Source organism: Musa acuminata, chromosome BXJ1-5 (genome assembly GCF_036884655.1).
Source record: "Musa acuminata AAA Group cultivar baxijiao chromosome BXJ1-5, Cavendish_Baxijiao_AAA, whole genome shotgun sequence".
Lineage (NCBI taxonomy): Eukaryota > Viridiplantae > Streptophyta > Magnoliopsida > Zingiberales > Musaceae > Musa > Musa acuminata.
Genome location: NC_088331.1, coordinates 14256123 through 14328211, shown reverse-complemented (window position 1 = coordinate 14328211; position 72089 = coordinate 14256123). Strand labels below are relative to the sequence as shown.

Below are 72089 nucleotides of genomic sequence, written 5' to 3'. Positions count from 1 at the left end.
GATGTTATTTTGTTGTTCACCCCCATCAATACTCTCATTGATTTGAGGAACAACAATCTCTCGGACAAGAGATGATATGGGAGAATTAACCTGAATCTCCTCAATATCAAAATTAATCGAGATTTTTCACTCCCACTGATTTCGCTATTTTCTAGGAATTTTGTATTACTAGATTCTACTATTCTCATACTATGATTAGGGCAATAAAATCTATATCCCTTGGATTTTTCTGGATAACCAATAAAATATCCTGAAATAGTTCTTGGATCCAATTTATTTTCATGTGGATTGAATACTCTTATCTCTGCAGGACACCCCCATATATGTAGATGTCTCAGACTAGGTTTCCTACCAGTCCATAACTCAAATGGAGTCGATGAAACTGACTTACTAGGAACCCTATTCAAGATGTACATAGTTGTCCTAAGAGCTTCACCCCACATCGACTCAGGTACAGAGGAATAACTCATCATGCTCCTAATCATATCCATCAGAGTACGATTTCACCTTTCAGCAACACCGTTCTGCTGTGGCACACTTGGTAATGCATATTGAGCACAAATACCCCGTTGTTCTAAGAATCTAGCAAAAGGACCAATATTCTGACTAGATCCATCATATCTGTCATAAAATTCACCACCTTTGTCAGATCTGACAATTTTAACTTTTCTATCTAATTGTCTCTCAACCTCATTTATGTATACTTCAAGAGTATCAATGGCTTGAGACTTTTCATGTATTAGATAAACTTTGCCATATCTAGACAGATCATCTATAAATGTGATGAAATATTTTTCTCCACTAAAACAAGAAATATGGAGTGGTCCGCAGATATCAGTATGAATAATCTCAAGGAGTTCTTTACTTCTTGTGGCATTTTTCTTTATTTGTTTAGTTTGCTTTCCCTTAATGCAATCTATACAAATATCAAAATCAGTGAAGTCTAAATGTTCCAAAATATTATCCTTCACTAATCTTTCAATTCTTTCCTTGGAGATATGCCCCAATCATCTATACCACAATATAGAAGATCTTTCATTATTGAAATTACGTTTCAATCCAACATTTGATTGCAGGGTCATTAGTGTCTTTGCAAACTCAAGATCCAAATTAATTCTGTACAAACCATCACAAAGAATTCCAGAACCAACTTTTATTGAATTGTAAAATATGCTGAGTTTGCCACTACCAAAAGAAATACAATATCCCAACTCATCAATTCTAGAAAGAGAAATCAAATTTCTAGAAATTGTAGGGATATAACATGTGTCAATAAGATCCATCAAGTGACCCGTCTCTAAGCGTAGACGATAAGTTCCCATTGATATCACTTTCGCTTTAAGACAATTTCCCATAATGATGAATCTTTCATGTTCTTTTGGTTTCCGAATTGAAAGGAATCCCTGCATGTTATTTGTAACATGAGTTGAAGCACCGGAATCAATCCACCAAGTGTTAGAAGGAACTTCTGTAATGTTTGATTCGAAACATACAAAGGTCGAGTTAATAGCTTTCTTTTCGAACCAAGTCTTGCGTTTAATGCAATCCTTCTTCACATGTCCTTTCTTGCCACAAAAGAAGCACTTTACAGTAATGGCTTTCTTTTCATTAGTCTGTTTAACATTTCCAGACTTAGCAAATCTCTTTGATGGATGATGCTTCAACTTTCTTTTCTTATTACCACCTCCTTGAGTAGTCGTCATGACATTATATGAATTTTCCTGCCTTAATCTCAATTCTTCCTGAACACACATGCTAGTCAACTCATTCAAGTCCCACTTATCTTTATTTGTATTGTAGTGAATCTTGAATGGGCCAAACTGAGAAGGAAGAGAATTAAGAATAAATTGCACAAGGAAAGATTCATCAACATTCATGCCTAATGTTTTAAGTTTTGCAGCTTTGTCAGCCATATTGAGGATATGATCCTGAATTCCTCGAGTACCATCATACTGAGCTGTAGTCAGTTCTTTTATCAATGTGCCAGCCAATGACTTATCAGGAGATTTAAATCTGTCTTCAATAACCTTTAAATATTCCTTTGCGCTAGTTGCAATCGGTAATGAAGTCTTTATGTTATTTGCAATTGTCATTCTTATGAACATTAAACTAAGCCTATCAGATCTTTCCCAAGCCTTCATTTCATTAACTTGTTCTGCAGTACTTTCATCAGTCAAGTCTGCAGGCTTTTCAACAAGTAATGCTAGATCAAGATCTAAGATACCCAGTGTGAATTGCACATGCTCAAACCATTCTGAATAATTTGATCCAGATAGTACAGGGACACTTGAAGTATATGAATGTATATGCGGAAGTACCACTACAAAAAGATATATAACAACATTAATGCTTTGAGTTTGTCAAAAAATTGATGAACTATTGATATCATCTATATTACACCTTTGGGTGAAATATTGACATATCTAGTGTTCACTCAAGAATATTTTTGGAGGACTGATACCATCCTTGAGGAATAAGTATTGTTACCTTTGGGTATACAACCCTAAACTGCAAGGATATCTAAAATAGTATCATCCTACCCCATCACATAATTATTTGAATTAGATTCTCCTTTGGGATTATCTAAATCTCATAATTATATGTGCCATCATGAATATTATTTCTTTAATATCATTTAGGACTAATTTTTTAATATTATTTTATAAGTCATTAGTTTAGGTCACTTTGGTGGCTACAAGACTAATGCAATAATATAAAATAAAAATGTCATATAAAATGACAAAACTTTTATTGTAATTCATATCACAAAAGTTTATCATCCCAGGCCACTTTGGCAACTACTGGTCAGATAAAACTTCAGGAACTAAATTACAAATAATATTCATCAATATTTCTTTAATTTTGCTAAGCAATTCAATAATAAAATAATAATAATAATTATTGAACATTTATATAAAGCAGTTCAATAATAAATAATCATAACAATTACTGAACATTAATGCAAAGCAATTCAATAATAAATAACAATAATAATTATTGAAATTTAATATAAAGCAGTTCAATAATAAATAATCATAACAATTATTGAACATTAATGCAAAGTAATTCAACAATAAAGAACAATAATAATTATTGAATATTAATGCAAAATAGTTCAATAATAAATAACCATAATAATTATTGAATAATAATATAAAACAGTTCAATAATAAAATAACAATAATAATTATTGAACATTAATGCAAAACAATTCAATAATAAAATAACCATAATAATTATTGAACTTTAATAAAACTCATATGATAATTTCAAGCATATACATGTGAATAAATAAATAAAATTTCCAAAAATAATAATTGGATTTTAATTTTATTTACCACATATATAATGAATAATTCATATGAGAAAACCATAAAATAAATCATAATTTATATTTTTTTAATCAAAATTAAATCCAATCAAATAATCAAAAATATAATCATGATTAAAATTAATCATAATTATAATAAATGATATTTATCAATTTTATAATTGAGAATATAACCTAAATTTCTCAATTTCATAATGATAAAAAACGAAAATATTTGATAGGATATAAATCGAAAATATGCGAATGGCAGAACTGTAATTTGGCAGAAATTAGACCCGAGGGTAAAACCGTAAATATGTTGACAGAACTTAAACTGTAATTACGATATTTGCAAAGGGTAAAACTGTAATTTTCTTTTTCAAAACCCTAGCCTCGAGGGCGAAAAAAAACGTAAATATGCCAAAACCCTAATCTGCCATCGCCATCACTGCCGCCGCCGCCTGCGCGAGCGGCGCTGCCGCTGCTGCCTGCGGCCTGGCCGCTTGTACGCGGCTGCGGGCTGCCGCTTGTGCGCGGCTGCGGGCTGCCGCTTGTGCGCGGCTACCGGCGACCGCCTGTGCGCGGCTGCCAGCGGCCGTTCTAGCCTGTGCGCGGCCAATGCCGCCACGGCGCTGCCGCCGCGGGGCTGCTACTGCTCACGCGCGGCCGCTGCGGCGGTTCCTTCCCGCGGGTGGCTGCTGCTAGCACGCGGCCACCGCCTGTGCACGGCCAACTCACGCATGGCCGCCACTTGGGCTGTCTGCCTGCATGCGGCCGACGGTCGCATGGACTGATTCTGGCCGTGTACGACCGGGGCTCTGTGATGCCGTCGCACGGACGGAGTTCTGTGATGTCGTCACACGGACGAGGTTATGTGATGCCATCGCACGGACGGGGTTATGTGATGCCGTCGCACGGACGGGGTTCTGTAATGCCGTCACGTGGACGGGTTCTGTAATGTCGTCACGTGGATGGGTTCAGTAATGGCCGCATATGGGACAGGTTCTGTGATGTCCGCATATGGGACGGGTTCTATGATGTCCCCATATGGGACGGGTTCTGTGATGTCCGCATATGGGACGAGTTCTATAATGCGCACGCTACTCGGCGTAACCGCAAATTTGTAGCGAGGTCGACAGTGACCATTACTGCTTAGCAGTTCTTGGAAGATAAAGGTAATTATGCATCGTAAATTAATTTACAGATCTAATGCATGATTTCAAAAATCGGGCTCTGATACCAATTGTAAGCATAAAGATCTGTAATTATACTATGTCATTATTACGGAAATAACCTAAATGCCAGGATTGAAATCAATGCATAGATCTAATTATACGATGCGTACCTTTTGATGCCATATGTTCAGAGATCCCGTAGATCTGCTAAGCACCGTCTTTAATCCAAGATTACTGCAGGCTCCGTCTTTAATTCGATCGCGCTGCGGAATCTGTAGAGAGTACGGAGAGTAGACCCTTTCTCCTCTCTTCCTATCTTTTCACAGGACCCACACACAGATTGATGGATTTGGGGAGAGGGTTTTGGGGAGAGAGTCGAGGAGAATAACTGAATCCCTCAACGGAGAGGTGCGTCTATACGTGTCAACGTTATGATGCTCTAACACACTAACACCCCCTAACCCTCGACCCCTAGAGATCCTGTCCTAGGCGAGAGCAGAGGGTCTACGATGAGATCTTGGAAGATTTCCTCCCATCAAGGATATTTCCGAGGAATCATTCCGTAGTGGACTTAGTCTATTCGTTAAAATATCTGAACGGAACCCAATTAGTTATTCTATTATATATCTTATTCAATTATAAAAGGATCACGTATTCTGGTTATGTACGGTCAGTCTCATTTCACACCCTTCACGACCACCACAACCCGATAGCAACTACAGCCGTATGCATCAAACCCAGATCTCCTCCTATTTGTGCTCCCTCACGGATCCAATCCTCAGCACTCCAAGTGGTCCCATGTAAGAACCTAATTTGCAATCTACACTCCATTAAATGTCACAAAAAGAGAAAAAAAATTAGTAAGAGAAGTATAAATGATCAAAACCTTCAAGCTTTAACCCACACAAGCGACAAAGGAAAAGGTCTCCCACACCCGTTCGAGCAAGTCTGTCCGTCAAAGAGAATGTAACGGTGCAAAAGCTTTCAGCGGAACAGTTTGATCCGAGGCACCACTAGCTTGAGTCAATTGACAATAATAATTACATAGTGTGGTCATGCACAGCAAAAATGTTGTGAGGATCGAAGTCGGTCAAATAAAATGAACTCGTCAAAGCTTGCATGAAATGCCTTGTGGCAGTGCTTGTTGATTGCCTGAAGCATATGAGAAAGCGGAATTAGCAGGAAGATTGGAGGCTTAAAGAAGCTACGGAATTGGCAAGTGTTCCTTCAGGAACGACTTCTTTGAAGGCAAAATATGTCTGAAAAAACCATGGTCTTTCCTTGGGTTGAAGAAGTCAATACAATTCCGAAGAAAAGCTAGTGCTGAAATGTTCATTATCCATTCTCATTTGAAGAATTTAAAAAATTTATTGTAAAAGAAAAATTAGCATTCATTAAGATAATATATACTTTTATAGGTCTTGAAGAGAAAATTTTCTCAATCATGCATTTAAATCATACACTCAAATATATGATTAATCCTTAAATCATAAATTGATTGAGGATTAAAAAATATAAAATTATCATTTTATATTTATTTTATCATAATTTTTTATCATATCCCTATAAGATTGAGCTTCCATCAAGGATATCAATATTGGATTGATATAATTAAAATATCTTATAAGCGAGAGGTTTTGTGAGGGAGTTTGCTAGTTGGTTAAAAGTATAAATGTAAGAAACACATAGTTAACATCTAACAAATTAATCTCTAATAAAGTGAAAATCAATGACAATGTGCTTCGTGCTAAAGTAGAATATGGAGTTAGAGCATAAATAGGTGGCACTAACATTATTACAATATATTGTAAAAGTATATTAGAGGCGATGCCAAGTTTGCATAATAGATTAATGATCCAATTGAGTTCTACAGCGATGGTGGATCTTGCAATTATGTTATGTTTTCTAAAACTTCAATTGACTAGATTTGTTTTAAGGAAGATAATGTGGGTTTGTATAAATATTCTATCGTCAGTGTTGCTTGACTAATCATCATCGGTAAAAGTATAGGATGAAGTGATGAGTGTTTATGAAGAGGAAGTTTAAGATTGAGAGTCCTTTTAAGATATTGTAAGATACGTTTTAGTATAGACCAATACGTAATAGAGAGCTGATGCATGAATTATAATAATTTGTTAACCATAAATAAAATGTTTGGACGTATAAGAGATAAATACTTTAAAGAACCAAGTACTTTTTGGTACTGAATGGGATCCATAGTAGTGCTACTATTATATAATTTGAGTGACTTAGTAGTGAAGAGTTGACTTAGTAGAAGTAATATACACATCCTCTAGACTTCTTTGGTATTCTATATATTAGGTCTTTGATAATAGATTCCCAATATACTCCTTTTGAGATAGGAAAAGTCTAGAGGATGTGTATATTACTTCTACTCCTAAAAAGTATCATAAAGTTTATAAATCTTTGATGGAGAATTAATCTATTAATTACTTAAGAATTTACTTAATCTTTATGAAATTATTTTTTATGATGATAATGTCATCCATATAAACTAGTAGATATATAGTATATCTCTTTTGTTATTTTAGGCAAGGTTCGCAATACCGTACCGTATCGGTATTTCGACCTGGGCTCGGTATCGGTACGGTACGGTGTACCGAGCGGTACACCCAAGTGTACCGAGCACTGTAGCACGGCTACAGTGCGCTACAGTGTTACTGGAGCACTGCTACAGTGCGGACCGGTACTGGGTGGTCCATGTACTATTGGCCTATCGGACCGGTACGTACCGCCCGTACCGGACGGTACGATTCGGTATGGTAGACACTGGTTTTAGGAATAAAAGTGTATCAAATTTGGAGTTGAAAAGTCAACTCTTATAAAATTTGAGCCAAGTTCGGTATACTAAGCTCTTGGCACTTGACGAAATCTATAAATAACTTTTTATAATTTATAAACATAATTTGGATATTGAGGATGAATGAAGGTAAGGGGTTATTGTATAAAAACAATATTAGTTAATGTCTTATATAAAAAAGATATTGTTAACATCTAGTTAGCGTATATGCTAGAGTAATAGCCAAAGTCAAGATGAATCGAATTATCATCACTTTAATAACTAGACTGAAAGTCTTTATGAAATCAACAAGGGTCTTTGGTAAAACTTTTTAGCAACTAAATGTGCTTTATATTCTAGTAACGGATCCATCTAGGTTTTACTTAATTCGAAAGATCCACTTATATCTAATGACATTTTGTATAGAGTAAGGTAGTACAAGGGCTCATATGACATTTTGTGTAAGCTTGGATAATGGTTGTAGGTTTTGTAGAGTCAGGTGGAGAACTTATAGTGGCATGCAGATCAAGAATTTGATGTGGTTTAAAGATATCATTTTTAGAGCATTTTATTATGTGATATTTAGTTTCGGTGGTATTATTGAGTTATGTTAAGGTATAAGAATTGGTGAAGAGTTAGTGATCAAGCTGATACATGTCAATATCAATCGATTAAGAAGAGGACAAAGACATCATTTGTAGTGCCAAGGGTGTTACTTCATCGGGCATTGCAAAATGAGTTGGTGGATAGGTAGATGAAGAAGTTACAAAGGCAGTGAGGTGCTATTAAATTAGAATAATAAGGGAGTACAAGTCTAGAGGAAAAATAATGGTTGATACGTTGAGAGGTGTGAGGTATACTCATATGAATATATGATGGCCGGTTATTATAGTGATTTGCATCGCTAAAGGAGCAATATTTTGGAAGGAAAATGTGAACTCAACAAAAATAATATGATATAATAAAAAGACCTTTTAAATTTGAGGATCTTAGCCCTAAATAGTATACTATTCAAGAGAGTATATAATAAAGATATGGATCTTGGTATTAACTTATGTAAAGCATAGAGCGTAACTAAGGATAATATAAATAGTCAAATACTTTGAATTTTTGAAGGTTTAGAGTTATGTAAAATAGTTTTTCAAATAGTGATTTGTATTGTAGGATTAGGGTGAGAACATGGTTAATGAGATTAATCATAGTTTGAGAGACTATTGACTAAAAAGTTAGTGGTATGAATGTTAGGATCAAGAGCACTAAGAGGGGGGGGGGTGAATTAGTGCAGCGGAAAACCTTCTACGATTAAAATAAAACTGCGTTCGTTCGATAAAAGTGATTTCAGTAAGAAAGCCAATTCGTAAATCACTTTAACTTTTGATTAAGCGAGATGCAGCAAAGATATAAATGCAGTTTGCAGTTATGGTTCAAATCAGATAGTAGGCGCAAACTGAAATATGATATTCGTACGAAAAAACTGATTTACGTCTAAACGCCGATTCGGAAAGTGCAAAGCTTGAAACCCAATCGTATATGCGCAGAAAGCAGTAAGCTTTTGAAGAGGTTTGCAATAAAGATAATATGCTCAAAGTAAATATAAACCGAGATTTAGAGTGGTTCGGTCAATCTTGACCTACATCCACTTTTGGCTTCCTCCACCGACGAGGTCACCGACGTCCACTAGAGGCCTTCCTTCAATAGGAGAAGGCCAACCACCCTTTTACAGTTTCACTCCTTTTGACGGGCTTAGAGGACAACCCTTACAGAATTTTCTCTCCTCTCTTTAAAGATCAAAACTTGGAAGAAAAGAGGGAGAAGAACTTTTGGCCTTTACAATAATTTTGAGCTCTAAAAATCACAGAATAAGATCAGGATTTCGGTGTGTTTTGAGTGCCCTTTCAATGCTAAAAGGGTGGGATATTTATAGGCCCCAACCTAGTTTGAATTCCGAGCTCAAAACTGTCAATTCCCGGAATTCCGGGATCTAGCGGTTGCACCGCCTGACTGAGGCGGTTGCACCGCCTGGTAGAGCTCGAAGACTGAGCCTCTGGGCGGTGCCACCTCCTGTCAGGGGCGGTTGCACCTCCTGCCAGAGCTCGAAGACCGAGCTCAGGCGGTGCCACCGCCTGACTGAGGCGGTTGCACCTCCTGCCAAAGCTTGAAAACCGAGCTCAGGCGGTGCCACCTCCTGTCAGGGGCGGTTGCACCGCCCAGTCTCGCTCGGAGACTGAGCCCAAGCGGTGCCACCGTATGGCTGGGGCGGTTCAACCGCCTGGCAGAAATCAAGGTCCGAATGGGTTGATCCATTCGGCCCAATTTGGGTTTTTCAGGGGCCCAATTGCCCCAAGATTAAGTTAATGGGATCACCTCCCATTTCTAACTTAATCATTGTGCTAACTACGATATTTCCTAAGACATTTACTGCAACTTGCTCCGGTGCGTCAATCGCTTCTTCCGGCGAACTTCCGGCGAACTTCCGTCGATCATCCGATGAACCCTCGGTGATGCTCCTGCGGACTTCCGGCAAACTCCTGGACTTGTGACGATCCACTTGGCAAGTTCCGACGAGCTTCTTTGGCAAGCTCATGGACTTCTCGGATTTGTTCCCGCAGAACCTCCGACGATTGTCCGAACTTCCGTCGAACTCTCGAACTCCCAACGTGATCATTATCTTGACTCCGGCGCAACTCCTGCTGCATATCTTATTTTCATCGTAGTTAATCCTGCACACATATCTCAACATATAGATTAGATAACAAATGACAATTGACTTCATCATCAAAATATGAGATTCAACAATCTCCCCCTTTTTGATGATGACAATCAATTGATAATGGAGTTAACCTTAACTCCCCCTATCTATATGCCATACTTGAGATAAGTCATTCTTGAATTCAAAACCTTTGAATTCAAGAGACATATTGATAAGTTAAAATCATTTAAACTTATCAATACTCCCATCATGATGTATCTCTCTGAAGATGATGTCAAGGCTTGACATTCATTTTCAAATTTTACATTACAAATTTGAATGATGGTAATAGTAGCAATTCATTATATTGTAATATATCAACATGTAAAACTGCAAAGTAAGATTTTTTGTTTAATATCTTGACATGAAACAAACAAGGCATAATGCAAATTATAGCAATCATAGCATCAATTCATATATCTCTTGGTGATGCAAGCATGGCATTAATACTCATATATTTCTCCCCCTTTGTCATCAACAAAAAGCATGGTAATTGTGATACCAGGAGAACAATATAAGCGAATTTTGAGCATAAGTGTAATGCCTTTACTAGGTTCATGTCATTTTCAATAGTGAGTCAATTATGCAAACATGACATGGAGATATCAATTTTGTTTTTACCCCACATCTCTACCATCTATTTGTGAGTTTACTTTAAATGAAGTTAAAATGGATGAGAGATTAAATCTTGCTTTATTTTCACAAGGATCAAGATATGTATTAGAAACGAATCCTTGTTAGTAAAAATACTATCATCCATATTTCAAGATGGAATTTATAATCATGAATCATTTCATCAAATCCATTCAGAAAAATATTTTTCATATAATAAATGTATAAGAAAATCTGATTATTAGGATACCAATTGTTAAGCGAATCCGAAAATGAAATTAACACTTTCATGCAGTCGGACAAGACTATGCTATAGATTTTCAAATACAATCATGAAGACAAAACTTGCTTATTGTTATGGAAATTTTTGTATTCAACACATAATTTCCAACATGTTATTTAGGCATATAATGACAATCAAGCGATTTGATCATTCAATAAAGTCCGAAAAATAATTTTAACTAGTTTATGTATTCGGACACATCAACATTCCTAATTCTCTTCTTATGAAATCAAATTGTTTTTCACTTAGAGGTTTTGTAAAAATATCAGCTAGTTGATGTTTAGTGTTATGGCAATAATAATATCATGATAATGTCATGACTCATCAACTGCATTGGTATATCATTTTCTCAAATCATATTTATCATGGAAACCAAGGCACAAGGTTTTCAAAGTAGTTATAAAAACATTTAGTTTCAATGTAAAATCCGACAATGAATAACGAGATTAAACAATGAGAGATGTTTGTAACTCTGCATATGCTCACAAATAAATATATCAGGTAACCATATCAAGGATCAAGGCAAAGGGCATCATGGTGAGTAACATAAAGAGTTTAAAATAACAATAGGTAATTGTGTTCATATACAAGCTCATTCAGGAGGTGAAAAATTAAAGTGTCTAAATAAAGAGTCAAATTGTCGATAAATTTGCTACAGCTCAAATAGGATTTGATCTTGTCGATGTTCAAGCCGTTCTTGTCTTTGTTCAAATCGGTCCATCCGAATCCCAATATCTTTGATAGATGATGCAGTAGCTTGCTCAAATGAATGTGTTTCCTCAAAGGGACAGATCGGATGAGATTGAGTACCCCTAAAGACTGGTGTTTTCGGTTCCAGTTCAAGTTGGGGGGGATCGGTTCTTCTAGGCATTCTAACCTAGTTACCGTTTCTATAAACACATCTTAATCGGTGAAGTAGATTTTTATTTATTATGCTAAATCTATCTACTTTTATTACTTCTTCTTCCGGTGGTATTGGAATATCGTAGGCTTTCAGTATTCTAGTGATCATACCACCATATGGAAGCATCATGTCTTTCTTAGATAGTTCTAACATGTTTTGCTGGATAAGATAACCAAGACAGATGTCATGTCCTTTCATGATCCAATACATAGTTCCTAATTCTATTTGGCTTACTTCATCATGATGGTATTGTTTAGGGAGAATGATGCTAGTTAGGATATGATGAAGTACCTTAGTGTTTAGTGGTAGTAGATATTCACAACTTTTAGGAACAAATGCTAAGTTGGGATTGGCGAAAATTGTTCCTAAGGCTTCAACATATGTTGTCCCAACAGTTTCATCATCCCATGATCCTCTAAAATAAAATCCTCTATTTTTTAGGGGAATGCCTATCATGTCGCAAATGAATTTATCCGTAATGGAGATGTGTTGTCCTAAGAGATAGGTAGACATTCTTTCTTCTTCATCTACTTGTATATTATTGTAAAACAGTATAACAAGTCTTGGATAGATGGGTTCATTAATTTGTAAAATAGGGAGTAGATCTAAGTTTACAAACCATTGGATTGTCTCTAAGTCTCTTAGTTCATTTAAATCTACATGTTTTTCCTTATTGACACTCCTAAGTTCGAAAGAGGAAAACTTTTCAGCATGATATTTTGAATCGAAAAGGGTAAGATCAAAATCTTCCACTAATCTCCTCTTCCCTTTGTCCCTTGAGGATCTTCTAGACCCCATAACTATTGCTATTTAAGAGGATAATAATGAGCAAGAGTAAATGAATCAAAAACAGAATTTAAGGGGTTCTTAAAGAATACCTTAGTGAGATTTTCAATAGAAGGAGAGATTGTTGATCTTTTGCTTCAAAATGAAAAGTATTTGGGATGCTATGAGGGGTGAAATGGAGGTGGCGAAGCTTTGGAAGAGTAAAGAGGGGAAGGGAGTGAGTTGGGGTCGGTTCCACCGCCGACCCTAGCTCGGGTTAAAAAGAGGCAGAATTGCAGGCGGTTGCACCGCTGACTGGGGAGGTGCAACCGCTTGCAACACGTGACAGCCGGAGGTGCTACCTCCAGCTGGGGCGGTGCCACCGCCTACAGGCAGTGAGCACTTGTTCTGACTGCAGTGTGATCTGATTTGAATGTTTTTGACTTGAGAAGAATTTTCATTTAGAGCAATCAACTTTACTTACGTAATTACGTAAGAATTTTCATTGTAAGATAAGAAATTTTGCATGATTTGTTGGGAAATCTTGGGGGTGACATCACATGCGCAGCGGAAGAACAAGAAAACAAAATCCCCGATTCCCAAAGAGATGTTCGTCGTCGTACGAAGATTGGTACGCAAAAATCCGCGAAACATGAAACTGCGTATAAAGTAGATTGTGTTACCTAGGGAGATCGTATATCCCTGTTTCCTTGCAGATCCTTAGGAGAGGGTGAAGGAGGTCAAGCGTCCTCCTCTCTAGTGGTGATCCACACAGCAGGGTTGCGACGACGCTCCTCAAAACTCCAGGCTTGATCTGAGGTGGAGAGGGAGAGGAGAATAGGAAAGGCAAGCAAGAGCTCTCTAGCCTATGGGGCTCTGAATCCCTCCTATTTATAGAGGTCCCCTGTCAAACCCTAATAGGTCCTCCCTTAGTGGGTATTAGATCTGCATCCAATAAGACAAGGGCTCCGTCGGATATCTCATAGCCGAACTTCTACTCATCGCAATGCCTACCATATGTGTGTGACCCTCTAGGCCCAATATCGAGCTGGCCGTGAGTCATACCTGTTAGAACTCCTTCTAACTCAGTGAATTATTATCTCTGTAATAATTCACTTGACTCATCGACTACGGAAGTACTATGCCACTACACCGTAGTCCCCAGACGATACAGGGGAATCCAATCAATTGGACCTGTCTGTCCTCAGTTATCGTGTACCTATAATCCCTCATCCATCTAATATCCCAGAGATCGTATATCGAGCATGGTGTTATCAGACCCATACGATTTCTACTTGAGTCTCGCTCTAATCGGATTCTCCCGGAGAACTCTTTCTCTCTCAACCCGAATGACCCTGGCCAGGGATTTGTCTGAGTAAGAACACATGGGATATTCCTCTCATGACACCGAGAGTGGATGATCCTCTATCGACACTCAATAGCCCTCGTAAGGTCGACTACCACTCCAAATGACCAGCTGTACTAGATCTGGGACAACCAAACCTATAAGTCTGGTATCAAAGAGTGGAGCACTCATACAGGACATCCTTGGTGTCTCAAGTCTAAGGACCAGATATACCACTAGGACTACGGAATGGTTGTTTGACAATAAGACATCATCAACCATCCAGCATTCCGTAAGCGGATCAATCAGTGAACTCATTCTCCAATGAGCACATGTACTGTATCCCTAGTGTCCCTACACGAGCAGCTATGAGACCAGTTGCATCCATCATATGGACGGGTATACAGCACACCAGTCTATCCGGTTATCACGATGTCCCTCTCGAGTAACCTATGACTGGGATTATTTAGGATATATGTTTAAAGGTGAATCGATCTCATTATCGTGATCTCATCACGATCCGATTCCCATTGCACAAATCCAAGGACATCACAATATATGTATGCATTTATGCAATAGTTATAAAGTGATATACGTCAAAATATAATAAGCAAAAAGATTATGTATCAAGTCACACGTGCCATCACTCACGTGATTGGCTTGCTGGGCACCTATAACTAGTAATCTCCCACTTGACCTAAAGTCAATCACCTATGTGTCTGATCCCCATCAGACCCCTGTGATGCTTAAAGACAAAATGAGACAACGGCTTTATCAGTGGATCTACAATGTTATCTTCGGATGGAACTCTTTCCACTGCTACATCTCCTCGGGTTACGATCTCTCTGATAAGTTGGAACCTCCTCAGAACACTTCTGATGAGACCCGGGTTCCCTTATTTCAGTAATCGCCCCGTTGTTGTCGTAATATAAGGAGATCGGCTCCTCGCTACCCGGCACGACTCACAAATCTGTGATGAACTTCTTCACCCAGACTCCCTCCTTTGCTGTATTTGATGCAGCAATATACTCCGCCTTTGTGGTCGAGTCAGCAGTAGTATCTTGCTTGGAACTCTTCCAACATACTGCTCCTCCATTCAAGGTGTACACATACCTTGAATTCGACTTATTATCATCGACATCAGACTGAAAACTTGAGTCTATATAGCCTTCAACCTTAAGGCTATTACCTCCATAGTAAAAGATCCTTAGTCCTTCTTAAGTACTTAAGGATACACTTTACTGCTTTCCAGTGCTCCAAGCCTGGATCCACCTGATACCTGCTCGTGACACTCAGAGCATGTGTTATATCAGGCCTAGTACATAGCATGACATACATGATAGACCCTATTGCTGAGGCATAAGGTATCATATTCATGTTCGCCCTTTCTTCTGGAGTCTTTGGAGACATACTCGTAGAAAGCGATATCCCATGTCTTATCGGTATGAGACCTCTCTTGGAAAGGATGATCTTTAGGTACCCATTTGCTTTTGGGTGCCTCAAAAATAGATCTACATTTTTTATCATGTTGCATAGAATTTATCATGGTTCTTTTAGGAACCCAAATTAATCTGTTCGGACTAATTTTCTTGAATGGACAATAATGTGTTTTGTGTCCAAGTTTGTAATAAAAGTTGCATTTGCTTTGGTGTCGAACATGTAAGATGGGGCCTTTTATGAAGGTGGTTGGATTTTGGTGAGGACTTCTCACAAATCCGATTCTACTTCTTTTGGGAACGTGACCCTTGTTTGCAAGGATCATGTTCAAAGACTTGCTACCAACCTCGAATTTCTTCAATGTGTCTTTAAGTAGCAAGTTTTCCTTTTGGAGAGTTTCTAGATCATGACATTTTATGTATAAACCTAAACTATCATGATATTCAGTTTTTAACTTATCGAAATTACAAGTAAGACTATCATGCTCCTTTTTTAGCAATTTATATTTTCTACTAATAATCTTACATTCATCAAATAAGTCATGAAAGACATTTAATAATTCATCAAATGATAAATCTGCATCTATTAAATTCGTTACCTCCTCTCCGATGGCCATTAAGGCGTAATGAGCAACTTGCTCGGTGTTGGACTCCTCTTCTTCGGACGCGCTCGAGTCATCCCACGTTGTTTTGAGCGCCTTCTTCTTTGATGTTCTCTTTTTGACTTGGGGACAATCACTTTTGTAGTGTCCCGGTATTTTGCACTCGTAGCAAATAAATTGGTCCTTCTTGGGTTCAAGTTTATTTTTTGTATTATTCTTAAACTTGTTTCTTTTAATGAATTTTTTAAATTTTCTTGTTAGAAGTGCAAGTCATCGTCACAGTCCTCATCACTTGAGTTTTCTCTCAACTGGTCTTCTAAAGTTCTGAGTGTCATATCCTTCCTATTCTTTGGAAGGATGTTTTCTTGCTCTTCATGAGCTTTACAAGTCATCTCGTAGGTCATTAATGACCCGATTAGTTCTTCAAGAGGGAAGTTGTTTAGATCTTTCGCCTCTTGAATAGTAGTGACTTTAGGATCCCAACTTTTAGGAAGAGATCTTAGAATCTTATTTACGAGCTCAAAATCCGAAAAACTTTTTCCGAGTCCTTTTAGACCGTTGACGACATCCTTGAAATGGGTAAACATGTCGCCAATAGTCTCACTCGGTTTCATCTGGAAAAGTTCGAAAGAATGTATCAAAAGATTGATTTTTGACTCTTTCACTCTACTTGTGCCTTCGTGAGTCACTTTGAGTGTGTGCCAAATATCAAATGCGGTTTCACAAACCGAAACACGGTTGAACTCGTTTTTATCAAGTGCACTAAATAAGGCATTCATAGCCTTTGCATTAAGAGCGAAAGCCTTCTTCTTCAATTCATTCCAATCGATCATTGGAAGAGAAGACTTCGAAAATCCATTTTCGACAAGATTCCAAAGTTCAAAATCCATAAAAATAAGAAAGATCCTCATTCGGGTCTTCCAATAGGTGTAGTCCATCCCATTGAACAAGGGTGGACATGTAATAGAATGGCCCTCTTGGTTTTCGGCGTATGTCATCTCTCTTGGGTTTTAATCCGTTTGAGAGTTAACTCCGCTCTGATACCAATTGTTAGGATCAAGAGCACTAAGAGGGGGGGGGGGGGGGGGGGGTGAATTAGTGCAGTGGAAAACCTTCTACGATTAAAATAAAACTGCGTTCGTTCGATAAAAGTGATTTCAGTAAGAAAGATGATTCGTAAATCACTTTAACTTTTGATTAAGCGAGATGCAGCAAAGATATAAATGCAGTTTACAGTTATGGTTCAAATCAGATAGTAGGCGCAAACTGAAATATGATATTCGTACGAAAAAACTGATTTACGTCTAAACGCCGATTCGAAAAATGCAAAGCTTGAAACCCAATCGTATATGCGCAAAAAGCAGTAAGCTTTTGAGGAGGTTTGCAGTAAAGATAATATGCTCAAAGTAAATGCAAACCGAGATTTAGAGTGGTTTGGTCAATCTTGACCTACATCCACTTTTGGCTTCCTCCACCGACGAGGTCACTGACGTCCACTAGAGGTCTTCCTTCAATAGGCGAAGGCCAACCACCTTTTTACAGTTTCACTCCTTTTGACGGGCTTAGGAGACAACCCTTACAGAATTTTCTCTCCTCTCTTTAAAGATCAGAACTTGGAAGAAAAGAGGGAGAAGAACTTTTGGCCTTTACAATAATTTTGAGCTCTAAAAATCACAGAATAAGATCAGGATTTCGGTGTGTTTTGAGTGCCCTTTCAGTGCTGAAAGGGTGGGGTATTTATAGGTCCCAACCCAGTTTGAATACCGAGCTCAAAATTATCAATTCCCGGAATTCCGGGATCTGGCGGTTGCACCGCCTAACTGAGGCAGTTGCACCACCTGGCAGAGCTCGAAGACTGAGCCTCTGGGCGGTGCCACCTCCTGTCAGGGGTGGTTGCACCTCCTGCCAGAGCTCGAAGACCGAGCTCAAGCGGTGCCACCGCATGACTGAGGCGGTTGCACCTCCTGCCAGAGCTTGAAAACCGAGCTCAAGTTGTGCCACCTCCTATCAGGGGCGGTTGCACTGCCTAGTCTCGCTCAGAGACTGAGCCCAGGCGGTGCCACCGCCTGGCTGGGGCGGTTCAACCGCCTGATAGAAATCAGGGTCCGAATGGGTTGATCCATTCGGCCCAATTTGGGTTTTTCAAGGGCCCAATTGCCCCAAGATTAAGTTAATGAGATCACCTCCCGTTTCCAACTTAATCATTGTGCTAACTACAATATTTTCTAAGACATTTACTGCAACTTGCTCCGGTGCGTCAATCGCTTCTTCCGACGAGCTTCCGATGAACTTCCGTCGATCATCCGATGAACCCTCGGTGATGCTCCTGCGGACTTCCAGCAAACTCCTGGACTTGCGACGATCCACTTGGCGAGTTTCGACGAGCTTCTTTGGCAAGCTCATGGACTTCTCGGATTTGTTCCCGCAGAACCTCCGACAACTGTCCGAACTTCCATCGAACTCTCGAACTCCCAACGTGATCATTGTCTTGACTCCGGCGCAACTCCTGCTGCATATCTTACTTTCATCGTAGTTAATCCTGCACACTTATCTTAACATATAGATTAGATAACAACTGACAATTGACTTCCACATCAAAATCCGAGATTCAACAATGAAGACTTGGTGTGGGAGAATGAAACTAGTTTCAACTATATGTCAATGCTTTCATTCGACAAAGCCAACTAGTTAAGGTATGTGTGATGATGACTTAAGATATTATATATCACATAATGAGAAACACTAGAGTCAACAATTTAATTACTTGGATGAGTAGTCGGAATAATCATAATATATACTTGAGGCTAGTTGGGTGCATGCTTTGGTTGAGATCGATCAACTTTTGTAATATGTATAATTTTGTCATAAAACTAGTAATGACTTTTTTTAATTATTTTTATTGTGATGGTAAAACTGTTGATAGTTGTAATGATTAGTATTAAAATTATTTCTTGAGTTATTTAGATTGAAGTTACTATCATGGTTGGAGAGTTGATAGTGTAATAGAGAATGATAACTCTATGTGTTACCTATATTGTAGGAGGTATCTTGTTTGACCATTTATTGAAGTTTCTATTATTTTGATTACGCTTGTCTTTAGATTTGTAATTGAATTGAGTTGTGATATTTGGTCTCGTCTTCACTTTTCTTGTTTCAGATACGTTTCATGATTAATCAACTTATCATACAGTCTTCAAATAATATTAGTGAGTCATGTGCTTGAATTATTATTGTTGGTTTCTTATATTTGTCTCCTAGGCTATTAGGCGTATGAATAATAACTTCTTCGTCACTCGAAAGGTGATATATTAAGGCCAAATCATCTACAATAAATTTAGATTTTACATATGATCAATAATAGTATTTTTCTCTTATGTTGTTTTCATCAAGTAAATAAAAGACTTAGTATACAAGTGCAAGAGCAATTAGTAAGAGCGGTTTGTAACATAGACCATGCTTTTGTTATAGTGTTTAATGAAGAGATTAGTAATGCTATAGAATTAGTGATTATAGCTCAAATAGCTCATAGAATAAGATAATCTTATCGTAACCATAACTTGTGATTAGGATTTGCCATTAGGATGGGTTCTCTTAGTATTTGGATCTTTTCTGGTAGACAACTAAGAAAGTTATCGATGTAGCCTAATAAATCATATCCAAATAGGTGATTAGTTAATTGTACTTGCTAAGATGCATAGTTGTTACATTTGGAGAGCTTGAAAGGGATTAAAGTTGCTACATTAATAGATATAAGTCTTATAGGTTGAGATGAACTATTATTTTCTAAGAAAATAATAATTGGAGTATTAGATATAAAGGTGAAAAATATACTGAGAAAATGTTGTGATCTAATAAGGAAATCCCAAACCAATTGATAATCTACTTTGGATGCACAAATGTATAGATATAATTTATTAGAGGAGATCAAATCTGAGAAGTGCACAAGAGAGGATCTGATTTGACAAAAGATATCAAATTTAAGGAATGCATAAAGGAGGATATGATCTAACAGAAGAGATTAGTTGTGAAACTATAAACAGTAGAGATCTAAGGAGTCACTGTTCCTAAATCTCCCTTGATCGTAAGTCGACAAGCATTGTCAATGATTATGATTGTTGGAGGTGTATTAGTTAGTAGAGTCACCATTTCGGGAGTGGCAAGATCAACCTATGAAGAGTCATCATTTCGGGAGTGGTTAATTATCTGATCTGGGATGTACATAAGAGGGTGATCTCTTCCCCCCCCCTCCCCCCCGCCCCCTTCCCGAGTCCTTCTCTCAATCCCTAATGAGTTTGGTTGTTGACGAGAATGGGACAAGGACACCGACAAAAATGCTAGGTAGTGGTGCCTATTTAGGAGACAAACACTCACCAAGCAAAACTAAACAAACTAGAGAAGCAAGTCGATCGCTAAAGGAAGCTGATTAGATTAACAAGGTGGAGTAGATTTGATGTAGAAAAGATGACATTAGGAGATCGGTAGAGAGGAGTTGCATGTCTTCATCTTTGGTGCAATATTAGAAACCATGAAGAATTTAAAAAAAATTTAAAAAATTTAAAAATCCATGAAGAATCGAGAACTATAAATTAATAACAGGGAGAGTGAGTAAGAGTGAGCTTTGCTTGAAGCAAAAGGGCTATGATACCATAAAGAATTAAAAAAAAATATTATGGAAATGATATTATTATTAATTAAGATAATATGTATTTGTATAGGTTTTAAGGAAAAGATTCTTCTCAATCATATACTCAAATCATATACTCAAATATATGATTAATCCTCAAATCATAGATTGATTAAAAATTAAAGCACATAAAAAATATAAAATTATCATCTCATACGTACCTGCCTCTATCATGATTATCTTATTGATTTAGAGTTGAAGGAAGCAACTTATTTGGTAGAAAGAGATGAAGAAGTGATTGTGATGGGCAAGAACAAAACTCAGGTCATTTGAACCTTTTGAACCTTTCTTTCATGTTCTTTGACTGCAGATTTGTCTCTCTTTTGACGAAAACATGGTTTGATTGCTGATCACAATTATATTTTGCTCCAGCAGACGTCATCTAGAGAGAACTTCTGCTATCACTGGGGTTCTCACTGATAATTGAGATATGGAGTCATTTCTGTGGGGTATTGGCCTGGAAATCCTGAGATATGTCATATTGCAGATAATTGTGATGTGTTTCTTTTTATGAGAATTTAAATCTTTGATGAGAAGCAGAAACAACCAACAAGGGCACTGCAAAAAATGTAAACATGTTTCAGGAACAAGCTTCAGTGGAGTCAGTTGTAGACTATTCTTGTTTCTGCTGCTGCCTCTTTCTGATTTAGTTGAATGATATCATAGAATATATCACTTCCACAGTGAACAGGAAATCAAAGAAAGAAAATGACAATGTTCCTTGTGTTTTCTTTCTAAAAAGAACATAAAGAAAATGGTGTTATGATGACTGTTGCAGCAAACAATTCTGTGAATATAAAATGCCTCGAGTATATGCTTTTGCTATTCCAATGGTTAAGTTTTCAGGATAAGTATCAAGAAAAACATGTCGACACGATGTTACGTTAATTACTTATCTTATGGAATCCAACTATCCTTACATGCTTAAATTTGATTGTATATATTGAGTATGATCATAACCCCTATTTTAAATAAGATATATCATTATATTCAATAAGTTTGAGGATATCGTATTTGATTTTTCTCAATACGGCTAGTTCTAAAACAACAAGAGCTTACAATTTGTGTTGAAAGCATATTCAACAAGGCTCTTCTAATAATGTTCGTCTTAAAATTGGTTTGAAATACGATGAATCAATATTTTATAGAACAAATAAAGTGTTTGTTCATGCTCAAAGTTCATACCTCTTTTTATAATAATATGCCTTTACCATATATGATTAGGAAAAAAAAATTGAATCTGACTTGTTAAAGAAATATTTCATATTCAGATTTTTTTTATGCTGACATCATACCAGTGGTATCACCTTCAAACAATACTCATTAATGTCTTGATCTGTAGTTTGCTTACCTGCAATTTTTTTTTCAAGCATTTTTAGACTCTCAAGTTATTCAAATGGTAGAGGAGATATGTCTAAATCCAGTTCATAATTCTCAGGTAGATGTGTCTCAATGAGCTACCTGTTTTGAGGGGTTCCACAAGGATCGTTTATGGTTGGGGTGTCTACTTCCACTTAAATTGCTAGCATGAAAGAAAGGGGTTCCAATAGTTGGCTCTCTTTCTTTCTCTGTTGTGTAGTATTCTTCCACAGTTCAAGGATCTTCATCACTGTTACTTCCCTAGCTAGCTCCTTCAAAGTGTTTCACTGTCTCTATTTATTGTTGTGTTGATGATACCCATGAATTGTATTTTGTGTACACTGAAAGTTCTGATCCATAACATATTTATGAGTCCTGACAAGAGTTCCAAAACTTGGGAATCACAGCAGGGCTCCTACTCTGATCTTGCAAAGGTTCTTAACTTTCTCACACTGCCATGGGATCTGTTCATTTTCCCCTTGGTACTGAGTCCTACAATAAGAATAATGGCTGTCTCCCACACCAAGTACAATGAAGTGTACCGAAGTTTTTACCCACTAAACTTTGCTGGCCATGCTTGAATATAACTCAGGGTGGTCAGGTAATTTCCCTGTAGGATTTGACACAGTAAAACCACTGTAAATTATGGTGGTTGATGGTTTGTAGAAAGCTTTTCCATGACAACAGACAATTACAGTGTTATGTGGAGACCGTCTTGTATCCAAACTCACCTTCTCTAGCTTCCATCTGTGAAGAGACAATCTATGCTTTCCTTGTTTTCACTCACCTGATGATTTCTGTGCAGTGAGCAGAACCTAATGTTATCTATACATGATATGCACAATAAATGTCACCGTAACAACATAATTCAGAATCACAAAGATTTTTCTGCAGTGACACATCAGAGGTACTCTATATTACAGATGAAAACAAGTCTTTAGCTCATCTAAATCAGTAACTTTCTGCCAAGGCCATCAACAATAAGAGTGGCCAAGGAAAGAAGATGACTCACAAGAAATAGAAATTAAGAAATAATGTATTTAAGAGCCACAGATAGACATGGAGAGATCCAGATTAACTCTGTGAGTGACAGAGTAGCTCGAGTGACGACCATTGAAGTTTCTCCCTAGTGCACAGCATCCTCCATCGGATGATGAATTGTTGCTTTGAGATGGATGCAACGACAAGGACAGGGACAAAGAACAATCATTGGTTTCCTCACTCTCCGCGAACTCATTGTTAAGCGGTGGGGATTTGTGTGACAGACATCCATTCTCGTATATCTCTATGGGCATCAACTCTTTTGCGGATGTGAGATACTGGTCACTCCAGACAGTAGCCTGCAAGGACCAAAGCTGCAACATCATATGATTTCTTCATCTGATTTAGATCATGCACAATAGTCATAGCCTTGTACCAAGTTTAACACTGAACAACTACTAGCCACACTCATTCTTACTTAACCCAGATGTTTTCTGTGCTTTGCTTCGAAGTTTTTGATACCTGATTGCATGTCTACCACACAAAATGAAGCACTATTCAATTACCACCACCTTTCAATAATTTCAGTATTCAGTACTCCAATGAAGGACTTCTCAGTTAAAAGATTAATATGCATTCAGTCGAATTTTCACCTGTACCTGTTTGTCTTTGTCCTATTGAATCACATGGATGTGTTTGGAAAAGCAAAATGAATGTTTAGCACACTAGGATGCAATAGGGTGGTTCAGCTTTCCAATCAAAAGACTTGAGGGAGAAAGATGAGGAACAAAGTAGCCATGCATGTTCCCTGCAATCTATGGCTGTTGATCAAGTAGATAACTGGAAGAGAGGAACAAAGCTGGCAAAAACCAAGGGAGAAAGATAGAAACACAGTCTCTTTTGTTTTACCTTAAAAGGGTCAGATTCTTCCACCATGCATCCAGGAACTCTGAGCTTTGAAGAGTGATCAGCTGCCAAGTCCTCAGTCTGCTGACCCTCCTTCCTTTGCCAGCTAAAACCCTCCTCCTTTATTCGCCTATCCACAGCCAAGGCTTGCATGTAATTGTCAATCCAGTACTGGGAGGTGACTGCCTCACAGATTTGCTGGCTGCATTGCACACTCTTCTTGGAGCTGGGTTGTGCATCCAACCTGGCCCTGTTAATACAATAAACAAAAGAATGGGGAGAGGATTAGCAAAAGGTGAGGGAAAAGGGTGCCCAGAAGAGACTTTGGATGTTGTCTTTATGTGCTGCTAACATGACTGATACTGCTTTAAGCTGGGATAAAGCTGGTAGCTTGCCAACCTTTTCAGAGAGGGAAGAGGAGAGTACAAGAACTGCGACTGGAACTCCTTAGTGGGCTTCCAAGCGTGGCAAGAACCAACATCGTCTTGCTCATCAGGACCTTCATCATTGCTTTGGCATGAGTGCTTTCTTTCATGCAGCTCTGCTGGTGACAAGCAGATAAGAAGGGGCATTAGAGTCTCCTTTAGATCATATCCTTCTTTCACTTTATCCAACCAAACAGTCAACACAATGAACAGGCAAAAGTTGATGGAGAAGTTGATTCATGTGAAACAAAGGAAAAAAAAAAAAGACAGAAAAAAGAAACTAGAATTGCTGCTCAACCACGCCTTCTCCATCACATTATGCAAAGAAGGGAAACTTTCCCATGGGATCAATGCAAGTGTGTCTTCCTTATCTCAGAGACTCATACTCTTTGTGATTATGAGTTACTGAGAACCGGAAAGTAGCTAATCACAGCTTCATGATCGAAGTAAAAGAACAAACAGTGAGCAGAAACTATGTCCATACCTTGTTTGCCCAAGTCATTCCTCATGCTTCTGTACATCTGATTAAAGCCGCACCAACCGTTGATCAGCAGCATGAAGAAAAATAAACAAGAAAAAAATGAAGCCTTAATTAAACGAAAACCTGGAGATGGCTCTTAACATGGGATATGGTTAGTCCTCTGACATCCATCAACTGAAGCACAAGCTTCGGCGTGGCCTCTGAGTGCAGCAGTATCAGAAAGTGTAACAAAGCATGAGCAATGGTATAATCCGGGAAGTAAACAGGGGAGAAGCAGATACATACTGTCTTGGCCTCCAAGCTTTTCTATGGCATGAACAAAGCAGAGGTGGAGCTCAGGGGTCCATCTCAACCGAGGAACCTTGGATCTAACATACTGTCTCACAGCTCCATTCCTCCCACAATTCCCCATCTCGTGTAGACTTCAATCGAGAAGAACTATGCGTCTCCTACAAAATAAACTGCGAGGGAAGAACCAAACCGAGCTCTTTGGCTTCCTGATCACCGATCTCAATCCAGTGTTGTTTCCGACCGAAGATGCTCTCTTTCTCTCTTAACCTTCTTTGTGTGGTACTCTAGAGATAAATGCCTCTCAGGTTGCCTTGCACCATCTAACACGGCACTTCTTTGAGCTTCCTGAGCTACATGAGACCTCTAAATATCGTTGGGTCTGTCGAGGATTAGCACAACACTCAGTGTGGAAAGCCACGGATCACGAGAACGATTCACTATTGAGAGGAGGATTTAATGACCCTAGAGAGAGAGAGAGAGAGAGAGAGAGAGAGAGAAGAGAGAGAGAGAGAGAGTAAGATTAGAGATGAAGAGAGACAGGGAAAAAACAAAGTCCTCCTGCTGGCCTTTCTCGCCTACACTCCATTCCTCTACCTGAAAAGAGAGGAATTCGCATGTCATCACCTTCTCCGAATTATTACAGTTGGGCAGAGCTTTTGACTCGCCACACCATGGCTATATACTCGAGAGAAGGTTATGATCACAGGAAGGAGAGCACAGGATATGGTAACCATTCTCCTGCCTCACTCTTTAACCTCTTCGTGAGCTACCATATCATTAATATGAATCGGAAACTCCATTCCCTTCCTCTTGTGAACATGTGCAATATGCTCACCATTTTTCATGTTGAACGGGTCAAAAATCACATGCTTTGCAATCCCCTCTTCCCTTTCTTCTCTCACCAATATTTTCTCCCTCCTTTTCTTGTCCAAAAGTCAACTGTGTGTGCAGTCTGTCTGAGACCTAATGGACAGTCCTCAGTCCGCAATATACAAACACTTGGTGTAGTGTTTCTAGTGGGAGTTGGCCTTTTCAAATCAATCAGCAGCAGTGCCAACCATTTCAAATAGGATGTGGGAGAGCTCATGGAACAGCAGTGACTGCGATGCATGCATAGGGGGAGAAGAGGGCTGTGGAGACAAGTTTCCAAGGAAGAGAGAATAATAATAAGCAAACAAGAAAAAGTGTGTTCATGGTTTGGTGGTAGAATACTGAAAGCTTCTCTACCTGGTTCTGAAAATTCCTCCTGCCCCCATGCAGAATTTGGCAGACCTAATAAAGGGATGGTGGAACTTGTGTGAGGGCCCTTGGACTTTGTGGCCCTCGATGGCTTCTAGTGGGAAGCAAAGGAAGGAAAAGTAAACTAGCATCATAATAAAGAGTTGGACCAACTTTATTTTAGAGATCACAAGCTTACAACTAGATGACAGGTGCTGCTACTTGCCATTGGCTCCCAAAAAGTGCTCAAATGAAGGAGAGGACAGGTTTGTCCCAGTGCAGAAAAAATAAAAACAATATATAAACTTAACATATTTGCCTGTTCAGAAAAAGATAATGAAGTTTCTAAATCATAATTAGGCTGCCACGTGTACTCTGCAATTAGGAAATTTAGGATATATCAGCTTACAAAATTAATCAATTTTTTAGAAGCTCTTTGTCTTTTTTCATATAAGCCAGTACTATGATATTTTTTAGGGCATTGTACTCGGAACTAGTGTGAGGATATATTGCTTTCAACTCGATTTGACAATCTCTACAAATAATGCGAGAGTCTTTCTTGTGTCATCCTTTGCTGTACAGACATGGAAAAAGATGATAATATTAGAATAAGAGGTATCTGAATCCAAGTGTACTCCTATTTATATGCACCTGTAAACCATGACAAGACAAATAACATTTTGTTGGCCTACTATATATTCTCATATTTACCATGAAAAAAAATGGAGCAAAAAAGCACAGTATTATACTCCATTAAAAACTCATCACTCTTTTCTGAATTGGAGTTTCACATTCAAATTCTGATACGAACAATTTCTCTCGAGTTATTTGATGTTGAACTATAGGGAGATGAGATCTTATCATTTCGATAGAGATTGAGATATGCGAATTAAATGGTCATGAATCCTTGCTTCATTTCGATCATAACTAGTTAGCTTCTTAACTTCAAAAAATGATCGATGTTTCATAGAATAAATTGAAAGGGAAGCTCCTGCAGAAGGCGGATGAGGAAATAATGAAGTGTGTTATGTCATCTCGTCTTGTTCACTGCCCACGGCCTAACAAGCTGTGGAGGAGAAGCTTTATAGGACTGTAGTACCCACCTCGTGCTCTTTCCGAGACCCTACCAAATCTGCTTTGCAGCTGCACAAGCAAGTCTATGCCATAGGCGAACCAGCTTAGAGACCGTAACGACGAGTTGTTACGCCATCACCTCATGCAGAAGACCATACGAAGAGTTCCAATGGCGAGACACATGGTATGGTGATATCAGTATTTAAGACTCGTAGTCTCTATTTGATGATCCATGGTAATGATTAAAAGAAGGTAAACTGAGATGGAAAACCCTAGATATATTCTTATACAACTTTGCATTCAAGAAGACCTGGAGGTTGCCTAGGAAGCTTTAAATTCGACTGTAGACTTGTTCCATAAGAAAGGGTGTACACGTTTATCCACAGCAGTGAGCTACCGAGGAATGACACACTCAATAGCAGCTGCTACTAGTTCTAGTAGCCACTGAAAGAAGCTTCAGGTAAAAGTTACGAGTAAAAGGAACATTTTCTACTCCCAATTAACTATATCTCTAACTCAGTAAGCATTTGATTTGTTTAAGCATCTTAGCTTCATTTAGTGAGAGAGAGAGAGAGAGAGAGCGAGAGAGAAAAGGGTGGCAGAAGGAATGATGGGAATTGCTGCAGATGGAATGATGGTGGCGAGGACGGCAGAGCGATCCAAATTTGCGAGCAATTATTTCCTGTCCTCTCCGGACAAGTTCCACAGAAAGAGAGAAGAAGGAAACAAAGAGGGCAACAGTAGGCCGCAGGGACGCCGGGATTTCACTTCTAAGTGTGCAGCAGCGGGAGTGCATGAGAAGACTCCCAGCAACCGCATTCAATGGCTCCTCGATATGCTTCGCCTTTGACTCCCTCCCTCCTTCCACACTCCCCCCCCTTTCCTCTTCCGAGTTCTCCCCTTCCTACATCGTTCTCTGCATTGCTCGGGTGGTGTTGGTGGGTTATCATTACGGTGATGCAGTGAGGTTGACTACGTAAAGCTGTCGTGTCTCGTACATGTATCCTGTCATGTAAGATGCCATTGTTTCAGTTCTCATCTTCAGATGGAGCTTTCAGGACATTAATTGTATAAATAATATCTTTAAAAACATTTAAAATGCATCTTAACCTTAAATCACAAAAAAAAAAAAGTCTTTCCCAGATATAAAAAGGACAGTAAATGAGTAGAGTTGATATTATCCGACATACTTTGGGCCCATCAACAATATTAGGTCAAATTCGACATGATTAATACACTGTGATGGTCGATAATGGTTGTTGGACATTTAAATGTGCATGAATAGATATGTCTTGCCGATGATAGAATCCTGTCAACCCAATCAAAACAAAAATAATCATTCTGGAAATTGTTTGTTAGGAACGACCAAAATCTATGTTAAGATAAAATTGCCGTTGGTGTATTTTTGGTGTTATTAGGACAGCAATTTGACTTCTTTTTTTTTGTAAGATAAAATCTATGTTAAGAATGGATTAAAATAATAACATTTCATGGCAAATAAAAATCAATTTCAAGTTTGAAAGAAACTTACTGGAATGAGTACTAAGATTGAACTCCGGGACCAGATCCCGAGGAGCATGCATTGGCTCAGACCCCGATGTTGCCTACGTTAAACCATACATCGGATCCACTGCAGGCCCGTAGTCCGTCACCTCCTCCGTGACCGCGGTAAGCTCACCGCCCTCAGTATCTCGGCGTGAACCATTCGTGAACTCCCAAAGTGGTGGGCCAAGAACTCCTGTCCGCCATTAACACCTCCTGAAAAGAGAGAAGAGCGAGAAAGATTGCATGCTGCTCCAATAGAACGATCAAAGGACGAATCGATGGCTTCACGGTGCCCCATTCCTCCTACGCGCATACAGGATGTGCGTGTGTCGTGTGTGTGTGTGTGTGAGAGAGAGAGAGAGAGAGAGATGGGGGGTGGGGATTTTGGAATATAGAGAGAAGAAAAGGAGGTGGTGTGGGAGCAGGATCACGTGTGGAGGGAAGCATAGGGGGTGCAGCCACCTAAGGAGGGTGCCCAGCAGGAGACGAGGAGGAGGAGAAGGGGGAGGAGGAGGGCATGGATCACACAGCTGGCGCGGGGGCGCCACCGGAGACCCCACCGAGGAGGAAGCCAATGCATGCATGGCTGCAAAAGGCAGCTCTCCTCGCCATCATGATGACGGTGCCTCCTTTATCTGCCACCTTCGTCGCCTTTCAATGAGAGCAAAGGGGGAAGGCTTTTGAACAGAATCCACCTTCGCCTCCACGTACAGCGCCATCATGGGGTCTCCTGGTTCAGAGGAAATTGTTTCCCTTGCTGTCCTTTCTCTCCTGTAGCACATCTTCAGAAAGTTAGATCAAAAGAAGAAGACGATGATGGCGATTGATCCTGGTGTTGCTGTGGGGACTGTTTCCTTCTCTCCTTGCCTCAGGACTCAGCTGCACATGCACATAATATACATATAGATTAATTAGTATTATGATGTGATATTACATATATATATATACATATATATATATATACATATATATATATAATGTAAGAGGTTATTGATTTTACGTTAATTACCGATTAAATGTAGTACAAATACCTAATCAAGTAGGTAAAACTTGAAACCCAATCGGCCTATAAATAGGTTGCATTTTAGCAGCCTTATCTCTTTGCATAACACAACTACTATAATAGAAAAAAATAGATCGATATTTATTCTTTGAATGCAAAGAACTCAAAACAAAAATAGATGTACCCAAAAACAGTTGGCATCTAAGATAAAGAGCAACGTCAAATGTCGGCTTGGTGGGCGATGCCATAGTTTGGTTCAGCTCGATCACAATATTACCAGGGAATCTTTAGGATCCTAGTAAGCATCAACACAGCATAGGCGAGTACTCGATAGCTTCACCATCAGGATAGTTCAATTGACATGTCACCACCAAATCAAACAGAAGATATAAGATGAGAACCTCAAACGAGGAGAAAAGGATATTATCCCAGACAAGTTTGAACTAGCTGGACAAAAGTTGCTATTCATAACAAGTAGTCGCACAGGAAACAGGCCAAAATAATACTTGTTCAAGCATCTCGATGTACTCTGAAGTATAGTTACAATCATAGTTAATTTAGATTAGCAGCAAAATATCCAGTTTATATCTGGTGGAAGAGACCAAATACCATCAAATTGCATATTATCGGTCATCTCGCAGATCATACTGAATCTGATAACAACAAAATCATGCTAGGAGTGTCTATAAGGAGCACCAGTTGAGAGCCGAAAAGAGGGAAACCTGCAAGGATATCAACCAGAAGCATTACGATCAAGCACGAACAAGGTAAATTAACATTAATTTTCCTTGGTCGATCTTATTATACTAGCACTCTATGTGTCAACAAAAGGTTTCCAAAAGTTTTTCTTGATCTGATTGAGCTGAAAAGTCATCACTGACCCCACTACTGAGCCTACCAAGAGTTTCGATTCAACCTCCAGTCTAAAATCCGAGAGTGAGATTCCAGATTAACAGCAGCATCACTACTATTTGTAGGAGATAAGTTATACAAAATGGTTTTATTCAGTTATGAAGCTTGAATTCGGATATTTGTAGGAGATAAGTTATCATGAAGATATAGTCCTTAATTAAACCTCCAAGATAAGAGTTTCATTGCTGAAAAGAGAGTTGGATTACACAAATGAGAGTCACGAGGATGCATGAGCAAAATATGGTTGCTATATTATCATATGTTTGTACCCTATGATAGCGGACAAAGGAGTATAATCAATTTTATGGTCAACTATCTTTTAGGAATCATGTTTGTGAAAAACATTTGAGTTGCTTGAAATTATGGAACAAAATGTTGTTCAAGTTATAAGCAATTATGTTTTAGTCCATAAGACTTTTCCTTTGAATGTTCTAAATTTTTAGTTAAATGGAAGCAACTGTCTTAATAATTTTATTTTTCTCTTTTTTAGATAAATTACTCCGAGCCAAAAAAACCCACACTTATGTTGGACTTCACAAGTGACACATTGTATTTGATCTAATGTCAAAGGATATTGGAAAGAATGTAGAAATCAAGAAGACCCATGCAACTTTTGTTGTTCGATTTATATATAATCATATTGAGACCTTGAACATGATCAAAGAATCAATTGATATCACGTGATTTGCTACTTCATTTCTAACATTATTAAGTATATAAATTATACAAAGACAAAAGCACATCCTTACAAATATATTTACCTCGAAGAGATATGCTAAATAAATGGACAAAAGATGTAAAAAACAAAAGGACAAAGATGCCAAAGACAAGAGTCAATTATATTATCTTGGTATCATCCTTTTGGAATCATATGATATATGCATTAAAAGTGATGGGTACTCTTGTTCAAGTTTACAACTTGCAGATAACGAGAAAAGCTATGGATATAGCCTACGGATTATATTTACAACAAAAATCAACAATTAAATATATTTATGAGACTATAGATAAAACCAAAAAAATAAAGTCAATTACTGAAGCAAATCTCAAGAGCCTAATATCAATTTTAACACTAGAGAAGGCTATTAAAATGTACTGAAGATGTTTTTTTTTTAACTTAAAAAGGTAGCCACTAACTGTCACAAAGATGTGAACGAGGGAGCATCCCCTCTTTTCATAGAATAATTCGATTCAAAGTAAGCAAGGCATCTGCTTTTGCTAGTCCAAAGAGCTTTTCTTCCCTGCTATTCGAGCCTAGCCTAGTCTTCTTATGAGTGAGCATCGCATTACCACATAATCTCATTCATCTAAGGTGAAGAGACTTTATCTTAGGTCTCGGCTTCTTCGCTATGATAAAAAATCTCATTCATCTATCTTTTGTCTATCATAGATTTTGAATGTCGAGCGGAAAGTGGAGTGATCATTACCTTTCAACAACTAGCACAGGAAAACAGGTGTTTATTGATGTTACCTCGAAAAACAAGATAATGACCATAGAGGACAACATTATCTAGAGACTAGTTGAGGATGTCATGGATGACTAGCACTATAAGAAAGGTCTTATATAAAATATTTGTAATTGAAGTAATCACTGGTGAAGGCCAAAATGAAATTCTCTAACATGGTTAACACATGGCCAAAAGTGAGCCAATGGAATATGAAATTATTCTAACTAGGAGTAAAAGAGACAGGATTTTAGTATCTCAATGAATGCTTCCTTTGCAAAACTAAACAAGTGAAGGAATTCATGCAACTGAACACAAATAATTCAGAATAAGGATGGAATCCAAAAGCAAAAGAAATGGCAAACTAGTAGCACCATCTTTGATATAAACATCTATTGCACATTTGTATCTAGCTTTATTAGGATATTCTACATACAAATCCTCAAGCATAGATTTTAAAATGAGTATATGAATCTGTTTCATATTAGAGGTACAATATAGGGAGAGAACTAAAGAAGCAAGGTCTTCAATTTCAAATAATACTACTCGTACCAGTCCGCCAGTAGATCAGTACACGGACCGCTCGCTACCGAGTGGTATATATATATATATATATATACACACACACACACATATATATATATATATATACTGAGCGAATCTCGAAACTCCGATACGGTATGATATTTCAATCCTTGCAAAAAAGACACCTATAAGATGGCCAAGATTTATTTGGATCATCATATAGAATGTCACTTCACAAAGCTAAATTAAAGGAAAAAGGGACCATGCAGCAAACCCCCATAAGATTAGGAACAAGGGTTGACAATCATGTATATGAGATCATCTCCGAAGAAGAACCTCTTAGCTTTGATAATATTTGCATAATTAACATTTTTGTTAAATAAATTCTTAATTGTATACACCAAAATAATCCCATGTAATTTCCTGAATCAGCGGGTTTTGGACATGAAGCTCATGTAGTGGACTCCTATCATATAGCAATCTTGAAACCATAACACCTTGCAAGATGCCAAAACCCATTGATTTGCCTATCTAGACCAACTGAGACACACAAAAAATTTACTAGTATGAAGACACTTGGAACATTCCTATATTCTCAAGGCTATTTCCATAGGTAGTACAACTAACAATGACACCACACAAGAACAATTTAAAGCAGAAAGAGAGCTTTAGTAATTTCTTTTATTTAACATGAAATATAATTCATCTATAGAACATAACCTTGCTTGTTCCTTGAATTTCAAGAGGGATTAATAGAAAGATTCAATTCCCTGTTTTCCAATTTTCAGCACCTCCTCAGTTGAAAGTATCTTGATATGCTAGACGTTATCCACAAATGACCTGCATTGAAAAGCCAAATTTCACAAATGACCTGAATTCACAAACAACATGAAATAGAACTTTTCTACAGAACATACCCTCACTTGTTCCCTGAATTTCTAGAGGGATTAACATAAAGATTCAACTCCCTGTTTTCCCATTTTCAGCATATCCTCAGCTGAAAGTATTTTGATGTACCAGACGTTATTCACGAATGACCTGCATTGAAAAGTCAAATGGCCAGTTAAACATTAAAAGAATAAGTTTCATCCTGGCCAGTCTCATATGACAGAAACAACTTTAAACTCAAAACATAAATATAGATGCTGACGCATTATCTTCCATTCTCTCAGATACATAAATTTGGAGCAAGAACTGTCCCTATGGATAATTGAATATACCGGTTCATGAAACTACTCGATAACAATCTATGTTTTTGCTAGTATTACACTGTGATTTATTTATTGCTTCTAAATAATCCATAAAGCATGAAAATTTCTTGTACTCTGGTAACATGAGAATACTAGAATGGTATGATGGGCTCCAATTCAGTTTCACTAATTGAAAAAGCAACATGCAGCTGGCCTTGAAAGAATATCAAGAGAAATATGGACAAAATAAAAATAAAATAAAATGTGCGCATGTGTCCAACGACCCACAACTGCGGGTCACCCATGCTGAGTAGCATATTAATACAATGCATCTAGACCAAGGTTTAAAAGCCAGTTGGACTAGTATGCATTGAATGGGATTTATATGTCCTGGAATGAGAATTTCGCCCAATACAGTGCAATATTAGTTTTTTTATTTTTATTTTTTATGTTTACTCTAGGCATCTGTTGACTGTCAACAGTCCTTTACTCCTCATTGTCCCTCTCTCCTTCCCTCTTGTCCTCATCTTGCTTCTGCACCTCTTTTCCTACTCCTCATCCCCTCTTCTCTCTCTCTTTGGTTTAGACCAACTGGTATGCAGACATATCATGTGTTAGTATACTGATACAGATCCCAGACCAAGACTACAAACATTATATCAATGTCCTTGGATTAATTTGCATAAGGAAAATGATAATGAGTGAACCAAGTAGCAGCAATCACATGCATGCCATACAATTTGTTCAGAAATATAAAGTTCTAATTGTTCAGCAATTACATTATCATCATCATCATCATCAGTCCCTCTTTCTCTTTGGTTTATGCCAACTGGTATGCAAGCATATCATGTGTTGGTATGCTGATAAGGATCTCAGACCAAAACTACAAAAATTTATAAATAACTGAAAAAAATTAGGCATGCTTGGTTTTGTGATAATTTTTGAACGATTTATCAATAACATATATCCATAATACAGATGGAAGTATGACTTGCCCATGATGGGTTGTCTACCAGTCACGTCGAGCTATACATATCAAAACATTCCATGCTAATAGGGTACTGACCCAAGGCACTGATTCGTGCAAACTCCTGAACAACGATATGAACATGTGACATGGCATTTGCTCAACAAGCTGTCAACATGGACATGCAAAAGCAAAGCAAACAATGCTAGTGATTAGGTAACTTAGGAAAAGTTTCCAACCATAATTCCACACCATTAATGGTGTACAAGAGGTAGAAACATGTTAGGAAGCATAGTTACTGTGGAAATTACAAGCACAATTACAAGGAAATTTAAGGAAACAAGTGTTATCATTGAATGGCAGAATAATGAGCTTGGTATTTCACAGTAGCAGCTCAGAGAAACTCGTTTCTGTGGTCTACTCACATATGAATATCTTTATGTAACACAAATTTTTGCATATCAGGCTAAGTATTGGCTTCTGATGATGCAGATCCATGGAGAAACTTTGGAAGATATAAGTATATTTTATTCTTTTCCAGTATGATGAGATACATTGGAGCACTGTATTCGTGTTTCATATGATAGGCTGTCCCACTGAGGGTCTGAGATATTGATATGTGCATTACTATACAATAGAGCTCCATCAATCAAGAGAAGGATGAAAAATACATTAATGCAATGAAAATGCACTTTGTCTAGGATTAAAAGAAAATGTTTATACCCAGCTAGTAGAAAGAATAATAATTAAAATTACTAGAGCTGGACCAGACATCTGCCTGAACCTTAGATCTTTCTTACTTCTAAATAAACAAACAAAATCAGCAAGCAGTAGCAAGGAATGTGGAAAAGCTGACCAACCACAGAGAAAGAAGCAAATTCTGTATACAACAATGATAATGAAAAGGATTAACTCATTCTTCAGCCAACATAAGATTTGAGTTAAAACTGGTAGCAAGAGCATTAGAAACTAGCATAGGGCCAATCATGCAATAGGAAGCAAGAACAAGGATGCAGGCATGCACCTTGCTTTGTTCGTATCAGCCAGCGTCAGACAAAATAGTCACATCATGTATTAACATGATCCAAGCTTAAATTTTATTGCACAAACATTTGACTGTTGCATGCTGGTTTATTGCCAGCTGAGATGTAAAGTTATACAGATGGTATACAATTTGATATAATATTATACAGACAGTGTAAACATTTTATGCTTATTTCAATGAGAGTATACTAAATCTGCTAGTACTCAAGTCGAGCTACCATTACTTCCAACTACCTAGCAGATATGCTATTTGTAGCTTGAAAACTGAGTCTACCTTGTCATATCCAATTGATGAATGGCCTGCAGATTTTGTTTCTTAAACAAGAGAGTGAAGCACCAACTACTGACCTAGGCACCAAAGTCTGTCAGCCCACACAATGAAGAAGTATTGACAGGTGTAGATAAGAACAAAGAAAAGGATATGATCTTTTATGTAAATTTACTATGATGGACTTGCTCTAAAATTCAACACAATCCATATATAAAAAAATTTTAATGCTGAACTTACTCATGCCAATGTATAGCTAGGTCATCCTCAAGCCAACCTCTAACATATAGTGAGTGGTACCACAGAAAAATCCATGGCACATAAGCATCAGCAACAAACAAGGACAAGATACTCAATATGCAACTAGAAGGTTGACTTCAGTCACTAAATAAATTGACCCTTTAAACAGTTGCTTAATTTCAGAATTACTGAAGAAAAGTGATCTGTAATAGATAAAAAATCTCTCAACAGAAATATTATAGAAGGGCTTCTTTCTAATATCAAAATAAGTGATTTATCTCTATAGTTTACAGTTGATGGACCTCTTCAAAACACTCTCCTTCCACTCTAAGCCTAGACTTCAATAAAAATGAAAAAGCCTCGACAATAAAGCTTCACTTGCATGTATGGTCGCTTCAGGTAAACATAGGCAAAGGAGACAAATTTGAAAACAGGTGATAATGGACTTCAACATGACATAGTTCAAATCAAGAATTTTCCTTTCAAATTTGGACTTAAACATCTTACTGGTTATATTCTCTAGTACTCGAATATGAGCACATACTTCTTAGTCTTTGTTTTATGAGACCATTTGAACATGTTGTTAGGATCGAGTCGGCACTTAGAGGGGGGGGGGGGGGGTTGAATTAATGCAGTGGATAAAATTACGTCGGTTCAAAAATTCTTTCGTTCGATTAAAACCGATTTCGGAAAGATGTTAACTTGAAACACGTTCGTAAGAGTGTGCAACTAAAGTAATGAGAAAGTATGGCAGTTTGTAATAAATGTAAATAGCAAAGTAGAAATGCAAACAAGAATTTATAGTGGTTCGGTCGTCGTGACCTACATCCACTCCCAATTCCTCTTCTGTCGAGGCCACCGGTATCCACTATCGATCTTCTTTCAACGGGTGAAGATCAACTACCCTTTTACACCCCTCTTCTCCTTTTCACAGGTTTAGAAGACAACCTTTTACAAGCACTCACTCCTCCCTAAACAGAATTCTAAACTTAGAACTAGAGGAGGAATCTCTCAAGTAATTGTTACAACGTTTTCCCACTTTTAAACTCTTTGTGCTTGTGTATGTTAACTAAGGATAAGAGGGATATTTATAGGCCTCGAGTGGATTCAAACTTGGATCCTAAAAAGGTCTCATCCTGGGTTTCTCGGGTCCTGGCGGTACCACCACCTACAGCACTGACACTAGACGGTACCACCGCCGAGTCTGGCGATACCACTGCCTGACATAGTCTCGGAGACTGTGCCACGACGGTTCCACCTGTTTGGTCACTGTTTGGTTCTTTTCACTTGGCCCAATACAACCCAAACTTGGGCCCAATTGGCCCCTAATTGAGTTGGCCCAATTCCAACCCAATTATGTGCTAATTACGAATTTTAAGGCATACACTAAGCTAAATAAGTCTGGTAAGTCTAGGTTTCTTCCGACGAGCTTTCGACGATCTTCTAGCGAACTTTCGATAATCTCTCGGCAATGTTCCAGCGGACTCCCGGTAAGCTCCTGGACTTCCCGACGATCTTCTTGGCGAGTTCCAACAAGCTTCTTTGGCAAGCTCCTGGACTTCTCGGTCAATTCTGGTAGAACTCCCGATGAACGTCCGGACTTCCGACTTACTCTCGAACTCCCTACGAAATCTCGTTCTTGACTTCGAGACTTCATTTTGCTTCATGCTTTGATCACTATCGTAATTAATCCTCGTAGTTAATCCTGCACACTTAAAACCTACTTTGATCTAGACAATTATTATAAAGCAAATCAAATGTTGTCCGGCATGTCATTGGTTCATTGGCGCTTTGTCTGAATCTTCGGCGCATCGTCCTCTCTTACGGCATATTGTCCAATCAACTAGTTAACCTCCGCAACTCCGATATCCTTGGCGCAATTTTCGCTCTTATTGGCCCGATGCCCGAACTCATGGCCCGAAGCCTTCTGCCGATACGTCGACCGATCCTCCGGCTCGACGTCCAATCTTCTGACATGTTCTACTCCGGCCCAACATGATTCTTCCTGCTTTAATTGTCTCTCTCTGATCGAAGCTTCTTGCGTCACTCAAAATACAGATCAAATCATAAACACTATCAATTGGTTTCATCATCAAAATCTGAGATTCAACAATTCTCCTTTTTTATGATGACAACCAATTGATGATGGAGTTAACCTTAACTCCCCCTATCAATATGTCATATTGATAGAAACCTTGAATTCAAATTGAATTCAATGCAACACAAATTTAATCATGAATCCAAGCAACTTGTCATCATAAAATCATACATAATCAAAATTATAATATGTCATTCCATGCATGATTGTCATCAGAACTTCTCCCCCTTTGTCATCGACAAAAAGGAGAAGTGCAACTATTAAATGTTTGAGATATGCAAGTTTTACAACATATAAGCTAGCAAATTTTTTCATCACTTTACAACATGTAAGCTAGCAAATCTTTTCATCACTTTACAACATACATAATCACCAAATCATCATTTAATTTTAAAGATGTGCATGATTACAAATTTTGCAAGTTTGCATTTTTGCTTCTTAAGATAGGTAAGCTAGCAATTTTTGGTGATGTTCAAGATAGCAAGTTCTTTTTTCATGCAATTTGCAAGCTAGCAAATTTAATAAGTTTTACATAATTTTGAAACATGCAAACTAGCAAATTTTATACATATATGAAGGTTGGGAAAATTTTTGCATCTTTTGAGATGAGCAAGCTAGCAAGTTTTGCCTCTCTTTACGATGTGCAAGCTAGCGTTATTTGCTTCTTAAATTGTGCAAGATAGCAAATTTTATCTCCCAATTTGTCATTGTCAAAAAGAAGGGAAGAATACAATTTTGTAATTCTTTTTCCCTTTACAATAATTTTCAAATCATGACAAAGGTAAAATATCAATCTTATTTCAATATGTTTGTGCATGATTATAGTTTCAAATTAAAACATACACAATTTCAAAACCTTATAACCTTACATTTCATTCTTACTTCATGCATGATACCAAAAATAAATCATCACTATGGCATATCATACATAATACTCAAGCATTCATGAAACATCATTTTAGCAACAAATCATAGTATTGTATGCATCATTCCAAATCATAAATAATCCAAATCATGATGGTATCAAAATTTCAAATTACATTATATCCTACAATGCATGATCTTAACTTCTCATTTGTATGAATCAACATAATATCATGAGTATTGCATAATTTCATATCATCACATTAAGGATAAAAAATCATATCATGAAAGATGAGATCATGTGAATACCAAAAGACATGATTCATTTTGACAAATCTCCTCTTAAATAATCAAAAGAAAATCTTAGGAGATCAAATAGTAAAAGATCTTCAATAGAAATTTTAAGTCATGAATTCCGAAAAAGATATTCTCTTTAGTAAACAACAAAAGAATTGTAGAAAAACAAATAATCAATGATCTCGATTCATGCATAAGAAATCTCATGATTTATATAGAAAAGCTCCTCTTAAATATATAGCAAGTAAAATCATAGGAGAATAATGAAAAGTCTTGATTCATATAAAGAAAATATTAAGTTTTGATTCCAAGAATTCAAGATCGATCATGATATAGATAAAAATTTTCTTATAGCAAATAGAGTCATGGGAGAACACATAAAGGATCTCGATTCATGTATCATAATTCTCATAATTCATATAGTAAATCTCCTCTTTAAATAAAATACCAAGAAAAATCGTAAGAGTAAAAAGAAGAGATCTTGATTAAAAAAAATCTCAAGTAATTCCAAGAAATCAAGATCATGATTTAGATAAAACTCATTCAAATTCAAATCGTCAAATTATCAAAATTACTTTTAAGAGATTCAAAATGACATAAATAACTTCATTAATTTCTTAGTGAAAAATCGATAAGATAGAGAAAAAAAATTTCAAGAAAAATGCTTTACTCTTTATAATTGTTTCAATTTATGTGATTTATTTCATACAAGCATGTCTTTGTTATTTATATCAAACAAAAACAAGCATCATCGTTTAAAACCAAAAAAGTAACTTTCATTATGACAAAGATCAATAAGCCATAAATCACAAAAATCATCATGCATAATTTCGAAATATAAACTCATTAAGCGTGACTTCAAATCATCATTATATTATTTTATCAAGCATAAGTTCATTAAACATAAATCGTTTTTAATCAAAATCGAAAAGCAATATGGAAATCATTAGGACACACGTTATTTTTTCTTAAAAACATACATAGGATTAATCATTAGATTTAAATCTAACATTTTGTTATATTTTCATAAAACATGCAATTGTCATTATCATTTTCAAAAGAAAGCATGATCCCCTTTTATTTATTTATTTATTTTTTTGTATTTTATATACTAATTTAAAAACAACATATGAAATGCATCTAGTAATTTCAAAATAAAGTAAAGGGATTTTGGTTACCTCATCGTCGAGAGTCATCAAAGCGAAGTTCGCCACTTTGTCTTCATCGATTTGCTCCTCGTCTTTGGAGGTACTCGTTTTGTCCCAAAGTGCTTCCTTCTTCTTGCGTTCATAGCAAATAGTTGCGCATTCCTTTTATTTTTGTTCTTATATTCTTGTTTTAAGAATTTTTTAAGCTTTATAGTCAAGAGTTCAAAGTCATCATCACTTGAGCTTTCGCTCAAGTGGTCTTCATTTGTTCTAAGTGTCAAAATTTTTCTGTTCTTTGGAAGGTTTTCTCAAGTTCAATATGTGTCATACAATTCATTTCATAGGTCATTAAAGACCCAATAAGTTCTTCGAGTGGAAAATGGTTCAAGTTCTTAGATTCTTGAATAGTGGTTATTTTCGAATCCCAATTTTTAGAAAACGATCGTAAAACTTTATTAACAAGTTCAAAATTCGAAAAACATTTGCCAAGAGCTTTTAAACTATTAACGACATTCGTAAAACGGGTGTACATGTCACCAATAGTTTCACTTGGTTTCATACGAAACAACTCAAAATCATGCATCAAAATATTTATTTTAGAGTCTTTAACTCTACTAGTGCCTTCATGTGTGATTTCAAGTGTGTGTTAAATGTCAAAAGTCGTTTCACAAGTAGAAACCCGATTAAATTCATTTTTATCTAAGGCGCAAAATAGAGCATTCATAGCTCGAGTATTTAAAGAAAAAGTTTTCTTCTCCAAATCATTCCATTCGTTCATTGGAGTATAAGACTTTTGAAAACTGCTTTCGATAATATTCCATAAATTCAAATCCATAGAAAACAAGAAAACTCTCATCCGAGTTTTCCAATAAGTGTAGTCCGTCCCATTGAACATGGGAGGACGAATAATAGAAAAGCCCTCAAACAAGAGAGTGAAGCACCAACTACTGACCTAGGCACCAAAGTATGTCAGCCCACACAATAAAGAAGTATTGACAGGTGTAGATAAGAACAAAGAAAAGGATATGATCTTTTATGTAAATTTACTATGATGGACTTGCTCTAAAATGCAACACAATCCGTATATAAAATTTTTTTAATGCTAAACTAACTCATGCCAATGCATAGCTAGGTCATCCTCAAGCCAACCTCTAACATATAGTGAGTGGTACCACAGAAAAATCCATGGCACATAAGCATCAGTAACAAACAAGGACAAGATACTCAATATGCAACTAGAAGGTTGACTTCCGTCACTAAATAAATTGACCCTTTAAACAGTTTCTAAATTTCAGAATTACTGAAGAAAAGTGATCTATAATAGATAACAAATCTCTTAACAGAAATATTATAGAAGGGCTTCTTTCTAATATCAAAATAAGTGATTTATCAGGTGATGGACCTATTCAAAACACTCTCCTTCCACTCTAAGCCCAAACTTCAATAAAAAAGAAAAAGCCTCGACAATAAAGCTTCACTTGCATGTACGGTCGCTACAAGTAAACATAGGCAAATGAGACAAATTTGAATACAGGTGATAATGGACTTCAACATGACATAGTTCAAATCAAGAATTTTCCTTTCAAATTTGGACTTCAACATCTTACTGGTTATGTTCTCTAGTACTCGAATATGAGCACATACTTCTTAGTCTTTGTTTTATGAGACCATTTGAACCTGAGAGGAATATTTTTTCTTGGTCACACCCAAGTCAGAAAGATGAATGAGTGACTTTAACTTCATTTGCAAAAGAATATAAGAAAAATATGTCTCCATTTGCAAAAGGATAAATAAATTCTTGCAATCTTTTTCCTTTCTATCAAGTAATCCAGATCATGGAGAAAACAAAATAAAATAAAAGAGATGGCCCACTATGCAATTGAGTAATACAATCTTGAATATCACCAAAGAGACAAACTTAGAAGAAAAGATGATGACGGAAAAAAAAAAAGAACTAAAATGATTAAAAATAAGATAAACAAACTCACCAACCAAGTAAAACATCTCAGAGATATAGATATCACCACCATAGGAACCTAACTAAAAATGAAAGCCTAGGAACTCACCACCATAAGGAATCCATCAACAAGATACAAAATTGTATGAGAAAAAAATACCTTGGAACAACTCTCTAAGCCTAGTGATTCTCAACGCATTGATTCTTCACCATTTTCAAGATCAGAAATAAAAATGTAAAAAATATTAAATACTTACAGAATAACTAAAAAAGTGACCTATCAAGTCTTAAATGTGATAATAATTTTCTTAATTCTCAAGTATAACAACCACCATGACCTTTATAAAGAAAAATGAAGGTAACTTCCTTAAAAAACTTCAAATTGAACTCTATAAAATGCTTTGGATTTCTCACTCATTGAGTTTGCCAATATAGCTCATAAATATCTCTGCATTAATTTCAGAATTAATATAGAAAAAGTCCTAAAATTTTGGTTCGAAAATTAAGAGGTTAATATGCATACTATGGATTCACTTGATTCAAGATTTGGAGACATGCCTCTACCAAAAGAGGCATGCCTTGCTTGATTCAAGGCTTGGAGACATGCCTCTATCAAAAGAGGCTAGTTCAAGCAAATTACAGATATAGAAGTATGACTTCCACATTACTTAAGGGTGAGATAAGTCACCAACGAGAAACTATTGATTGTAAAGCTGTCCTTGCCTCCAAGGAGTGTGTTTGTTTAGTTCCTTGTATTATCCTCAGACAGTCTTCCTGTTTACAGAGTAAGCCTTGATGTCACCGTAAAGTTGCTGCTATGCAATGGTGACTAAGGTTTGTCTTTTGGCTTGCAAAGATCCTATCCAGACCCCACATATGCAGGAGCCTTATTCTTTGAACTACTGTTTTTTAGTCTTTCCTCACAGCCATGATACACTATTAAGACATCTAAGTGTTTGCTTCCTGATTTGGTCTTCACTAGTGTCTGTGCTATTACAAAGCAGGCTCTCAATGGAAGCACATTTCACCCTTTTACACAACCTCCTAGAAGAAACAACCTAGACAAAGTCAACAGAAGCTGGTTCATATAAAAAATGGAGATTACTGTTAATAATAGAAACATTAAAACATAGGGTATACTGAGAGAATGAATTGCAAATTCATCTAACTCTGTGCAGTAATTTCTAAACTAAAAATGATTAAAATGTTAAGTAATTTCTTACTCCCATGGGTCATCTCCAAAGAGAAGCACATCAGTCTCCCTGTCGACAAATACAAGCTGCCAGCCTGATCTAAGAGGATCTTCTGATAGACCCTCAATACCAAACATCTGTCCCAGTTCCTCACGTAATTCATCATAATTGCTAAACCGGGAGATGTCCGGAGACCTCCCAACTGATCCCGACTTGTAAACCTGCAAGAAAAATACACAACCTTCAATTAACAAAGAACACCTATATTCACCATTTCTACTGCTTAGCTCGTGGTTCTGTTGCAAGGGCTTTTCAACATAGAACTATACTGGCACAAAAATCATGACAATTTCCACAAAGCAATATACCAACCATTCAACTTGGCAAGTACCACACCAATATGTTAGGAAGCATTCCATAAAATGAAAGATTTGCCTTTACCTACACAAAGTATTGGGATTGTAGATCAGTCTCTTCTGCATTTTTTCATAAGCCAGATAAATCATCCACATATCCATACAGAGAATTATGGAAAAATTAACCGACACATGGCACACTCGACATATCATTGACGATACCTAGGTTAGGTACTGCATTAGTCGGCGAAGAGGAGGAATCTTTGCCGAAACTAAACAGGGTGTTAATCAGGTTAACTCTGAAAACTTCATTTCCTGCAGTACAGTTCTTAGCAGGAAGTGATGGTAGCAGAGCTACATCATCAAAAGAAATTGGTTGTGTCTTGGTAAACTTGGGTTTCCATGATTGCCAATTAGGATGATTTAACATGGATTGGCCAAGATGTGAATAGTTGGAACCACCAGCATTTTCTTCACAATAAGCAAATCCTAAGATATCCTGAACGGAACTTGCCGTAGGAATTGATGAGAAACCTAAGCTTGAGTTATGAATGGATGAACTTTCAAACAATGAAGGAGGAAAATGAGACTGCTGTTGCACATGATTGCTATGCATTGGGAATGCCTGTGTGTTAGCATGTGCTCCTTCAACCTGCTGCTTTTGCTGCTTATTTTGGGGTGGCTGCCACTGCTCATATAAAACTGGTTCTGTTACGCATTGTGATTGAGAATTCACAATCTGCTGCTTAGTCTGCTGACAATCTCGATGCTGCAGCAATGAGCTGGATGCATAGGACTGTGGAAGAAATTGAATAGGTTGTTGATTTTGCAGAAATTGCAGCTTCAGAATATCCCAATATCGTACATCCTGCAAAGCTACATGGGAAATGGCTTGGTACTTATTGAACTCACTTCCCGGCAGCAATGGTTCATGCTTATGTTGGACCCAAGGGCCCATACCTAGTGATGAGAGATTCAATGAACACATGCCTCGTTCAGCAGCAAGGCCTCTTGACCACATTAAAGCATTTAGCTCATTTTCTTTGATGTCTGAAATGCAAAGGTAAATAAACTAGAATGTAAGAAGTTCCAAATAAAATGTTCAGATTTTATTTTACATTTTGAAAAAGATATAACCCTTATCATTAACATATAATATGCAAGAATTGACTTATCCTTGAAATTTATTATATTTGAAGTAGCTACAGTATCTGTTACATTACCAAGAGCTACATAATGTTATATTAACAATAGTTTCACAAACTTAAGAGTTCCTAAGCAATTTTTTTCAGTCAGATAATTGAATAACAGAAAGGAAAGATAATAAAGGTCATCATATGAATCTGCATCTCCATTTTGTTGTTCACCTTCGAGAGACCCTGACAAGGCTGACCAAGGTATCATAGAGTTAGATCAAAATACATGCATGAGAACATACCACAAGGAAAGGATGCTCCAGGATGCCAAGATCTGCCAATCGGAAACAATGATGGATACATGGGAAAGGTAGTTAAAGGCTCAATTTCCCACAGTGATACTCTACACCATAGTCTACCATACCAAATCGTACCGCCCGGTATGGGCGGTATGTACCGGTCCGACTGTAGCAGTGCACTGTAGCACTACAACGTTACAGTACTGTTGCAGCGCACTATTATAGTAGCAGCACGGTGCACCAGTATACTGTAGCAATGCACTGTAGCAATGCTACAGGCTCCCCTAAGTATACCGCTCGGTACACCTGGGTGTACTGCTTGGTACACCGTACCGTACCGGTACCGAGCCCAGATCGAAACACCGGTACGGTACGGTATTGTGAACCTTGCTCTACACTGTCTTTTACCTTCCGTGGCTTCATCCCAGCCAACCTGTAGTTACTAAAATGTCATATTAGTTCACGAAGACATCTTTTTGTGTTGTTGCAGCAACTTGAATACCATAAAAAATACCTACATTCTACAGACTAGCTAACAAGGAATACTAAATTATTGTACCATTTGTATTATTCAAAAATTAGAAAAAAATATTACAGTAGCAGAGTCCAACTCACCATAAAAAATACCTACATTCTTGTGTTGTAGCGGTACCGGACGGTCCGCGTACCGGTAACCTGTCGGACCGGTACGTACCGCCCGGTATGGGTGGTACGCTTCGGTATGGCAGACCTTGATCTATGCAATCATCTTACTAATGCTGAGTCAGCAAAAATAATATGAGCACAAGCACCCCAAAAATGTATGTAAAACTTATGAGTTCCAACCTACTAAGCTTCACACAAAGAAACAAGAATGGCAGGATGGTAAGTATCACCTTGTAAACATACCCTATTGACCTATTTAACCCTCATAAGACTCTTTTAAGGCAGGTTTTCAGAGAAAAATAAGTAATATACAGTAAGTAAAACTAAGATCAACTTAAGCTTGTTGATCTTCTAATATCACCACAGTCATAGATCAGCCACTTCATTTCACTAACTCTTAGTAGATTTGCATTTCTAACAAAATGTAGCACTAAGATATTAATTGCTTCAGTTAAAACCTCAAAGATAAACAAATCTTCATCAATGACCATTACACTAGGGTGACACAAGTAAATGTGTCTGTCTACATGTACAAATAAATAAAATGGGAGACATGCTAGAGCCTTATCAGAGGGATTGAGGCCTCAATCTACCTTAGAATCGATCATGAAGGAGCATGGAGGTATCAAATCATAGATCGTCTTTGTTGAGCATGATTTTTTATATAAAGAACCTCCATAATTAATTTCAAGGACATGTATCTACATATAATAAAATACATCTTCACTGCAGATATTTACCTGGACTGTTTTCCAATGAGAAGTCGGCCAACGTACAGGATCCAAGACACTTATGCCAGTAATTGTTCCCATGTACCTTCAGTCAACATGAATAATAAATAGAAAATTAGATGTGTCAAACAAGAATTGGCTGCCCCATACAACACAAATTAGATATCTTAATGCAATCACATAAGAGGACTTAGCATATGAAGTAATAATTTATATAGATATTCTTATTCTAACCACAAAAGAGAGACATTAAGGAAGGCAATGGTTAATTCAAGTATTTTGGCAAATGTTGTTACATTACCTACGAATGCTTGATTCCTCGGTCTCAAAAAGCATACGAAATCGCATCCCAATTGATACACATGTGTGGAATACAGCTTTAGTGTACTTTGAAAGAGGTATAACAAACTCTGATGGGCTGGCCCTGCAACAATTCCAACCAAAAAAGCGATAGCGACCAACAGAATATATTGTAATGACAACTGCTACCTTGGATTATAAAATATGGTAAAACGACTATTTGTGGCAGCAGCATGAGCTGCTGCAGCAAAGAGTCCTATATGCATGCTGTCACTTGATAAAACCAGTGATGATGATGCTGAAGTTTGTGGTTGATTAGTGCGTCTTATTCCCAACAAAAGCTGGTTCTTTTCATTCCTGAGAAGGAAATCAAAATCAAAATAAAAAAAATGCATTCAATGAAAGAAATGGAGATGGATTTTTCATTTTTTTGTCACATTAAACATGGAAGAAGAGGTAAAAGAAATCAAGTTAACCAAATAAAAAGAACAGAATCCCCAGCGACAAGTCTCTTGGCACTGACAAACACACTCCAGCCTGTAGTAAGGAGATGCCTTTTTGGTTGACCTGTGATCAGGGAAATGATCTATAATAAAATTCCAATGATGTTTCAATTGTTATAGATAGAAATAGAAACAAAGAAACTAGAGTCTTCAACTGTTAGAATGAATTTGTAGTTGCCTTCATGACTTGCTCAAAATAGTTTTAGCTTTTCTCATCTGAATGATGATATTAAAGCCTTCTACTAATGAGCAAATTATTCATAAAACTATCACAAACTTTCATTCAACTCTTTCAAACAATCACAAAGTTTGATTGCAAGGTCTGCAGCATGTGCAAATTTAACAGGAGAAACAGTTAGAGATTATGGAGATGGTGAAATTTTAAAAATGGTAAAGGAGAGGATCTAAATGATGAGTTGAGCTATAGTTAAAGTGAACCGATTGGGCAATGTCATGCACTTCGAAAGGGCCAACTAAAAGAATAATAAAGCAACAGCAAGATTCAAAATAAGAGATCTCCATTGCAGCATGATTCTCTGGATTATCTGCTGACACTTCTGAGGCAGTTCCCAGGTGCAAAGAGCAAGTGCATGCATCAAGCTAAAGAGAGAAGATTAGCATATGCTTGATTTTATATTGTGGTTGATTTGACACAGTAGTATGATGAAGTATCATGACAAGGAGATTAGAGATTATCAAGTGACATAGCACATTAAGAAAGTTTCAAAAGGAGAAATTTGATTGGTTTATCATCAAAATCATAAAAATTGCACTCAAAATACCTTTCATGGAAGCATTGTCAGACTTTTTTGCAAACAAGAGTAAGGAAATGTTATGATGATAAGACACTGGAATCTTATGGCATTCAAGACACATAAAGGGGATATCCGTTACCTGAACACAAAGTCAGTTGGAATGTTTAAGATTTAAATTCTTAACTTTTTCAACCAAACTATCAATGTACAAAAATATTCAGGTCACATGCTTGTACGGTAATACCAGATTTTTCAAAAAAATATAATCCCTTCAAGTTAAGTGATACAACATTGTTAAAGATTGATTCAAGTACAATAAGGATCAATAATGAAAGTGTTGTGGATCTAAGGAATCGAACTATTCTTTCAAACTTTCAATATCCAAAGGCATTATTTTGACCAATTGAAACTATGGAAAGGCATCCTAGGTTCAGATCCAATCAACAGATGCTCTTAAAAGATGAATCAAAGGAAGGTTTTTATTCTGCACATATCCAACCCTTGATTTAGAAGTAATTGTTTGTTCTGTCAATATGTGAAGTGCACTCTCCTTTACTTAGCTACATTATTGCTAGTTTCTTGCTTATTATTAATTATAGTTGTGTTAGTTTAAAGTGTTTACGGGGACATGATAAAAGGATCCCCACAGAACTATAAGTTGCAAATTGACTCATTTGCAGCAGTTATGTATGACCAATATTATAATTAAAAGGTATCTGAGATAGTTTTGACAACAGCTTTTCTCCTTCTTCATGCTTATGCTTATAGAAGTTCTCAAGCAACAGACCTCTTCAATATTTGAAGAATATATCACAATTTGATGAGTGAAGCAATTCCATCACAAAGTCTTTACTCACTCTTTGAAGTTTCAACTCTGTTGGTAGTTTGGGATAATAAATCACTTGCCATTTATCTCATTTTCATCCTACAAAACAAAGTCAGTCTCCAAACTATAGAGCTGACATAGTTGGTTTATGGATTGTCAGATTCAAGAATTCGATAATTTTCGACAATTTTTATAACACAAAAAATAGTGTGACCAAACTTCAATTTTCTTGATTCAGCATGCTTATAATCAAATTTCTGGCCAACTCTAATGGACCCTGCATCAACAAGCTTGAAAGCGTCAAAGGTATCTTTTCTAAAGGTAATTTCTGGTCCTTTATTAGAACATAAAGTGGGATGTGTACCAATTCTAATCCAAGGATGAGAAGGTTAGGACCCATTTAATAATATCTTTCCAAAGTTGACCAAAAACTAATGAACAATCCCAAACTAAAAGCAATAGGAATCCCAATTTACATCAAGTATAAACAACTTAAATTAAGCTTCCATGAACTAGTACCTGTTTTGGCTTAATCAAGAAATGATTGTTGCCCAATTCAGGAGGGGTTGATAAAGGACAAAACTGGCAATTATATTAGCACTAGTTATGAATGATCAATATGTTATATATGCAGTAAAAGTATTGGTTGAACATGATTCATTTTTTCCTTAATTTACAATGCATTTCTCCCAATACAACTAAGCCTGCCAATAGAATTATGAAATGCAAAAATTATATAGCATCTAGAGTAGGTTCAATCACCTCGAAAAATGTGCCTGAACTTCCATTCAACATCATAAAGGTCACGAGCAATAAGCTCCTGCACCGGCGGCTGCTGAGAGAAATCCTAACACCAATGAAACAGCAGTGATCACCAACTCCTATTCATGGTGTTCAAAAAAATTCCATGAGAAAATAATACAACTTGTTCATGGCCATCGCACCAGAGGAGGGAAGACTTTTTCAGCTGCACGACGAGGTATAGAGAACCCTCCATGGGTACTTGTATCACTTGCTGTCAGAATCTTGCAGAAATAATTTGTGGGTTGCTTGCTCGCAAAACCCATCTCACTGGGAAAATAAGTGACTTTCTGCTCTTCCTGTAGCCAATATCTGAGTCTTCTGGAGTTTCTTATAGGAAAATACAATACAGTGGCTAGTAAACAATCAATTTTCGAATCAAAATTACCGGACTCAGAGGTTGCAACGTCATCTGAGCATAAACTTCATCTGTTTCCACATCTGCCTGCAATTTTTACAGCCACAGGAATCTAAATTTGACCACGTTAAGTCATCTAGACCAAAAAAAATCTGTGAAAGAACGAACGCGCAAAGTCACGTTATGGAGCCGGCAAAGCAACTATGGCAGTAAGCTTGGGTAATTGGGAAAATGGCTCTCTACTTCCTTGTTCGTCGATGCAGCCACCTTGATTAAAACCGACCACCAATCATTAAACAGAAAACGCACAGAACATGCATATCTTAAGGAAACGCATCAAAGATTCAATCTTTCACCTGCTCACTGTGACCCTGAGGAAAATAGACTACTCGAGTTCCAGCTGTGGGCAAGGACACCAGCGGCCCGGCGAGGCGTGCCAGAGCTCCGAATCCAAGCATCTCTTCTCCTCCCCTAATTCAACATTCAAAAAGCAATCTGCATTCTTATACGGCGGAGGCTAAGAACAGAAGCAAGATCAAAGGCAACACAGAAAGATCACCTTCTGGTGCTTGCTGGCTGATACCAACAGTAGAAAGCTTCATCTTATCTCTGCCAATTCAATCATTTTCTCACCTGAAACGGTACTCACTCTCCCATCCGAAACAGTAAGAAGAACTACCTGCCAAATAAACGGAAAACCACAGCTTCAAGACTCATCAAGCCACTAATAGCCGAAGCATAGTCGACACCAGAAGCTAACGATAGCATACAAAAAGAAGCAGCCTTAGCCGCAAGAATTCGTCGACAAAGAACACAACTCTCGTGGTCCCAGAAACTTATCCGAGCTCGGGGAAGCTCTCGTTCTTGGAGATCTCCATACCGAGCTTCCCAAGAATCTCGCAAGCCCCTAAAAGGGAGAGGAGAGAGAGGCTAATTGATAAATTTTTGGCAACAAAACAAAAACTTGTCACTCGCACTTTTTCACTCTTCGGGCTTCGAACTTCAATCGAAGGAAAAGCTATTGGAATTCAAAGAGAAGAAAATAGTGGCTTTTGTTCCCATCGCAATGTCTCCTTACGAGTCTCGACCGAAGTCGTTCGCTGTCGGACACACGCACACTTCCCCATAGTATTCGCCTCCAGGAAAACGCTTCTAATAATCAATATCTTATTTGCACAACAAATACGTTTTCCCAATCGTGTACCCGTGTAATGAATGGATTAGGGGGTGGGCCAAGGTGGTAGACGTGAGTGGGTGTCGGTTTACTTGAACGTCGGACTTTGGGTTTTAAGCTATATTTTATCCGCAAAATTTGTTTTAGGTTATTTCACACATCATTTGTCTCCCTCTCCCTCTACCCGTATACTGACTTGAGGGAAAAATATGGGGCCCGGTTGATCAAATACTGACTCGAGTGCTCGTTTATTTGGGCGAGGAAAAGGCAGGAGTTATAGGTATGGAGTCAACACGGGAGAGGAGCAAAAGACGATCTCAGCCGTCGATGGGTACCACCAACAGATCCACACCGTCCACAGGGACTGCTAGCTTTCTGACGGAAATGCCCCCAAGCCTTGTCGTTAATGTCGGAAGAGGGCTCGTCGGAGGCGCGAGGACCGCCCGCCGCACGTGGATACGACCCACCGTGAGGCCCACGCTGAACGAATAATCGTCGTCCTTGTGGGCCCCGCAATCTGGGGTCGGGCGGGGTAAGCGAACGGGGCTACCCGGCGGTCACCCACCACCCGCAGCTTGCGACGTGCTCGCAGCGGACTGCTATATCGGATATGCCGTGGTCCGTTATAATAATTGTAACGCTTCCCTTGAAGCGTTTATTGTTCCATTATAGACCGTCTTACAACGTAGTATTTCTATAATGATTCCATTATATAGTTAATTGCTTTTATAATATTCACAAACAATAACAACTTTTTGACGAAAGAATCTTTTTAGCTAAATGAATTTAGAAAGTTAATTTTGTCTGTATTAATATAAATCCATTGAGAAACAATTTTAGTGTCACATACACTCTTTTGTGTTATTGGAAGTGGAAATATACATATATTTTCCGGGATATTTGAGAAAAAATATATTTACTTGAAGATATTCTAGAATAATCGGATATTTTTTAAAAAATAAAATAAGAATTAAATTATCAATCATGATCAGAGCTGAGAGAGATTACCTACAGATTTAGACAGATAAATACAAATCATATTCTAATAATATTGCATCCTAATCTATATTTATATTGAGATTGGATGAATCATATACGCTACTATTATAGCTTTAGATCAAATTAAAAAGGATGTGACTATGAATATTGCATTAATCAAAACAAATGAATAGGTAGGTTTGAATGAAAGTATGATATAAAAATAACTATAAAAAATATTTAGAAACTTAGTGCTTGATTCTACCAATGATTTAAATGTTTATAGGTAATTAACCAACTGACTACATTGACTGAAACACAAAACTGTATAATTCAATGGCCACAGAAAAATAATAATAAAGTATGACTAATAATATTTATAGATTTGACTGTTGTATAGTTAGAAATAATATATACAAAAATATTTATGTTATCAAAATCAGAAGATTGAGATAGATATTATTTGGAAAGATAAAAAAAGAACTATTGTTATTCATGCATAATTAAATATGTAAAAGATAAGATGAAAGAAAATTACTTTAGGACGATAGAGACATGTGGTTAAGAAACCTCCAACAAATGCAATAGTCAATAAAAAAATAAATGAATTAATATTAATGATATGATGAAAGATAAAAAATAAAAATAAAAAATATATTAATAAAAATTATAAATAAAAATTTAATTATTATGAACTGAACTAAGAAGTATATGACATTTAAAAGATCCATCTAATCATTCCTAAATAATTAAAACTTTTGACTTTATAATCACAATAATAAAGTCAAAATTTTTAATTATTCCTAAATGAATGCTGGTGGGCAACGCATGAGATCAGGTTTCTAATCTTACGTGGCTTGTCTGCAGGAATTGGTCACCATCAACTATTCCAATGAAAAGTTCTCTCATAAGATGTGGACTATTCTTCTGTTTTACACTTTCACATAAACATGATTGAAATTGTGATTCAATGCTCTCCTTCTTTTTCATTGGTTGCAATAATAGTGTGATCTAATTATTATTAATCAAAAGGGTCCAATGTGATTGTGATGGATGATGAACATAACATCGGACATTATTTGATCAAACTTGCAAACATCGTATATAAATTAGTTTATGTTGGGATTTCTATAATTTTTCCTAGCCTTTGTGCAACCTAAATCTAACTCTATAAAGGAAAGATAAATGATTGAACGAATAACCCCAAATAATCTATTGGTGTTACTATTATCATGAGTTTGCGATCGATTTGAAAAACTTTGAAATGAAATCTTTTATAAATACCATTGCAAATCTCTAACTTATATAATTATTATGTGGATCATTAACCTTTTAATCTTATGATTGTTTTTTCAAAAAATTATGCTAAACTTATAATTAAAAAAATATGATGAAGGTCTCAATAAGGAGAATGGATTCATTTTTAGCCAATGAGGAGATCCCCTATCGACAAACAAAAGTTTCTCTCTCTATTGTTTCTCGCACATTGGTGTTATCTACGAAGAAGACTTCAGTGACTTTGATAACTTTGTTCTTAATCATATCTATAAAGAGGACAATAGGTTAGTAAAGTAGGTGTCTAATCTAGTTATGAAGGATAAGTTTAGTTATCCCTCTAAATATCTCTCGTTTTTTCACTCAACTTAAGGAGTGATTTTTGTACCGACTTTCTTAGTAATATATTTTATTATTTTTATATAAAAAATCAGTACAAGAAATGTCAACTTCTAATATCATCAAGAAAAAGATAATTGATTGGTGTTGAAAGTACAAACATGTTCGAAATATCTAATCCCAATCTACAATCATAAAAGATTTGTCATCATTTTGAAAATGATAATTAACCTAAGCGTCAGTAGGTACATCAGAGATTAGAGATGAGAAACTTATGCATATATTAAACAAATGCTTGGATTTGAATATCAATATTATAAAAAATAGATTTAATAATTTATATTAAATTGGACTTTGACTAGTTAGGTTTAGTCTTAAAATGACTAAAATATACCTTAAAATTATTTAAATTTCAATGATATTTAATTATTTTTATTATAAATATAAATATATATATATATTATTTGTTAACTCTCAACCTTCCTATCTTTTTTCACTAGTATCCATTTTTTATTATAAAACTATTTAAATATTTTTATTTTTATTAATTATAGAATATATTAATTTTTAAAAATTATTACCGACTTAGTTTCATAAATATTCAACCCGATTTTGATAATTAAATATAGATACTTAATATATAATTTTTAAGTAGATATGGATTTCAATGAAATATAAATAAAGGATGTATTTAGTGCACTAGACTCTCGCTGCAGAATTTGGAAAGGGTTATATACACAATCTTACCCTTAATTTTGATATATCAATGAGATATATATACATATATATACATATATACATATATATATATACATATATACATATATATACATATATATACACATATATATATATATATAGATTAAAATTAAATTATGACATATCAATCATATTTCTCAAATAAAAAATATAAAAATATAAAAAAAATAAGACAGAGAATAAATACACATGAAAAAAATACCAATTATTTTTTTATCACTATATAAATTTATTTGGATGGCATCCCATCTCCTCTCCCTTGCTCTAGAAGTTCTCTCTCTCTCCCTTTCTCTCTCTCTCTCTCTCTCTAATTGCCATGTTCTGAAGAAGATTTTATATTAAAAATTACACTGCTAGAGATCTCTTATATTGGATAATTAACGAGTACTGTTGGTCTTACCAGCTACTTTAAGATCAAAGATTAGTTAGGTCAACATAAATAGCATGGTTACTCTGGATCAATCACAGAACAGCTTTTGTACATAGCCAAAGCTTCTTTATCTTATAGGAGATAACCAGAGCAAGCATATTCACTTTTTTATGCCCCAAAGTATCTTGAATTATGCGCTCATTCACTTAAAATCTAGACAAAGCAGGTGTATTTTCCAATGTGTCAAGCACTTATTTTTCTTAATTATTTAGACACCAATAGAGGATTCAAGATTAATTTACATGATTTCGGGAGACCTTAAACTCTTTGTGACTTTACTTTGTGTTATCACGGGAGAAAATTTGATGCTACTCTACAGGATTGTATAAAGAAGAAAATAATGATCATGCCATAGTGCAAAAAATATTATATTATCTCTTCATTCAACCTAAATTATAGGTTTCGGTGAAAATAATATTTGATGATAATGTGTACTGTACATGCAAAGTACAAGAAATATGATGGGTTAATTGATCCATCAATTTTATCTGACCTAAATTATTAATAATATATTCATCAAATCTTTATAAAATAATCAACTATAGATCATGCCCTAATCCTCCCTAACTATTTGCATTGATCGAGAATCATTCTCACAGAAATTGCAATAAAGGGTTTCTGAGAGTTAGAATGTTGAAAACCGAGTGAGCTTCTGCATGTACATAAAATTATAAACCTTGCAATCCAAACAAGGATCGCTATCCATTATTATAGTTAAAAGATTACCCTGCTTCTTGGAATCTTGTCACCTTTCCGTATAAGCCAACACCAACCCAATATGTGCGGTTCACTAAGCACCAGAGAGAAGCCACTCGTAGCATATTATGCTTGCTGACGATGCCGTTGGTGGGAACAAGACAATTCATCATCAAATCCTTCTCAGACTCGCAATGTTACTAAGCACAAACATTCCCTGAAAGACAGCATTATTGTTAGAATAGTAATACAAAAATCTAACTCTGGTTAAACCAAAAACATGTAATATAAATCAAAACAAAATAGAAAGTTAAGAGAAAAAAAATTAAGAGATGTGTTAGCACTACCTTAAATGTTTTCCTCGATCTGGTACCATCATCCGATCCGATGAGAAACTACTTAGGATACAATGTTATAAATTGTTCAAAATTTAAAAAAAATTAAATATTTATTTGAAAAGATGATTTTTTTTTAGTTATTTTGGTAGTTATTTATCAAATATTATGTCTTTTTGAGAAAAATATCTATAAATAGGTATTTGAGGGTAAATAATGATACATCTCTTTCAAACTCTTCTTCTTTACTCTCCAAATGATTGAATTAGACATTTTCTAATTCCTCTTTGAAGATTCTTTATTGTTTGCTCAATACAAATCTTCTAAAGGCTTGTCATATCCATTAAAACTATTTGCATCAAACCCATAGCAATCTTATTGAGAAGAGGGCATAAATATCGTTTTTAGGAAAGTGTTTATACACGTTTCAAGCCTAAATATATTTCCTATAATATTCTTGATCTTGTGTTTGTTATTTGTTTCCATAGTGTTTTCATCCTCTTCTTTGTCGTATTTTTTCAGCAATCTAAAAATGATATTTTGTGAGTTTATACAAATTCACCATGGAAGCCACAAATACCATCAAATTATTGAATCAAGATTTTGTTCGTTTGAATCGTTTTAATGGAACGAATTTTACCCATTGGCAAGACAAGATGAAGTTCATGTTGACTGCTTTGAAGATCTTCTATATGCTTGATCCAAATCTTCAACCAATTCCTGATCCAACCAATGATGACACCGATAAAGTCAAGGCTAAACAAAACAAGAGAAATGAAGATGAAGTCATGTGTAGAGGACACATTTTCAATGCTCTTTCGGATCGGCTTTATGATCTTTATACGGTGAACCATCTGCAAAAGTAATTTGGAATGCTTTGGAATTCAAGTATCATGCCTGTTAGGATCGAGAGCACTAAGAGGGGGGGGGGGTGAATTAGTGCAGCGGAAATCTTACAGCGATTAAAAACCAAAAGCTGCGTTCGTTCAAAAACTATTATGATGCAAAAGCAAATTCTCAGTTTGTATCTAAGTGCAGTTTGCGTCTAAGCGCAGATTGCGTCTAAGCGCAGCTTTGCGTCTAAGCGCAGATTACGTCTAAGCGCAGTTTTGCGTCTAAGCGCAGTTTACGTCTAAACTCAGATTTACGTCTAAACGCAGTTTTACGTCTAAACGCAGATTTACGTCTAAACGCAGATTTACGTCTAAACGCAGATTTACGTCTAAACGTAGTTTTACGTCTAAACGCAGATTTACGTCTAAACTCAGATTTACGTCTTAAACTCAGATTTACGTCTAAACGCAGATTTACGTCTAAACGCAGTTTTACGTCTAGACGCAGATTTACGTCTAAACTTTGAAACTTGTTTGTATACTCGCAGAAGGCAGTATGCAGTTGAAATCAAGACGTAAACGTGAACTGAAATCTGATGATTGAGCGGGGAAAGCCGATTTACGTCTGAATGCAGTTTTACGTCTAAATGCTGAAACTCGTTCGTAAAATCGTAGAGGAAAGTTTGCAGTTATCAATAGGATCAAAATGTGAGTGTAAACTGCAAAGAAACTCGTTCGTAAAAGCACGGAAGACAGTTCTGCAGAATCAAACGTAAACGTAAACAGTAATGTATGAAAAATACGAATTTACGTCTGAATGCAGATTCGGAAGAACAGCACTTAGAACTTGTTCGTGGAAGCGCAGAGAGCAGTAGCAATGAAGGAGGTTTGCAGTAATGATAAAGTGCTCGAAAATAAACGCAAACCAGAGATTTAGAGTGGTTCGGTCAGCCTTGACCTACTCCACTTTTGGCTTCCTCCACCGACGAGGTTGCCGACGTCAACTAGGTGCCTTCCTTCAATGGGCGAAGGCTAACTGCCCTTTTACAGTTTCTCTCCTTTTGACAGGCTTAGGAGACAACCTTTACAGACCTTTCTCTCCTCACTTTACAATTGAAAACTTCAAGAACAGAAGGAGGAGACTTAAAGGCTTTACAACACTTTTGAGCTCTTAGAATCACAGAAAAGATCAAGATTTCGGTATAGGTCTGTATCTTTTCAGTGCTGAATGGGTGGGGTATTTATAGGCCCCAACCCAATTCAAAATTCGAGCTCAAAACGATCAAATCGATCAAATCCCAGAATTCTGGGATCAGGCGGTTGCACCTCTCGACTGGAGAGGTGGCACCGCCTGGCAGAGCTCGAAGACTGAGCTCTGCCGATTGCTTTTCTCTGCCAGAGCTCGAAGACTGAGCTCGATGGTTGCATCACCTGGCAGAGCTCGAAGACTGAGCTTGGTGATTGCATCACCTGGCAGAGCTCGAAACTGAGCTCGGTGGTTGCATCACCTGGCAGAGCTCCAAGCTGAGCTCAGGCTGATCCACCTCTCTGCCAAAGCTCGAAGACTGAGCTTGGTGAATGCATCACCTGGCAGAGCTCGAGACTGAGCTCAGGCTGATGCACCAATCTGCCAGAGCTCGAAGACTGAGCTCGGTGGTTGCATCGCCTGGCAGAGCTCGGAACTTGAGCTCTGGCGGTGCAACCTCTTGGCTGGGGCGGTTGCACCTCCCAGCCTCGCAGCCCTGGCGGTTGCACCTCCTGGCTGGGGCGGTTGCACCTCCCAACCCTGGCGGTGGCACCTCCAGGCTGGAGAGGTGGCACCTCTTCACTATTCCAGCTCACTTGGTTTGGCTCCAAACTTGGTCCAAACCAGTCCGAACTTGGGCCTAATTGGCCCCTACTTGGGTTATAGGATTAACACCTAATCCTAACCCTAATTAACGTGCTAACTATGAATTTAAAGACATTTTCTAAGCTATTACAAAGTCCGCAAGTCAAGACTTCTTCTAGCGAGCTTCCGGCAAACTTCCGGCGGTCTTCCGATGAACTCTCGGAAACCATTCTGCGGACTCCCGGCAAGCTCCTAGACTTCACGATTTGTTCTTAGCGAGTTCCAACGAGCTTCTTCGGCAAGCTCCGATCTTTCTCGGCGAGCTCCGCGAACTCCCAACGAATCTTCGGACTTCCGTCGAACTCTCGAACTCGCAACAAATCCATCGCGCTTGACTCCGACACTTTGTTTCGCTTTATGTCTTCATCGTTATCATAGTTAATCCTGCACAACAAAACAAAACTTCAATCGAGACAATTAATCCTAAGCAATTAACCAAGTTGTCCGACATGTCATTGGTCCCTCGACGCTTCGTCCGATTCTTCGGCGCATCGTCCTCTCGTGCAGCCTATTGCCCAATCGGCCAGTTGACTCCGCAACTCCGATATCCTTGGCACAATACCCGCTCTTCTTGGCCCGATGCCCGAGTTCACGGCCCGAAGCCTTCTGTCGATACGTCGACCGATCCACCGGCCCGACGTCCAATCTTCTGACATGTTCCTTCGGCACAACATGATTATCCTGCTTTAATTGTCTCATCCTGATCGAAGCATCCTGCGTCACTCAAAACGCAGATTAAATCATAAACATATATCAAGTAGTTTCATCATCAAAATACGAGATTCAACAATCTCCCCCTTTTTGATGATGACAACCACTTGATGACGGAGTTAAACTTAACTCCCGGAGTTTAAACAAACTCCCCCTATCAATATGCCATATTGATAGAACCTTGAATTCAAACTGAATTCAAGTCATTGCAATATTCATCATGGATACTTGCAATACGTCAACATGAACATATGCATAAACTTATGCATCACATGTCATGTCATCAACATACTTTCATCAACATACTTCTCCCCCTTTGTCATCAACAAAAAGGAGAAGTATCACAATCAAGTGTTTGTGTGTGATATTGGTTCAACTCATTGCATGAAAATCATAATATCAAGTTTTATCATCATGCAAGTTTGCTAATATCAAATACCAACATGAAAAATTGCGATGTAGGCTTTTGATATCATAATGCAAACATTTCAAGTGTTTATCAATTATAGCATTTCATCACATGGTAGGATATCAACGCGTAAAATTACGATACAAGTTCTTGATATCTTAACGCATGATGAAAACATGGCATAATACAAGTTTGGCAATCATAGCATCAATTCATATATCTCTTAATGATGCAAGTATTGCAAATATGGCAATCATATCAATTCATATATCTCTTGATGATGCAAGCCTAGCATCAGTGTTCATAGCATCAATTCATATATTTCTCCCCCTTTGTCATCAACAAAACGGAGAACGATATAAGCAAATTTTAAGCATAAGTGCTTGTTGTTATGTATGTGAAATAAATCCTTGCAAGTAAAACACTTTCATCCATATTCATCAAATCCATTTCTCAAAAAATATTTTTCACATGATGTGTGTATGAGAGATGTATTTGCTAGTCAATTACATATGTCAAAAATCAATGATATGAACTAAACTTGATATGGCATATGCTTGTTAAGTTTGGAAGAGAGTGAACTTGATATGTTAGACTCAAGAGAATCCGAAAATGAAATTTGAGTCTTTCTTCCATTCGAACAAGGTTTTGCTATAGATATTCAATTACAATCAAGAAGGTTCGAAAAATAATTTTAACACGTTCAATCATTAAGACGTATTTTTGCCATTGTTTTTCAAATTCAATCATAAAGATAAGACATACTCATCATCATGATAGTATGATAGCAGGTTTACCATATACAAGCTAGCAAAAAATTTGTACATTTTAAGGCCCGCAAGCTAGCAATTTTGAGATGTTCAAGAAAGCAACTCTTGCTTCTTGATATATGCAAATTTGTCAAGTTTTGCTAGATGTGCAAGTTAGCATTTTTGCCTCTTGAGATAGGCAAGCTAGCAATCAAGTTTTTTCATCTTCTTGACTTGTACAAGCTAGCTATCTCCCCCTTTGTCATTGTCAACAAGGGAAAAACCCTTTACATCAATTTCTAAATCATGACAAAGGTAAGTAATCATTCTTATTTGTGCATCATTATAGTTTCAATGCACAAATTTATTACATTTCAAAAAATTTATGCATGATACCGAAAAATCAATCATCATCATGAGCATATCAAACATGATATTCAAGCATTCATGATACATCATTTTGGCAGCATGATCATAGATATTCAAACGATGGTATCTAGAATTCATTACATCCTATTATGCATGATCATTAACTCCTCATTTGTATTTCATGCATTATTTCATTTCATCTCATAAGGAATATCAAGAAGAGTTATTGGATGATGAGATAAATATTTTATGAATACACAGAATATCATAAGTGTTTCATGTATTCATATTATCACATGAAGCATATTATCATTTTTAAGATTCATAACATGAATAACGTTATTACTATTTCATCAAAATTAGTTTCGAGATTCACATAATATCATGAAATCATTAATCTCGATAAAATGGGAAAAATATTTTCTTTTTAAGTGATTCTTTTAACACATCATAAAAAAGAAAAACTCATTCATAATTCAAGTGATTTACAAGATATCATAAATGAATTTATCACTTGTATTTCACCAAAATCGAGAACTCTAGAGTTAGAAAAATGATTGAAGCATTTAATCTGATTGAAGAATGATTCATATTTAAAGTGTAGCATTTGTCAAATCTGAAATCATCAAGTATAACTTTAATATTTTCATTGCAACATTAAGCAAGGTTTCATTGAAGATAATTTTGAATGATTCTTATAAATGCCTAAAACTTCTTTAATTTTAATTTATGATTGACTTTATAATAGCATGCTCAAATCTTTATTCTTATGTCAAAACCATACATTATATTTAATAAACAAAGACAATGAAAAATATCAAGCCTTCCAGACAAAAGCCATGTATCGTCATTGAAAAGCAATATGAAAATCATCAAAATATACATTCTTGCTTCTCAAGCACATAAGATTAATCTCACTAGGTGTAAAATCATTAGATTTCTATCTTGCATTAACATAAGACATGCAATTTTCATTATCATTTTCAAGATTACAAGCATGATCATATTTTTGCATTTTCATTGTTAAATTATTAAAAATATAATTTTCAACAAAATTTAAAGAAAAAGAAAAGTGCATCATGAAAAGCATCATGTAATTTCGAAGTAAATTAGGGGGATTTCGATTACCTCATCATTGTAGGCTGTTAAGGCGTAGTTTGCCGCCTTGCTTTTGTTGACTTTCTCTTCTTCGGAGGAGCTCGATTCATCCCAATTTTTGTTCTTCTTCTTGCGTTTAAAGCAAGTAGTTCCATTCTTTTTGCTTTTTAATTTTCGTTTCATTTTAAGTTCACCATCACTTGAGCTTATGCTCGAGTGGTCTTCAAATGTTCTATGTCCCAAATCCTTCCTGTTCTTTGGAAGGTTGGTTTGTTCATCATTGTCCTCATCACTTGAGTCATCGCTCAAGTGGCATTCATTTGTCCAGAGTTCCAAATCCTTCCTGTTCTTTGGAAGGTGGTTCTCAAGTTCTTCACGTGCATTGCACGTCATTTCATATGTGATCAATGAACCAATTAGTTCTTCAAGTGGAAAATGGTTCAAGTTTTTCGATTCTTGAATAGCAGTTACTTTTGAATCCCAAGTTTTAGAAAGTGAGCGCAAAACTTTGTTAACGAGTTCAAAATCCGAAAAGCTTTTACCAAGTGATTTTAAACCGTTGACGACATCCGTAAAACGGGTGTACATGTCAACAACGGTTTCGCTTGGTTTCATATGAAAAAGCTCGAAATCAAGCAGTAGAATATTAACTTTCGAGTCTTTGACTCTACTAGTTCCCTCGTGCGTGATTTCAAGAGTGCGCCAAATATCGAAAGCCGTTTCACACGTAGAAATCCGATTGAACTCATTTTTGTCCAATGCGCAAAATAAGGCATTCATAGCCTTTGCGTTTAAAGAAAAATTCTTCTTCTCCAAAACCGACCATTCGTTCATCGGTTTGGAGGGAAGTTGAAAACCGTTTTCAATGATATTCCATAAATCCAGATTTAGAGAAATTAAGAAAACTCTCATTCGAGTTTTCCAATAAGTGTAGTCCAATCCGTTAAAGAACGGTGGACGAAAGACCGAACAGCCCTCTTGAAAAGTCATTTCTCTCGGGTGTAAATCCGAAATGAGAAATACCCCGCTCTGATACCAATTGTTAGGATCGAGAGCACTAAGAGGGGGGGGGGTGAATTAGTGCAGCGGAAATCTTACAGCGATTAAAAACCAAAAGCTGCGTTCGTTCAAAAACTATTATGATGCAAAAGCAAATTCTCAGTTTGTATCTAAGTGCAGTTTGCGTCTAAGCGCAGATTGCGTCTAAGCGCAGCTTTGCGTCTAAGCGCAGATTGCGTCTAAGCGCAGTTTTGCGTCTAAGCGCAGTTTACGTCTAAACTCAGATTTACGTCTAAACGCAGTTTTACGTCTAAACGCAGATTTACGTCTAAACGCAGATTTACGTCTAAACGTAGATTTACGTCTAAACGTAGTTTTACGTCTAAACGCAGATTTACGTCTAAACTCAGATTTACGTCTTAAACTCAGATTTACGTCTAAACGCAGATTTACGTCTAAACGCAGTTTTACGTCTAGACGCAGATTTACGTCTAAACTTTGAAATTTGTTTGTATACTCGCAGAAGGCAGTATGCAGTTGAAATCAAGATGTAAACGTGAACTGAAATCTGATGATTGAGCGGGGAAAGCCGATTTACGTCTGAATGCAGTTTTACGTCTAAATGCTGAAACTCGTTCGTAAAATCGTAGAGGAAAGTTTGCAGTTATCAATAGGATCAAAATGTGAGTGTAAACTGCAAAGAAACTCGTTCGTAAAAGCACGGAAGACAGTTCTGCAGAATCAAACGTAAACGTAAACAGTAATGTATGAAAAATACGAATTTACGTCTGAATGCAGATTCGGAAGAACAGCACTTAGAACTTGTTCGTGGAAGCGCAGAGAGCAGTAGCAATGAAGGAGGTTTGCAGTAATGATAAAGTGCTCGAAAATAAACGCAAACCAGAGATTTAGAGTGGTTCGGTCAGCCTTGACCTACTCCACTTTTGGCTTCCTCCACCGACGAGGTTGCCGACGTCAACTAGGTGCCTTCCTTCAATGGGCGAAGGCTAACTGCCCTTTTACAGTTTCTCTCCTTTTGACAGGCTTAGGAGACAACCTTTACAGACCTTTCTCTCCTCACTTTACAATTGAAAACTTCAAGAACAGAAGGAGGAGACTTAAAGGCTTTACAACACTTTTGAGCTCTTAGAATCACAGAAAAGATCAAGATTTCGGTATAGGTCTGTATCTTTTCAGTGCTGAATGGGTGGGGTATTTATAGGCCCCAACCCAATTCAAAATTCGAGCTCAAAACGATCAAATCGATCAAATCCCAGAATTCTGGGATCAGGCGGTTGCACCTCTCGACTGGAGAGGTGGCACCGCCTGGCAGAGCTCGAAGACTGAGCTCTGCCGATTGCTTTTCTCTGCCAGAGCTCGAAGACTGAGCTCGATGGTTGCATCACCTGGCAGAGCTCGAAGACTGAGCTTGGTGATTGCATCACCTGGCAGAGCTCGAAACTGAGCTCGGTGGTTGCATCACCTGGCAGAGCTCCAAGCTGAGCTCAGGCTGATCCACCTCTCTGCCAAAGCTCGAAGACTGAGCTTGGTGAATGCATCACCTGGCAGAGCTCGAGACTGAGCTCAGGCTGATGCACCAATCTGCCAGAGCTCGAAGACTGAGCTCGGTGGTTGCATCGCCTAGCAGAGCTCGGAACTTGAGCTCTGGCGGTGCAACCTCTTGGCTGGGGCGGTTGCACCTCCCAGCCTCGCAGCCCTGGCGGTTGCACCTCCTGGCTGGGGCGGTTGCACCTCCCAACCCTGGCGGTGGCACCTCCAGGCTGGAGAGGTGGCACCTCTTCACTATTCCAGCTCACTTGGTTTGGCTCCAAACTTGGTCCAAACCAGTCCGAACTTGGGCCTAATTGGCCCCTACTTGGGTTATAGGATTAACACCTAATCCTAACCCTAATTAACGTGCTAACTATGAATTTAAAGACATTTTCTAAGCTATTACAAAGTCCGCAAGTCAAGACTTCTTCTAGCGAGCTTCCGGCAAACTTCCGGCGGTCTTCCGATGAACTCTCGGAAACCATTCTGCGGACTCCCGGCAAGCTCCTAGACTTCACGATTTGTTCTTAGCGAGTTCCAACGAGCTTCTTCGGCAAGCTCCGATCTTTCTCGGCGAGCTCCGCGAACTCCCAACGAATCTTCGGACTTCCGTCGAACTCTCGAACTCGCAACAAATCCATCGCGCTTGACTCCGACACTTTGTTTCGCTTTATGTCTTCATCGTTATCATAGTTAATCCTGCACAACAAAACAAAACTTCAATCGAGACAATTAATCCTAAGCAATTAACCAAGTTGTCCGACATGTCATTGGTCCCTCGATGCTTCGTCCGATTCTTCGGCGCATCGTCCTCTCGTGCAGCCTATTGCCCAATCGGCCAGTTGACTCCGCAACTCCGATATCCTTGGCACAATACCCGCTCTTCTTGGCCCGATGCCCGAGTTCACGGCCCGAAGCCTTCTGTCGATACGTCGACCGATCCACCGGCCCGACGTCCAATCTTCTGACATGTTCCTTCGGCACAACATGATTATCCTGCTTTAATTGTCTCATCCTGATCGAAGCATCCTGCGTCACTCAAAACGCAGATTAAATCATAAACATATATCAAGTAGTTTCATCATCAAAATACGAGATTCAACAATGCCGAGGAAGAAGGTACAAAGAAATTTTTAATTTCTAAACATTTTGATTACAAGTTTGTAGATGACAAGCAAATCTGGGCACAAGTGCATGAGTTGCAGATTATTGTTAATCAATTGAAGGCTAAAACGATCGAACTTCTTGAACCTTTTCAAGTAGAGGTTATAATAGCCATGTTGAATCTCGTATTTTGATGATGAAACTACTTGATATATGTTTATGATTTAATCTGCGTTTTGAGTGACGCAGGGTGCTTCGATCAGGATGAGACAATTAAAGCAGGAACATCATGTTGTGCCGGAGGAACATGTCAGAAGATTGGACGTCGGGCCGGTGGATCGGTCGACGTATCGACAGAAGGCTTCGGGTCGTGGACTCGGGCATCGGGGCAAGAAGAGCGGGTATTATGCCAAGGATATCGGAGTTGCGGAGTCAATTGGCCGATTGGGCAATAGGCTACAGGAAAGGACGATGCGCCGAAGAATCGGACGAAGCGTCGAGGGACCAATGACATGCCGGACAACTTGGTTAATTGCTTAGGATTAATTGTCTCGATCGAAGTTTATGTTTTGAGTGTGCAGGATTAACTACGATGAAAGTAAGACATGCAGCAAGAGTTGCGCCAGAGTCATGACAATGATCACGTTGGGAGTTCGAGAGCTCGACGGAAGTTCGGACAGTCGTCGGAGGTTCTGCGGGAACAAATCCGAGAAGTCCAGAAGCTTGCCAAAGGAGCTCGTCGGAACTTGCCAAGTGGATCGTCGCAGTCCAGGAGTTTGCCGGAAGTCCGCAGGAGCATCACCGAGGGTTCATCGGATGATCGACGGAGTTCGTCGGAAACTCACCGGAAGAAGCGAGTGACGCACCGAAGCAAGCTGCAAAATATGTCTTAGGAAATAATCGTAGTTAGCACTTTGATTAAGTTAGAAATGGGAGGTGATCCCATTAGCTTAATCCTGGGGCAATTGGGCCCCTGAAAAACTCAAATTGGGTCGAATGGTTCAACCCATTCGGACCCAGTTTGTTGTGGGAGGTGCAACCGCCCAGGCTATGTCTCCCAGCGAGACTGGGCGGTGCAACCGCCCCAGCCAAGAGGTGCAATCGCCCAGGGCTCAGTCTCCGAGCGAGACTGGGCGGTGCAACCTCCTCTGTCAGGAGGTAGCACCGCTAGAGCTCAAGTTTTGAGCTCTGCTAGGCGGTGCAACCTCTCCAGTCAGGCGGTGCAACCGCTTGAGCTCGGTCTTCGAGCTCTGGCAGAGAGGTGCAACCACCCCTGACAGAGGTGGCACCGCCCAGAGGCTCAGTCTTCGAGCTCTACCAGGCGGTGCAACCACCCCAGTCAGGAGGTGCAATCGCCTGATCCCAGAATTCCGGGAATTGACAGAATTGAGCTCCAAATTTGAACTGGGTTGGGGCCTATAAATACCCCACCCATTCAGCACTGAAAGCACAGAACACACACACGAAATCTTGCTGTCTTTCTGTGATTCTTAGAGCTCAAAAATGTTAGTTCTCCTCTTTCTGTTCTTTAAAAGTTTGAGTTGTAAAGAGAGGAGAGAAAACTTCTGTAAGGGTTGTCTCCTAAGCCCACTAAAAGGAGTGAATCTGTAAGAGGGTGGTTGGCCTTCGCTTATTGAAGGAAGGCCTCTAGTTGACGTCGGTGACCTCGTCGGTGGAGGAAGCCAAAAGTGGAGTAGGTCAAGATTGACCGAACCACTCTAAATCTCGGTTTGCATTTCCTTTGAGTATTTTACCTTCACTGCAAACTTCTCAATAGCTTACTGCCCTCTGCAATTTTACGAACGAGTTTCAAGGTTTAGACGAAAATATGCATTTAGACGTAAATCGGCTTTCCTCGTACAATCATCAGATTTCAGTTTACGTTTACGTCTTGATTTTAACTGCATACTGCCTTCTGCGATTTTACAAACGAGTTTCAAAGTTTAGACGTAAATCTGCGTTTAGACGTAAATATGCTTTTTGCATATTACTTTTTTAGTTGTACAATAGCAGCACACTGTCTTTATACTTCTGCTTAAACAACGTTTTATCTAAACAAGTGATTTACGAATCGGCACTTAGACGTAAATCTGTTTCTTCGTACGAACGTCGGATTTCAGTTTGCGCCGATATTCTGGTTTTCTTCATAGCTGCAAACTGCCTGCATAGATTGACTGCAACCTTGCTTAGTATCAACTTTCATATAAAGTTGTCTTTATCGTTCAAACGCAGCTTTCGGTTTTAATCGCAGAAAGTTTTCCGCTGCACTAATTCACCCCCCCCCCCTCTTAGTGCTCTCGATCCTAACAATTGGTATCAGAGCGGGGTATTTCTCATTTCGGATTTACACTCGAGAGAAATGGCTCTTCAAGAGGGCTTTTCGGTCTTTCGTCCACCGTTCTTTGACGGATTGGACTACACTTATTGGAAAACTCGAATGAGAGTTTTCTTGATTTCTCTAAATCTGGATTTATGGAATATCGTTGAAAACGGTTTTCAACTTCCCTCTAAACCGATGAACGAATGGTCGGATTTAGAGAAGAAGTATTTTTCTTTAAACGCAAAGGCTATGAATGCCTTATTTTGCGCTTTGGACAAAAATGAGTTCAATCGGGTTTCTTTGTGCGAAACGGCTTTCGATATTTGGCGCACTCTTGAAATCACGCACGAGGGAACTAGTAGAGTCAAAGACTCGAAAGTTAATATTTTACTGCATGATTTCGAGCTTTTTCATATGAAACCAAGCGAAACCGTTGTTGACATGTACACCTGTTTTACGGATGTCGTCAATGGTTTAAAATCACTTGGTAAAAGCTTTTCGGATTTTGAACTCATTAACAAAGTTTTGCGCTCACTTTCTAAAACTTGGGATTCAAAAGTAACTGCTATTCAAGAATCGAAAAACTTGAACCAATTTCCACTTGAAGAACTAATTGGTTCATTGATCACATATGAAATGACGTGCAATGCACATGAAGAACTTGAAAACCACCTTCCAAAGAACAGGAAGGATTTGGGACATAGAACATTTGAAGACCACTCGAGCATAAGCTCAAGTGATGGTGAACTTAAACTACAAATGAAACAAAAATTAAAAAGTAAAAAGAACGGAACTACTTACTTTGAACACAAGAAGAAGAACAAAAATTGGGATGAATCGAGCTCCTCCGAAGACGAGGAGAAAATCAACAAAGGCGAGGTGGCAAACTACGCCTTTACGCCTTTCGACGTTGAGGTAATCAAAATGCCTTTAATTTACTTTGAAATTACATAATGCTTTTCATAATGCATTTTTCTTTTTTATTTTCTTAAAAATTACATGTTTAATAATTTTATAATGAAAATAGAAAAAATTAGGAATCATGCTTATCATTCTAGTAATTTTGAAAATAATCATGAAAATTGCTTGTTTATGATAAACAAAATGATTTTGAATAAAAATACATTATGAAATCATGCTATATGTGGTTGAGAAGTAATAATGTGTATCATGTTGATTTTCATTGTTATTTCTCGATTTTGAGTATATGAAATCATGTTCAATTTGAAGTTATGATTAATGAGTATATATTTTTGAAATTATGGTGATTCTTGATTATCGATTTTCATGATAATAACAGTGGCTTTAAAAAAAAAAAAATTGATGCATGTTTTCATAAATGAAAAGGCATGCTAACATGAAATCGATCACTTAAAATGAAACACTTAAAAAGGGGGAAAATATATTATCAATGAAATCATGAATCTATTTATGTTTTGTGAGCCATAAAAATGATTTTGATGACTTAAAATTGAAATGAGTTTTATCAAAATCATGATCTTGATTTATCAAATTGAATGAATTGAAAATGAATAATGATTTTTCTCTTGAATGATTATGACTTGTATTCCTTGTATTCATGATATGATTTTTATGCAATTCCTTGTATTCATGAAACATTTATCTCATCACTCAATTATTTATTTTCAATATTCCTCAAGTGATGATATGAATGCATGAGATATTCATGAATTTATTTTTTCGATCATGCATGGTAGGATGCAACGTGACAAATTAATACCATGATGATTTGAAATATTTATGATTTGGAATGATGCATATGCTTTTTATTATGATAATGTATGATGTGTATCATGAATGCTTAAAAAAAAAATTAAATAAATAAATGTTTATATCATGTTAGATGGTTTTACATATTATGCATGATAAGCTATAGTGATGAGTGAAACAATGATTGAAATAATATGAATGATGATTTGGAATCATGCATATAATAATGAGTTTATATGTTTTGAAAATGTGCATGTTTTAATTTGAAAATATAATGATGCACAAATGAGATTGATACTAACCTTTGTCATGATTTAAAAATTGATTTAAAGGGTTTTTCCCTTCTTTTTGACAATGACAAAAGGGGAGATAGCTAGCTTGCACAATTCAAGAAGAAAGCAAAAATTGCACTTCTCAAAAGAGAAGAAATTGCTATCTTGAACATCACCAAGAAGTGCTATCTTGCAAATCTCAAGACACACAAATGCAATCATGCAAAATTTGTAATTTTGCACATCATTAAAATTTATGATGCTTTGGTGATTATGCATTTTCTAAAATGTTATAAAATTCACTAGCTTGCATGATGTAGAACTTAGCTATATTGAACATCACCAAGGAATGCTGTCTTGCCTATCTCAAGAAGCAAAAAGTTAACTTGCACATCTAGCAAAACTTATATTTCAAGAAGCAAAAGTTGCTTTCTTGAACATCTCAAAATTGCTAGCTTGCGGGCCTTAAAATGTAGAAATTTTTTGCTAGCTTGTATATGATAAACTTGCTATCAAACTACCATGATGATGAGCATGCCTTATCTTCATGATTATATTTGAAAAACTATGGCAAAAATCTGTTCGAATGATTAAATCTGTTAAAATTATTTTTCGGACTTTTTTGATTAAATGATCAAATCACTTGATTGCCATAATGATTTTACACAATTACTTGCCATGATTACATGTTGGAAATTATGTGCTTGAATACAAAAATTTCCATGATAATAAGCATGTTTTACCTTCATGAGTGTAATTGAATATCTCTAGTAAAACCCTGTCTGAATGTATGAAAGTGTCAAATTTCATTTTCGGATTTTCTTGATCATAACAATTGGATTTTCTTGATACATTATCCTCTTCCGAACTTAACAAGCATATGTCATATCTAGTTTAATTCACATCATTGACATATGGAATCATCTAGCAAATGCACTTATCATGTGAAAAATATTTTTCGAGAAACATATTTGATGGTTCCCTCTTATAAAAGGAAGATATTTTTACATACAAGGATTTGACTCACTTACATATCTTAATCCTTGCAAAAATGAAGTGTGCTTTAATATCTTATCGATTTGAACTTCACATATGGCTTTCCTCCTTCGTGTAAAAAGATAACAAATAAAAAGGAAGAAGCAATAAAAGCTATCTCCATGTCATGTTTTCCTCGAGATGTTTGCATTACTGGTATCCTATCACTCACTGTTGGAAAATGACATGAACCAACTTATGGCATCGCACTTATATTTAAAATTT

The 72089-nt window shown here is 37.3% G+C and overlaps 1 protein-coding gene and 1 pseudogene across 2 annotated transcripts; both read right to left on the bottom strand.

Moving 5' to 3' along the window:
* Positions 1-22891: 22891 nt before the first annotated feature.
* On the bottom strand, positions 22892-25530 carry LOC135673849 (myb family transcription factor MOF1-like). Of its 2 annotated transcripts, none has more exons than XM_065183214.1 (6): positions 25103-25530; positions 24941-25017; positions 24821-24857; positions 24311-24455; positions 23915-24161; positions 22892-23364 (listed from the first exon to the last, which is right to left on the bottom strand). In XM_065183214.1, exons 1-6 carry the CDS (start codon positions 25227-25229, stop codon positions 23065-23067), a joined length of 933 nt encoding a protein of 310 aa, XP_065039286.1. In that variant the 5' UTR covers positions 25230-25530; the 3' UTR covers positions 22892-23064. The 2 variants fall into 2 exon arrangements, with proteins under 2 accessions (XP_065039286.1, XP_065039287.1); XM_065183215.1 differs by having other exon boundaries at positions 24311-24452; positions 25103-25380.
* Positions 25531-30337: 4807 nt separating this feature from the next.
* Positions 30338-51923, bottom strand: LOC135673848 (auxin response factor 12-like; annotated as a pseudogene).
* Positions 51924-72089: the final 20166 nt, after the last annotated feature.

Coding starts and splice junctions, on each gene's coding strand:
- LOC135673849 (XM_065183214.1), bottom strand. CDS start 25,229: ATGGGGAATTGTGGGAGGAATGGAGCTGTGAGACAGTATGTTAGATCC. Junction 25,018..25,102: donor AAAGCTTGGAGGCCAAGACA/GTATGTATCTGC, acceptor TGCTGCACTCAG/AGGCCACGCCGAAGCTTGTG. Junction 24,162..24,310: donor CCTCTTCCCTCTCTGAAAAG/GTTGGCAAGCTA, acceptor TTGTATTAACAG/GGCCAGGTTGGATGCACAAC.